General features: G+C 31.5%; 4 protein-coding genes across 5 annotated transcripts in view; all 4 read left to right on the forward strand.

Annotated features, from left to right (window-relative positions):
• Positions 1 to 252: 252 nt before the first annotated feature.
• On the forward strand, positions 253 to 2,448 carry LOC100259642 (1-aminocyclopropane-1-carboxylate oxidase homolog 1). Its single transcript, XM_002284627.5, has 3 exons — positions 253 to 925; positions 1,303 to 1,624; positions 1,996 to 2,448. The coding sequence occupies exons 1-3, from the start codon at positions 381 to 383 to the stop codon at positions 2,248 to 2,250; spliced, it is 1,122 nt and encodes a 373-aa protein (XP_002284663.1). The 5' UTR covers positions 253 to 380; the 3' UTR covers positions 2,251 to 2,448.
• A 6,898-nt stretch (positions 2,449 to 9,346) lies between these two features.
• On the forward strand, positions 9,347 to 22,027 carry LOC104879286 (1-aminocyclopropane-1-carboxylate oxidase homolog 1). Its single transcript, XM_010651759.3, has 6 exons — positions 9,347 to 10,043; positions 10,422 to 10,743; positions 11,102 to 11,352; positions 20,113 to 20,472; positions 20,893 to 21,214; positions 21,573 to 22,027. The coding sequence occupies exons 1-6, from the start codon at positions 9,499 to 9,501 to the stop codon at positions 21,825 to 21,827; spliced, it is 2,055 nt and encodes a 684-aa protein (XP_010650061.2). The 5' UTR covers positions 9,347 to 9,498; the 3' UTR covers positions 21,828 to 22,027.
• Positions 22,028 to 25,700: 3,673 nt separating this feature from the next.
• Positions 25,701 to 35,717, forward strand: LOC100266596 (1-aminocyclopropane-1-carboxylate oxidase homolog 1). Its single transcript, XM_003631972.4, has 7 exons — positions 25,701 to 26,361; positions 27,288 to 27,609; positions 27,755 to 28,011; position 28,418; positions 33,734 to 34,083; positions 34,959 to 35,283; positions 35,351 to 35,717. Exons 1-7 carry the CDS (start codon positions 25,826 to 25,828, stop codon positions 35,600 to 35,602), a joined length of 2,043 nt encoding a protein of 680 aa, XP_003632020.1. The 5' UTR covers positions 25,701 to 25,825; the 3' UTR covers positions 35,603 to 35,717.
• Positions 35,718 to 48,542: 12,825 nt separating this feature from the next.
• LOC100261392 (CASP-like protein 5B3) overlaps positions 48,543 to 52,140 on the forward strand; it is a 3,815-nt gene continuing 217 nt past the window's right edge. The window contains exons 1-4 of one of the 2 annotated variants that reach the window (XM_010651762.3): positions 48,543 to 48,745; positions 48,842 to 49,166; positions 51,815 to 51,947; positions 52,050 to 52,140. The exon at positions 52,050 to 52,140 is cut by the window's right edge and continues 217 nt beyond it. In XM_010651762.3, coding sequence (XP_010650064.1) covers positions 49,036 to 49,166; positions 51,815 to 51,947; positions 52,050 to 52,140 — 355 coding nt within the window. In that variant the 5' untranslated portion in view covers positions 48,543 to 48,745; positions 48,842 to 49,035. Of the gene's footprint in view, positions 49,167 to 51,814; positions 51,948 to 52,049 lie in introns of both variants that reach the window. The other variant, XM_003631973.4, reaches the window with a different exon arrangement.

The raw sequence follows: 52,140 nt of genomic DNA on the forward strand, positions 1-52,140 counted from the left end.
AAAATGTATGAGCATATTAAAAAAAATATAAAGGAAAAAAAATAATATTAATAAAAACTATAATAGGTGACAATGGATTATGATGATAGAAAAGGAAAAAAAAAAAGTGAAAACGTGACGAGTGGAGAGGAAGATATATTAATATGAGAGAAATAATGAAAATAAATGAGACAATTTATTTGACATTTGTACACTTTGTCCAGTGGGCTAGTATGAAGTGGAAAAGCCCAAAAAAAAAAAAATTGAAAAAAATGAGTGGGCTACATATTTTTTCCGCCAAAGAAAAAGAGGCTGTGGTTGTTTCTCCACGCCCCTTTTCATCTCTTCTCATCCGTTGTTGAATAAATAGACGTGCGGTTGCCATTTCAGTAAGGGGAAAAATGGTGAGCAGTAGCAGTAACGAAATTCAGGCAGGAAAGGCATCCGATTATGATCGAAAAAGTGAATTAAAATCCTTTGATGACTCGAAACTTGGTGTAAAGGGACTACTGGATGCTGGGCTCACTCAGATCCCACGGATGTTCATCAATGAACAACATAAGACTGACATGACTTGGGGTTCCAGGGAGTCCTCCCCAGAAAGCGTTCCAATCCTAGACTTCAAAGGCATGGATAAAGATGCAGCTCTACGCACTCAGATCATCAAGAAAGTGGGAGAGGCTTGCGAGAAGTGGGGTTTCTTCCAGGTTGTCAACCATGGGATTCCGGAGAGTGTTTTGAATGATATGATTGATGGAATCCGGAGATTTCATGAGCAAGATGCTGAGACCAAAAAGGAGTATTATTCCCGTGATTTCCAAAAAAAAGTTAGATTTAATAGCAATTTTGATCTTTATCAAGCACGCATGGCTAATTGGAGGGATTCCTTGGCTTGTGTGATGGCTCCTAATCCTCCTCTCCCTGAGCAACTGCCGGCGGTATGCAGGTATGTGAACACCTGCTTCTATGGATTCCAAATTTTTGATGTTATTAGGCCAGTAAACTGAAGTCATGAACTAATCATAAGGCTCAAAGAACTACCATAAAAAAGAAAACTTAGGGTTCAGGGGAAATATGTCTGAGGTCGAATGTGGTTTTAAACGTCAGTCTGATTTCTGTGGTAAATGATTTCTTTCCTTTTCTTTTCTTATCAAAAGTAATACCCCATTTTTTTATTTTATGGTTCTGCTATACCATACTGGGGATCCTTTTGTTTTGATTGCTATTTGGTATAATGGTTGCCCAAGGCATAAAATTGCTCTCAAGGCAGCAACCTGTCCAATCCTAGCTTTCTGTCATTATATGTGGCTGATCAACTTGCAGAGATATAGTGATGGAATATTCGGAACAAGTAATGAAATTGGGGCTTACTCTCTTTGAATTATTATCCGAAGCTCTTGGACTTAATCCAAACCATTTGAAAGACATGGAATGTGCTGAGGGCCTTTTCCTTTTGGGGCATTACTACCCAGCATGTCCCGAACCAGAACTGACCCTGGGAACTAGCAGCCATACTGATTCTGACTTCTTCACCATACTCTTACAAGACCAAATGGGTGGTCTCCAAGTTCTTCATGAAGATCAATGGGTTGATGTTCCCCCCATACCTGGAGCTCTGGTAATAAACATGGGAGATCTTCTACAGGCAAGTCTATGCCAAATTAAGCATAATTTCTATACTTTTATCATTCCAAAACATTTTTCATCAAAACCAAATTGACACAAGAACCTCAAGATTCTTGTTTTGAGTGACTTGTCAGTATTTTTATTTTTGTTTTTTTCAAAATTATGAGTTATAATTTAGTTGCAAGAGATTGTTTTGCAAGTCTTCATGTCTTTCTTTAGTGTGGCTCATCTGTAATGATGAATTTAAAAGCCTCAACAACAGAGTGCTAGCAAAAAATACAGGTCCAAACATGTATTCATGTCTTTATTGAAAGGCCCATTAACAATTGTGAATTGAAGTTTAGACGTAGGAGATTGTTTCTGTTGTGTTCATGTTTGTCTTTTGTGCAGCTGGTCTCCAATGATAGGTTTAAAAGCATCTTCCACAGAGTCCTAGCCAAAAATGTAGGCCCCAGAATTTCAGTGGCAAGTTTTTTCAGAAAATCTCATCGAGAGAATAACTCGAGACTCTACGGACCCATTAAGGAGTTGCTTTCAGAAGAAAACCCCCCAATCTACAGGGAAACAACCGTAGACGAGTTTCTCACATACTACTTCTCAAAAGGACTGGATGGGAACTCTTCACTTCCACATTTTAAGCTGTGAAGGTTGCCATGGTGACTCGATGCTACCTGAATGAGAGAGGATTATGGTGCCCGATGTGTTAGCAATTTCTAGTATTTCTTGGGATGTGGATAATCTGGAACTGAGTTTGTGTCTCAGATGTTTTCTTACTTTCAAAGCATGACAATTATGTTCTCATACAGAGTTTATTGTATGGATTCTGGTACTTCAGTCTTTTAAGCTTCGGGGGAAAATAAAACATATAAAGTAATTAAAATTAAGTGATTTTGATATAAAAAAAAAAACAGAAATAATAATAATAATATAATTATCAATAAAAATATTATTTTTATTATTAGTTTCAGAAATAAAATTTCAAAATTGGAATTAAAATTAAAAATCATATGTATATATTTTTACTGTGTTTTTGGGTCGCATTTACTCGTGTTACAGCCAAATAAAAATGAAAACCAAAAATAAAAATCAATAATTAAACTAAAACATAAAATAAAATTAAGATAAACATAATTATGGGAACATTGGGACAACACTAACACCATGCCCAAATAAATATTGGATATTGGGTGAAAGTGGACCTACATCATACTAATTGGAGAAAAATAGGGGTAGCAATTTCAATTTTTGTACAACATAAATTAAAAATTTAGCCTTAAGGGTTTATGTAAATTGAAACCAAAGCAGATAGATAGTAAAAATATTCCTCATCAAATCTAAGGTATGGAGAGATGAGTAGATGCATGAGGATGTATCAATTATGTTATAAAGGGCAAAATTAGAGGTTGTCAATTATATGGATGGATAATTTATAGTAAGCCTCTCACAGTATAGTGCATGTCTATCCTATGGAGCCTTTACAACTTTCTTGGTTATTTAATTCTCTTGAAAGCTGGCTGATGCTTTATTGGGTGACTAAAAATTGTGTTTAAGTGTCTTTAGAATTTTCCATCTCTTTTATGTCTTCTAATGATTTTATGTGGATGTTGAAGTGTTAAAAAATATAAATAGAAATATAAGTTATATTTTAAATTTATGACTATTTATTTACATGATATTGATAATTATTATATTATTATAATGACAATAACTAATTGCATATCTATTGCAACAGGTCTTTTGAACCTTGCTTATTCTCTTAAGGTAGATTCCATGAATATATTGAAGCGTTAAAAAAATAAAATAAAATCTAAGTTCTATTTTAAATTTTTTAAAATATTTATTTAAATTTATGGATATTAAGGCTTTCAATTTCCTATTCAAAGGCTCAAGAGATTTAGGAAATGAGAAATTAAAATAAATGAAAAAAATTTCAATCTCTTTTTAATGTGGGATTGATATCCAATTTCCATCAAACCAAAACTAATATAAAGTCCCATGACAAATTTGACATGAGCATAGAAATTAGTTGATAACATTTTGGTAATAGCCTAATGGAAATTCCAACATTGGACCTAATATCAAATTCAATGTTGACATACAATTAATTGATATCAAATTTGATATTAAATATGATTGCAGAAATGATAATGTACCAAGAAGCAAAGAGAAAACCAATACTGGTTTGATAGCTAAGGTTCAACAAGTGAAGAACTGATATAAAATTCTAATATCAATTTTGACATCTCTTTGGAAAATAAACGTTCCATTTGATATCAAAACCAGTACCCAAATAAAAGAAATTTGCTATCAAAATTAAAATGAAATTTCATCTTCTTAACCTATTATTTAATACCAAACTCATACTAAACTTGTGACTTTGGAATTTCTAATACCACAGTTTAATGTACCCATGCCATGTTTTCAACCATTGTCCTTACCTACTATCAACTGATGCAATTTAAGGATGATTTGAAAAGGATGAAAACCCCAAAACACTACAAGTTGTAGTAATTGAGATTTGCAAGTAGTGGAGGTGTAGAACTCGAGCTAGCTTGTGAGCAATCCACGCTGTGATATGCTTTATCTTGTCTCTCTTGTGTTTCTTGCTCTATTTTCTTTTATTCTTTTGTAGTTTTGTGACAAAAAAGGAGAGATATGTTGATATATATGATAGGCATGTTAATTTTCCTTATTTATCTTGATTTATATTATCATGATCTCTTGTGTTTGTTGTTATATTATTTTCCCCACACACTATTTTACTTGGTTATTTGTTTGGTTTGTGTGTGTAGATCATGTTTGTTCATTGAATGCATTATTGGCATTGCATACTCTTTTAAGTATGTTTGCTTTAGATGAGTGTTACTAAGACATTTGTAACTCCATTTGAAAGTATTGAAGGGTTTATGTAATCTATATTTTTTCACAAAATTGCAAACGAGGATATTGTTGGTGTATTAGATTGCTTAATTTAAGTTAACATCTTGTTCTATTCATCATGACTTAGAACTTTTCTAATGAATTATCTGTCACTTTCTATTAAAGATTCAAGATTGTTGGGTGATTAACTGAAATAACATATGTAAGTATAAAGAGATTAATGAAAGCTAAGTTGATAAATTATGACATTAAGTGGTGTTTAGATTTTTTAGATTGAGCAAAAATATATTGTAATATGTTTTAAAAAAATGCTAGAATTGTGTAGAATTTAAATTTAAATTTTTTCTTTTTTAAATCAAGTTTTTGTTTTTTCTTTAGAATTCTAAATACCATGCCATAAAGATTTTTTGGGTTGATGTGATAACTCTAGTAATTTAAACTATAGGTAAAAGATAAAACCTATAGAACCCTACAATCAAAGTAATTTAATTTACTGAATCAATTATAATTATTTAAGAAACCGTTCATACCAATATGGAATAAAAAATAATGAGAATACTTCTAATTACTATCAAAGTTAAAAGTTAGAAGATTTAATCATAGAAATAGTGACAGAAAAAGAAACTGACATGTGATGTTAAAAAAGTAAATTAAATAATTAATTATGCATAAAAGAAAAGAACTTACCTTCATTGTGAGATTTGAACATATGCTTCTAAGTGAAAACAACTTTCTAATTGCCACAAACATAGCACCATGCATAGAGAGTCAAGTCAAATTGTGCATGCCACAATAGAGAAAATTTAAAAAATAAGAATAAAAAAGGATTCTAATTCTATTCACGCAACTCCATAAACTACCTAGCACAGTAGCAAATTAAGCCACAAGGAATGTCTGTTAAGGAGTAACCCCAGTTAGTAAAAACAAACATTCACATAACATATTATTTGAATTCTAATTCGAATCACAAAAATTTATTAGCACCTTTCATTTTTGACTTAATTTTAGAGCAATGGAGGTTCACGATTCCTGTTTCATATAAGCTTCCCATACATGGCAAACAATTAGAATTTTGAAATTTTTTTAGTTTAAAATATATGTAATACTTTGATTCCGTAAAACAATAGAAGCTAACTGGAAAAGCAGTGTACACCAAAAGAATTCATTCTACCATTGCAATTCTTCCACAATGATTGTATATCAAATACTTTGTTAGCATGGTAATATTCAGTTTACTAATAGGAAATTTGTGGGCTTTGTACGCATTGTTGTAAGTTCCTAGTCCAATCTGCATAATCAACAAGGTTTATGAAATAACAAAGAAAAATCAATAGAATTAACACCAAATCCTAGATTAAAGATATGCAATTTTCCTTTTGGATACCAAGAACAATACTTGAAAATGTTAAACAAGTGTAGAAAGACATGAGTTTTCTTTCAATATCATTTCTACAATGCCCACAATGAGTGCATTCTATCTTGGAAAATAAAAAGAGTAGCCAAAGATGCACCATCATGTATCAATCATAGAACATAATAAGTGTGTAGAAATGCATCAAGAAAGGCATTTACTTCTTTTGATTGCTTAAAAATCTTAGAGGTTCCACTATAAGGAACCAAATTGTTTGTGCTTCTAGAGTCTATACTGATAAACTCTGCATATAAAAAATGAAAGTTTTTAAACCACAACCATGTAAAACCATGATTATTATATATAGCTATTGTAAACAAATCAGTAATCGCATCAACAGAGAGCTACCTCAATACCTAATTTAAAGAAAAAATGAAATCAATTTTACATTTTCACTCTATAACATCTAATAAGTAGGAGATATAATTTGTTCAAGAAAAACAACATAAATAAGAAATTCATTTACTTCCTAAGCATTCAATCATCAATAAAGTATACTTTTGCAAACTCCAAAATAAACTTCTTTTCTATAACATCAGCACATAGAAAATGGACCTTGTTGGCCTTTTTCTTATTGAGGCTCGCAATATTGAAGAATTGTAAGGTAGAGGGGTGACCTTACATCACTTAGGGTTTGCTTAGCTAGAAGTTAGGATAAGTGCCTCATTGTCCATGTGGATAGCTCATTATTAAAAAGGCATTTTTAAACTTTTTAGTTAGTGATCTTCTTCAACTGTGTTGCAACTAATCTACGACCCTCGGAATCATTTATGGCTTATCTAGGGGAAATAAAGAAAGATGAAGATGTTGTCTCAATGGTCAGTGACACAAAATGGCCAAGGCTACGCAATGTGGGTGGATGGGAGGATATTCAAGAAGATTACTAGTATCCAAAGAAATAGAATGTTTCATGGAATACAATTCATATTCAAGTTGCTCAAACGAGAATTTGTTTTTGCATACATGTATAGCACATAAGAAGAAAAACCTGTAGAATATGCTAATATTTTGTTTCACCATTGTGGGAATACCCATTCGCATAAGAGAATCCAACTTAATGTACTTCAAGGACTGATGGCGAAGTGCCACCATCTCGAGACCCTCCTAGGGTAATAGGGGCCTTCCTCTTCAGGTGCCCATATAAAATTTAACAAATAAGAAAATATATTGTTTATTAAATATTAAAGAATAAACTAAATGAAGTATAATTATATTTCTTAGGATTAATTAAATTAATAAAAATAATTAATTTTTTTATTTAATATCTATTTTTTTTATTCAAAATATTAATATTAGAATACATACAAAGACATGTCATATTCCTTTTAATTTTAAAATTTTTAATTAATCATTATATATTTGAGTTCATACTTAAATTTAATAATAGAACAAAAATCAATAGGAGCAAATATATAAAATAAATAATAAATTTATTAAATTATTATAAGACTTTAATTTTGAACAACATTAAATATTAATAAAAATAAATATTTTAAAGTAATAAATAAAGTTTAATATTATCTACTTTCTTAAAAAGAATGATTTTACCTTTTTAATATAATCATTTAATAAATATAAAATTTTAAAATAAAATAATATTCAAACATAGCCATCAAAATACATGAGAAATAATTTTTAAATTTTTTTTGTTAAATAATTAATATTAAATATATATATATACTTTGACCCAAAATAGTGTGTTTTAAAAAAAAATTCCAAAAAATAAAGTTGTTTTCAAAATAATGACCAATCTAATGTGTCTGTGCCACATAAGCTGCTACGTCATAAAACCGTAGTTGGTGACTACGGTTTTATTTTTCTAAAGTGGTTAGAAACCGTAGTTACCAACCACGGTTTTAACTTTAAGTTTAAAGCCGTAGTTGGTGACTACGGCTTTGACTTTTTTTTAAAATGGTCAAAGTCGTAGTCACCAACTGCGGTTTTAACTTTATATATATTTATATATAACTTTAATTTTTTTAATAAAATTATTATTTTATTTTGATTTTAAATATACTTATTTCATTATTTTAATAATAATAATATACGAAATTAAATAATTGATATTTTTAATTTGATATAAAAATATATTTTTAAATTTTATTAAAATGCACTATATTTAATATAAATATAATTAATTAATTAAAATAAAATATAATAAATTATATTTATTTAAAATAAATAAATTATAAATGCCTATTTAGAAAAATAAAAAAATAATATAAATTATTATATTAATTAATAATTTTTTATATATTATATATAAGTGGTATATAATACCTCTCTCACACACACACACACACACACACACACACACACACACATATATATATATATATATATATATATATATAAAAGTTTAATTTAAGTTTAAAATTTATCACATTTTTATTTAAATATATAAATAAATTTTATTAAAACAATTGACACTATATTTAATATAAATATAATTATTTAATTAAAATTAAATATAAATAAAATATAATAAATTATGTTTATTTAAAATAAATAAATTATAAATGCCTATTTGAAGAAAAAAATAATATAAATTATTATATTAATTAATAATTTTTTTATATATTATATGTAAGTAGTATATAATATCTCACACACACACACACATATATATATATATAAATATAAATTATGAACTTAAATTAAAATATGATAAATTTTAAACTTAATTGAACTTATATACATGTGACATTATATACCACTTACATATAGTATATAAAAAATTATTAATTAATATAATAATTTATATTATTTGTTTTTTAATAGGCTTTCATAATTTATTATATTTTATTTATATTTAAATATAATTAACTAAATATATTTATATTAAATATAGAGTATATTATTTTAATAAAATTTTAAAATATATTTATATCAAATTAAAAATATTAATTATTTAATTTTATATATTATTATTATTAAAATAATGAAATAAATATATTTAAAATCAAAATAATATAATATTTTTATTAAAAAAATTAAAGTTATATATAAATATATAAAGTTAAAACCGCAGTTGGTGACTACGGCTTTGACCATTTTAAAAAAAAGTCAAAGCCGTAGTCACCAACTACGGCTTTAAACTTAAAGTTAAAACCGTGGTTGGTAACTACGGTTTCTAACCACTTTAGAAAAATAAAACCGTAGTCACCAACTACGGTTTTATGACGTGGCAGTTTATGTGGCACAGACACATTAGATCGGGCATTATTTTGAAAACAATTTTATTTTTTGGAATTTTTTTTAAAAACGTGGTCAAAGCTCTATATATATATATATATATATATATATATATATATAAAGACGCTATTATCTAGAAACCGTGTCTTCCACGTAAACCAAGCCTAGTAGTCAAGAAAAAACGGCTCATAATTTTAAGATGAGACAATTTATTTGACATTTGAACACTTTGTCGAGTGGACTGTCGGTGAGGAAAAGCCAAAATAAAAAATAAAAAAATGAAGGGGCTATAGATTTTTTCCGCCAAGGAAAAAGAGGCTGCGGTTGTTTCTGCACGCCCCTTTTCATTTCTTCTCATTCGTTGTTGAATATATAGACGTCCGGTTGCCATTTCAGTGAGGGGAAAAATGGTGAGCGGCAGCAGTGACGAAATTCTGGCAGGAAAGGTATCCGATTATGATCGAAAAAGTGAATTAAAATCCTTTGATGACTCGAAACTTGGTGTAAAGGGACTACTGGATGCTGGGCTCACTAAGATCCCACGGATGTTCATCAATGAGCAACATAAGACTGACATGACTTGGGGTTCCAGGGAGTCCTCCCCAGAAAGCGTTCCAATCATAGACTTCAAAGGCATGGATAAAGATGCAGCTCTACGCACTCAGATCATCAAGAAAGTGGGAGAGGCTTGCGAGAAGTGGGGTTTCTTCCAGGTTGTCAACCATGGGATTCCAGAGAGTGTTTTGAATGATATGATTGATGGAATCCGGAGATTTCATGAGCAAGATGCTGAGACCAAAAAGGAGTATTATTCCCGTGATTCCCAAAAAAAAGTTAGATTTATTAGCAATTTTGATCTTTATCAAGCACGCATGGCTAATTGGAGGGATTCCTTGTCTTGTGTGATGGCTCCTAATCCTCCTCTCCCTGAGCAACTGCCGGCTGTATGCAGGTATGTGAACACCTGCTTCTATGGATTCCAAACTTTTGATGTTATTAGGCCAGTAAACTGAAGTCATGAAACTAATCATAAGGCTCAAAGAACTACCATAAAAAAGAAAACTTAGGGTTCAGGGGAAATATGTCTGAGGTCGAATGTGGTTTTAAACGTCAATCTGATTTCTGTGGTAAATGATTTCTTTCCTTTTCTTTTCTTATCAAAAGTTATGCCCCATTTTTTTATTTTATGGTTCTACTATACCATATTGGGGATCCTTTTGTTGTGATTGCCTTTCGGTATATGGTTGCCCAAGGGCATAAAATTGCTCTCAAGGTAACAACCTGCCCAATCGTAGCTTTCTGTCGTTATTTGTGGCTGATCAACTTGCAGAGATATAGTGATGGAATATTCGGGGCAAGTAATGAAACTGGGGCTTACTCTCTTTGAATTATTATCCGAAGCTCTTGGACTTAATCCAAACCATTTGAAAGACATGGAATGTGCTGAGGGCCTTTTCCTTTCGGGGCATTACTACCCAGCATGTCCTGAACCAGAACTGACCCTGGGCACTAGCAGCCATACTGATCCTGACTTCTTCACCATACTCTTACAAGACCAAATGGGTGGCCTCCAAGTTCTTCATGAAGATCAATGGGTTGATGTTCCCCCCATACCTGGAGCTCTGGTAATAAACATGGGAGATCTTCTACAGGCAAGTCTATACCAAATTAAGCATAATTTCTATACTTTTGTCATTCCAAAACATTTTTCATCAAAACCAAATTGACACAAGAACATCAAGATTCTTGTTTTGAGTGACTTGTCAGTATTTTTATTTTTGTTTTTTCAAAATTATGAGTTATAATTTAGTTGCAAGAGATTGTTTTGTCTTTCTTTAGTGTGGCTCATCTGTAATGATAAACTTAGAAGCCTCAACAACAGAGTGCTAGCAAAAAATACAGGTCCAGACATGTATTCATGTCTTTATTGAAAGGCCCATTAGCAATTGTGAATTGAAGTTTAGACATAGGAGATTGTTTCTTTTGTGTTCATGTTTGTCTTTTGTGCAGCTGGTCTCCAATGATAGGTTTAAAAGCATCTTCCACAGGGTCCTAGCCAAAAATGTAGGCCCCAGAATTTCATTGGCAAGTTTTTTCAATACATCTCATCCACAGAATAACTCGAGACTCTACGGACCCATTAAGGAGTTGCTTTCAGAAGAAAACCCCCCAATCTACAGGGAAACAACTGTAGACGAGTTTCTCGCATACTACTTCTCAAAAGGACTGGATGGGAACTCTTCACTTCCACATTTTAAGCTGTGAAGGTTGCCATGGAGACTCGATGCTACCTGAATGAGAGAGGATTATGGTGCCAGATTTGTTAGCAATTTCTAGTATTTCTTGGGATGTGGATAATCTGGAACTGAGTTTCTGTGTCTCAGATGTTTTCTTACTTTCAAAGCATGACAATTATGTTCTCATACAGAGTTTATTGTATGGATTCTGGTATTTCAGTCTTTTAAGCTTTGGGGGAAAATAAAACATATAAAGCAATTAAAATTAAGTGATTTTGATATTAAAAAAAAAAAACAGAAATAATAATAATAATAATAATAATAATAATAATAATATAATTATCAATAAAAATATTATTTTTATTATTAGTTTCAGAAATAAAATTTCAAAATAGGAATTAAAATTAAAAATCATATGTATATATTTTTAGTGTGTTTTTGGGTCACATTTACTCGTGTTACAGCCAAATAAAAATGAAAACCAAAAATAAAAATCAATAATTAAACTAAAACATAAAATAAAATTAAGATAAACATAATTATGGGAACATTGGGACAACACTAACACCATGCCCAAATAAATATTGGACATTGGGTGAAAGTGGACCCACATCATAAATTAAAAATTTAGCCTTAGGGGTTTATGTAAATTGAAACCAAAGCAGAAAGACAGTAAAAATATTCCTCATCAAATCTAAGGTATGGAGAGATGAGTAGATGCATGAGGATGTATCAATTGTGTTATTAAGTACAAAATTAGAGGTTGTCAATTATATGGATGGATAATTTATAGTAAGCCTCTCACAGTATAGTGCATGTCTATCCTATGGAGCCCTACAACTTTCTGTGGTTATTTAATTCTCTTGAAAGCTGACTGATGCTTTATTGGGTGACTAAAAATTGTGGGTTTAAGTGTCTTTTAGAATTTTCCATCTCTTTTATGTCTTCTAATGATTTTATGTGGATGTTGAAGTGTTAAAAAATATAAAAATATAAGTTATATTTTAAATTGATGACTATTTATTTGCATGATATTGATAATTATTATATTGTTATATTGATAATAACTAATTGCATATCCATTGTCACAGGTCTTTCAAACCTTGCTTATTCCCTTAAGGTAGATTTCATGAATATATTGAAGCGTTAAAAAAAAAATCTAAGTTCTGTTTTAAATTTTTTACTCTATTTATTTAAATTTATGGATATCAAGACTTTCAATTCTCTATTCAGAAGCTCAAGAGATTGAGGAAATGAAAAATTATAATAAATGAAAAAGATTTCAATCTCTTTTCAATGTGGGATTGATATCAAATTTCCATCAAACCAAAACTAATATAAAGTTCCATGACAAATTTGACATGAGCATAGAAATTGTTTGATAACATTTTGATAATAGCCTAATGGAAATTCCAACATTGGACCTAATATCAAATTCAATGTTGACATACAATTGATATCAAATTTGATATTAAATATGATTGCAGAAATGATAATGTACCGGGAAGCCAAGAGAAAACTAATATTGGTTTGATAGTTAAGGCTCAACAAGTGAAGAATTTATATAAGATTCTAATATCAAATTTGACATCTCTTTGAAAAATAGACGTTTCATTTGATATCAAAACCAGTACCCAAATAAAAGAAATTTACTATCAAAATTAAAATGAAATTTTATCTTCTTAACCTATTATCAAATACCAAACTGATACTGAACTTATGACATTGGAATTTCTAATACCATAGTTTAATGTACCCATGCCATGTTTTCAACCATTGTCCTTATCTACTATCAAATGATGCAAATTTAAGGATGATTTGAAAAGAATGAAGACCCCAAAACACAACAAATTGTAGTAATTGAGATTTGCAATTAGTGGAGGTGTAGAACTCGAGCTAGCCTATGAGCAATCCACGTTGTGATATGCTTTATCTTGTCTCTCTTGTGTTTCTTGCTCTATTTTATTTTATTCTTTTTTAGTTTTGTGACAAAAAGGGAGAGATATGTTGATATATATGATAGGCATGTTGATTTTCCTGATTTATCATGATTTATATTATCATGATCTCTTGTGTTTGTTATTATATTATTTTACCCACACACTACTTTACTTGGTTATTTGTTTGGTTTGTGTGTGTAGATCATGTTTATTCATTGAATGCATTATTGTCATTGCATACTCTTTTAAGTATGTTTGCTTTAAATGAGTGTTACTAAGATATTTGTAACTCCATTTGAAAGTATTGAAGGGTTTATGTAATCTATATTTTTTCACAAAATTACAAAATTGCAAATGAGGATATTGTTGGTGTATTAGATTGCTTAATTTAAGTTAACATCTTGTTTTATTCATCATGACTTTTAACTTTTCTAATGAATTGTGTGTCACTTTCTATTAAAGATTCAAGATTATCGGGTGATCAACTGAAATAACATATGTAAGTATTAAGAGATTCAATGAAGGCTAAGTTGATAAATTATGACATAAGTGGTATTTAGATTTTTTAGATTGAGCAAAAATTTTTTTTTAATATGTTTTAAAAAATGCTAGAATTGTGTAGAATTTAAATTTGAAATTTTTTTTCTTTTTTAAATCAATTTTTTTTTCTTTAGAATTCTAAATACCATGCCATAAAGATTTTTTGGGTTGATGTGATAACTCTAGTAATTTAAACTATAGGTAAAAGATAAAACTTATAGAACCCTACAGTCAAAGTAAATTAATTTACTGAATCAATTATAATTATTTAAGAAACCGTTCATACCAATATGGAATAAAAAATAATGAGAATACTTCTAATTACTAGCAAAGTTAAAAGTTAGAATATTTAATCATAGAAATAGTGACAGAAAAAGAAAATGACATGTGATGTTAAAAAAGTAAATTAAATAATTAATTATGCATAAAAGAAAAGAACTTACCTTCATTGTGAGATTTGAACATATGCTTCTAAGTGAAAACAACTTTCTAATTGCCACAAACATAGCACCATGCATAGAGAGTCAAGTCAAATTGTGCATGCCACAATAGAGAAAATTTAAAAAATAAAAATAAAAAAGGATTCTAATTCTATTCACGCAACTCCATAAACTACCTAGCACAGTAGCAAATTAAGTCATAAGGAATGTCTGTTAAGGAGTAACCCCAGTTAGTAAAAACAAACATTCACATAACATAATATTTGAATTCTAATTCGAATCACAAAAATTTATTAGAACCTTTCCTTTTTGACTTAATTTCAGAGCAATGGAGGTTCATGATTCATGTTTCATATAAGCTTCCCATACATGGCAAACAGTTAGATTTTTGAATTTTTTTTAGTTTAAAATATACGTAATACTTTGATTCCATAAAACAATAGAAGCTAGTAGGAAAAGTAGTATATGCCAAAAGAATCCATTCTACCATTGCAATTCTTCCACAACGATTGTATATCAAATACTTTGTTAGCAAGGTAATATTCAGTTTACTAATAGGAAATTTGTGGGCTTTGTACACATTGTTGTAAGTTCCTAGTCCAATTTGCATAATCAGCAAGATTTATGAAATAACAAAGAAAAATCAATAGAATTAACACCAAATCCTAGATTAAAGATATGCAATTTTCCTTTTGGATACCAAGAACAATACTTGAAAATGTTAAACAAGTGTAGAAAGATATGAGTTTTTTTTCAATTATCATTTCTACAATGCCCACAATGAATGCATTCTATCTTGGAAAATAAAAAGAGTAGCCAAAGATGCACCATCATGTATCAATCATAGAACATAATAAGTGTGTAGAAATGCATCAAGAAAGACATTTACTTCTTTTGATTGCTTAAAAATCTTAGAGGTTCCACTATAAGGAACCAAATTGTTTGTGCTTCTAAAGTCTATACTGATAAACTCTGCATATAAAAAATGAAAGTTTTTAAACCACAACCATGTAAAACCATGATTATTATATATAGCTATTGTAAACCAATCAATAATCGCATCAACAGAGAGCTCCCCTTAATACCTAATTTAAAGAAAAAGGAAATCAATTTTACATTTTCACTCTATAACATCTAATAAGTAGGAGATATAATTTGTTCAAGAAAAACAACATAAATAAAAAATTCATTTACTTCCTAAACATTCAATCATCAATAAAGTATACTTTTACAAACTCCAAAATAAACTTCTTTTCTATAAAATCAGCACATAGAAAATGGAACTTGTTGGCCTTTTTCTTATTGAGGCTCGCAATATTAAAGAATTGTAAGGTAGAGGGGTGGCCTTACATCACTTAGGGTTTGCTTAGCTAGAAGTTAGGATAAGTGCCTCATTGTCCATGTGGATAGCTCATTATTAAAAAGGCCTTTTTAAACTTTTTAGTTAGTGATCTTCTTCAACTGTGTTGCAACTAATCTACTACCCTCAGAATCATTTATGGCTCATCTAAGGGCAATAAAGAAATATGAAGATGTTGTCTCAATGGTCAGTGACACAAAATGGCCAAGGCTACACAATGTGGCTGGATGGGAGGATATTCAAGAAGATTACTTAGGATGCATGGATACTAAGTTCCAAAGAAATAGAATGTTTCATGGAATACAATTCATATTCAAGTTGCTCAAACGAGAATATGTTTTTGCATACATGTATAGCACATAAGAAGAAAAACTTGTAGAATATACTAATATTTTGTTTCACCATTGTGGGCATACCCATTCTCATAAGAGAATCCAACTTAATGTACTTCAAGGACCGATGGCGAAGTGCCACCATCTTGAAACCCTACTAGGGTAATAGGGCCTTCCCTTTCAGGTGCCCATATAAAATTTAACAAATAAGAAAATACATTGTTTATTAAATATTAAAGAATAAACTAAATTAAGTATAATTATATTCCTTATGATTAATTAAATTAATACAAATAATTAATTATTTTTATTTAATATCTAAATTTTTTATTCAAAATATTAATATTAGAATACATACAAAGACATATCATATTCCTTTTAATTTTAAAATTATTAATTAATCATTATATATTTGAGTTCATACTTAAATTGAAAATAGAACAGAGCAAATATATAAAATAAATAGTAAATTTATTAAATTATTATAAGACTTAATTTTAATTTTGAACAATATTAAATATTAATAAAAATAAATATTTTAAAGTAATGAATAAAGTTTAATATTATCTACTTCCTTTAAAAAAAATGATTTTACCTTTTAATATAATCATTTAATAAATATAAAATTTTAAAATAAAATAATATTTAAACATAACCATAAAATACATGAGAATTAATTTTTAAAATTTTTTTATTAAATAATTAATATTAAATTTAAATATGGGAAAATTATGATTTGGGCCCAACTGGGCCCAAAAATTTAAGCTATGATCTATATATGTTCCATATTTAAGCCCAACACTCAATGAAAGAGTATAAATTGAGAGTAAGGATATTGTCTTTAAAAAATCCCTAAAATACCCTTAACCATTAAATGAAAAAACTAACAAATCACCTATTTAATAGTGGAACCAACTTGAATTATTTTTCTTCATCAAATATGAAAGATGGTTAAAAATTATTATTACCAAATGTATTTTTGAAGTGAATAACTTTTAAATACGTCATCAAATATTATTCTTTTTTTCAAACTTACATAATATATAATAAATATTTTTTAAATATATTGAAAACTTACATAATATATAATAAATATTATTCTTTATTTCAAACTTATATTATTTCTCATATATATTAAATAATTTTTAAACACCACATAATATATTAATATTATTTGTTTGTTCTAACTTGTAAATTTGATATCATCAAATATTATATTTTTTTCAAATTTATAGAACATATAATAAATACTTTTTAAATACCTCATAAAATATTATTAATTTTTTTTTCTAACTTGCAAATTAAACACATGGTGTTTATTATTTTTTTCATAAATAATGTAAACACTCACATGCATATATATATATATATAATATTAATCAAGAAGACAAGATTTCTAAGACTAATTTACTAACCTTCCAATAATTTTGAAAGTGTAAATAGGGTAATTGGCCGAATTAAGGTCTTCAAAATATTCAAAATTTCTCAATTCCAAAATTACCTAATTGCTCTCCACATTAATCTTAAATATTTTTCAATAAAGATTTAAATAGTTAAAACCATTAAAATAAATATTTTCTTATTAAAGCAATTTTTTCAAAGTAATAAGATAAAAATCATGAAATCTTCAAAACTATAATTACAACAAATATTTTTAACTTTAAAACTAATTTCATAATTTAAATTAATGATTTTAAAAAATAAAAATGTTATAAAAATAATTTTTGTTTATTTTTAATGCCATTTAAATATGATTTTTAATCTCTATTGATAACAAATGAAATTATATTTATAAAGGCAAAATAGTAAAAATATATATTTCATTTAGTTTACTTATAATGAATAATTCAAACATGATTGATTTTAATTTTATTTCCTATATATTAATTTTTTTTAGAGAATGTCTTAATGACATAGTTTGGTAAAAAAAGAAAAACAAAACTATCAATAATTGTTTTAATGTCAAATTCAAGTTGTTTAAAAATCGTACAAAACCTATTAGAAGCCTTGTACACCCTTGTACACTTAGTGCAATATCCTTGTACAGTTAATGTAATACCCTTGTACAATGACACAAATTTCATATATCTCCTAATTTATATGTCCATGTAGGTGTATTAATCATATTTTTAATGGTTTGGTTGAAAAAATGATGGATGACTTAGGGTCAATTTTTTTTCCCCAAATATCATTATTGGGAAAAATATTGGAATTTTTATGTGAGAGTTAAATAAAGTGCATGACATAGGTGTACAATAATTGAGTGACAAGGAAAATAAAAAAGTAGTTTAAAATCAATTAAAATCATTCACAAAAGGTAATCTTGTACACCTTTGTACAATCAGTACATTTCCCTTGTACAGTTGGTGTAATACCTTTGTACAATGACACAAATTTTATATTTATATGTCCACGTAGGAGTGTTTAACAATATTTCCAATGATTTAGTTGAGAAGATGGTAGATGATTTAAGGTCAAAAATTTTTTCTCCAAATATTATTATTAGGAAAAATATTGGAATTTTCATGCGAAAATTAAATAAAGTGCATGACATATGTGTACAATTCGTGAGTGATAAAAAAAATAAAGGAATGACTCATAATCGATTATAATATTTCACAAAGGGTAACCTTGTACACCTTTGTACACTTATTACATTTTCCTTGTACAGTTAGTGTAATACAATTGTACAGTGGCGCAATAAATGAATAAATAAAATTTATTATTTTTTTATTTTCATATAAAAAAATAGTACTAAACAAGGTTTTCAATTTTCATTTTAAAAAATAGTTTTCATTTTTTAATTAAAAATATTTTCAAAAATAGACAATATAGAAAATAAAAATTATTTTTAAAAATAAAAAATAAAAACTAGAAAAATATTTTAAAACCAAACTCAAATATAATCTATATAATTTTTAACTACTTATTTTCATCTAAAATAAGTAAATATACATTTCAACCATTTTCTATAAGAAAAATTCAATCTCTACTATATATTGATATAATCCACTTCTACGACTAAGTCATATGAAAACATTTTAATTGAGTACTTAAAATAAAAACTTTATATCCATCCTCTTTCTTTCTTTTTCTTTTTTCTTATTTAATAAATTTTTAATTAATTCAAATCATTAAAAAAAAATCCTTAATAAAGTCATGTTGAAAAAGTTATTAAAATAAGGAAGAAAGAAGATTAAAAAAAATTAAACTTTTTATTTTATAATAGTAAAAAAATCTTTAAAATACTTTTTAATATAAAAAAATTAAAATAGTGAATATATTTATTTTAAATAGTATTTTAATAATTAAATTATTTACTTCTAAAATGTAAAAGATAAAAATAAATATAAAATATAATTTTTATTTATTTAAATTAATATTTTTTAGAAAGTATTTTTTAAAATAATATTTAAATCATTGATATAATTTTTGTTTATTTATAATTTAAAAATAAAAAAATAATATTGATTTTTTAATTATTTATAAAAGAGTTTAAAAAAAATAAAAAATAAAAAATACTTAAATAAGAAAAAATATTGATATGTGAAAGAGGGTAGAATAAAGAAAAAAATAAATGAAGTTGGTATTTTTATCTATTCTTATCTATGTCTTTGAAATTAATTATAAATATTTGAAGGACCTTTATTAATTATCAAATCAAATGTTTCTAAAGACTAATTCTCCCTCTAAATATATAAAAAAAAACGCTATTACCTAGAAACCGTGTCTTCCACGTAAACCAAGCCCAGTAGTCAGAAAAAACGGCTCATAATTTTAAGATGATACAATTTATTTGACATTTGAACACTTTGTCGGGTGGACTGTAGGTAGGAAAAGCCAAAAAAATAAAATAAAATGAATGGGGTAAAGATTTTTTCCGCCAAGGAAAAAGAGGCTGTGGTTGTTTCTCCACGCCCCTTTTCATTTCTTCTCATTCATTGTTGAATAAATAGACGTCCGGTTGCCATTTCAGTGAGGGAAAAAATGGTGAGCAGCAGCGGTGACGAAATTCAGGCAGGAAAGGTATACGATTATGATCGAAAAAGTGAATTAAAATCCTTTGATGACTCGAAACTTGGTGTGAAGGGACTACTGGATGCTGGGCTCACTAAGATCCCACGGATGTTCATCAATGACCAACATAAGACTGACATGACTTGGGGTTCCAGGGAGTCCTCCCCAGAAAGCGTTCCAATCATAGACTTCAAAGGCGTGGACAAAGATGCAGCTCTACGCACTCAGATCGTCAAGAAAGTGGGAGAGGCTTGCGAGAAGTGGGGTTTCTTCCAGGTTGTCAACCATGGGATTCCAGAGAGTGTTTTGAATGATATGATTGATGGAATCCGGAGATTTCATGAGCAAGATGCTGAGACCAAAAAGGAGTATTATTCCCGTGATTCCCAAAACAAAGTTAGATTTAGTAGCAATTTTGATCTTTATCAAGCACGCACGGCTAATTGGAGGGATTCCTTGTCTTGTGTGATGGCTCCTAATCCTCCTCTCCCTGAGCAACTGCCGGCGGTATGCAGGTATGTGAACACCTGCTTCTATGGATTCCAAACTTTTGATGTTATTAGGCCAGTAAACTGAAGTCATGAAACTAATCATAAGGCTCAAAGAACTACCATAAAAAACTAAACATAAGGCTCAAAGAACTACCATAAAAAGAAAACTTAGGGTTCAGGGGAAATATGTCTGAGGTCGAATGTGGTTTTAAACGTCAATCTGATTTCTGTGGTAAATGATTTCTTTCCTTTTCTTTTCTTATCAAAAGTTATGCCCCATTTTTTTATTTTATGGTTCTGCTATTATGCTATACCATACTGGGGATCCTTTTGTTTTGATTGCCTTTTGGTATAATGGTTGCCCAAGGGCATAAAATTGCTCTCAAGGTAACAACCTGTCCAATCGTAGCTTTCTGTCGTTATTTGTGGCTGATCATCTTGCAGAGATATAGTGATGGAATATTCGGGGCAAGTAATGAAATTGGGGCTTACTCTCTTTGAATTATTATCCGAAGCTCTTGGACTTAATCCAAACCATTTGAAAGACATGGAATGTGCTGAGGGCCTTTTCCTTTTGGGGCATTACTACCCAGCATGTCCTGAACCAGAACTGACCCTGGGCACTAGCAGCCATACCGATCCTGACTTCTTCACCATACTCTTACAAGACCAAATGGGTGGTCTCCAAGTTCTTCATGAAGATCAATGGGTTGATGTTCCCCCCATACCTGGGGCTCTGCTAATAAACATGGGAGATCTTCTACAGGCAAGTCTATGCCAAATTAAGCATAATTTCTATACTTTTATCATTCCAAAACATTTTTCATCAAAACCAAATTGACACAAGAACCTCAAGATTCTTGTTTTGAGTGACTTGTCAGTATTTTTATTTTTGTTTTTTCAAAATTATGAGTTATAATTTAGTTGCAAGAGGTCTTCATGTCTTTTTTTAGTGTGGCTCATCTGTAATGATAAATTTAAAAGCCTCAACAACAGAGTGCTAGCAAAAAATACAGGTCCAAACATGTATTCATGTCTTTATTGAAAGGCCCATTAACAATTGTGAATTGAAGTTTAGACGTAGGAGATTGTTTCTGTTGTGTTCATGTTTGTCTTTTGTGCAGCTGGTCTCCAATGATAGGTTTAAAAGCATCTTCCACAGAGTCCTAGCCAAAAATGTAGGCCCCAGAATTTCAGTGGCAAGTTTTTTCAGAAAATCTCATGCAGAGAATAACTCGAGACTCTACGGACCCGTTAAGGAGTTGCTTTCAGAAGAAAACCCCCCAATCTACAGGGAAACAACCTTAGACGAGTTTCTCACATACTACTTCTCAAAAGGACTGGATGGGAACTCTTCACTTCCACATTTTAAGCTGTGAAGGTTGCCATGGTGACTCGATGCTATCTGAATGAGAGAGGATTATGGTGCCCGATTTGTTAGCAATTTCTAGTATTTCTTGGGATGTGGATAATCTGGAACTGAGTTTCTGTGTCTCAGATGTTTTCTTACTTTCAAAGCATGACAATTATGTTCTCATACAGAGTTTATTGTATGGATTCTGGTACTTCAGTCTTTTAAGCTTTGGGGGAAAATAAAACATGTAAAGTAATTAAAATTAAGTGATTTTGATATTAAAAAAAAAAAGAAATAATAATAATAATAATATAATTATCAATAAAAATATTATTTTTATTATTAGTTTCAGAAATAAAATTTCAAAATAGGAATTAAAATTAAAAATCATATGTATATATTTTTAGTGTGTTTTTGGGTCACATTTACTCGTGTTACAGCCAAATAAAAATGAAAACCAAAAATAAAAATTAATAATTAAACTAAAACCTAAAATAAAATTAAGATAAACATAATTATGGGAACATTGGGACAACACTAACACCATGCCCAAATAAATATTGGACATTGGGTGAAAGTGGACCCACATCACTAATTGGAGAAAAATAGGGGTAGCAATTTCAATTTTTGTACAACATAAATTAAGAATTTAGCCTTAGGGGTTTATGTAAATTGAAATCAAAGCAGAAAGACAGTAATAACATCGCTCATCAAATCTAAGGTATTGAGAGATGAGTAAATGCATGAGCATGTATCAATTATGTTATTAAGGACAAAATTAGAGGTTGTCAATTATATGGATGGATAATTTATAGCAAGCCTCTCACAGTATAGTGCATGTCTATCCTATGGAGCCTTTACAACTTTCTGTGGTTATTTAATTCTCTTGAAAGCTGGCTGATGCCTTTATTGGGCAACTAAAAATTGTGGGTTTAGGAGTCTTTAGAATTTTCCATCTCTTTTATGTCTTCCAATGATTTTATGTGGATGTTGAAGTGTTAAAAAATATAAGTTATATTTTAAATTTATGACTCTATTTATTTACATGATATTGATAATTATTATATTATTATATTGATAATAACTAATTACCTGCAACAGGTCTTTTTGCTCAAGCCTTGAACCTTGCTTATTTCCTTTAGGTAGATTCCATGAATATATTGAAGGTTAAAAAAAAAAAATCTAAGTTCTATTTTAAATTTTTGACTCTATTTATTTAAATTTATGGATATTAAGGCTCTCAATTCCTCTTTCGTAGGCTCAAGAGAATGAGGAAATGAGAAATTATAATAAATGAAAAAGGTTTCAAGCCCTTTTCAATGTGGGATTGACACCTTTAAGCTCCTACACTCAAACACACACACACTCTTCCTAGGGATGACAATTTTGTGGGTTACTCGGGTAACCCGACCCGCCTCGCTCCGCCCTTACCCTAACGGGATATGTATGAAATATAAAAAATAGGTATAGGTTGAGTATGAGGATATTTTAAAAATCCGAATCAGGTGTGGGACGGGTATGGATTTTGCTCCAACCCACCTCGCCCCGCCCCAAATATAAATTGATAAAATTATCCTTTAACTACTAGTAAAATGCCAAAAACGTCCCAGTATATATATACTTCATTCTTTCTATTTGCCCTAATTCCGACGACGACTTCTTCTTCTTCCTCTGATGCATTATCTGAAATCCTATTTACAGTATCAATACCACTTCTTTTTTCCTCTCATACCAACTGAAATGCTCTGAAATCAATTCCATCTTGCTCTTGGTTTAGCCTCAACGCCCAAAACTCATCTATTGCAACATCAAACTGGTCATAGGCCTAATCTCTTTGCCCTAAATATGTGCAACACAATCATTTAGAGAATCACATCAAAGTCTTTATCTGAGAGCACAACTCAAGTGCAACACGAAAGCCTTTGAAGTCTTGGTCCAAAAATTGACTTAAAGAGAGATTTAAATCCATGGCTGATGTTGACTCATGTTCTCGTTTGGTTCATTGTTCATTTTGTTCTCTTGTAAATTGTTCAGATGTTTTTTTTAATTAATTTTTCAATCATTTAAACTAATTACGGGCTTAAGATTATTGATTGTTGTAATGTTAATTTAAACTTTAATATTATTTTTTTCATATTTGGTACATTATTAGAATCTCATTATTTTGCAGTGAAGGAAAGTGTGGGCTCAATGGACATTCAAGACGGAGCGGGGCGAGGATGAGGTTATTAATCCTTTTGTTAATGGGAATGTGAGCCAATCAACCTGCCCTGACATGGGTTTGTACTAGAGATGGGAAATAATTGTGTAATCAGGGGTGGGAGTGGGATGGGTCAATGGGATAGGAATGACCCATCCCAAACTCGCCTCGTTGTCATTCCTAACTCTTCCAATCATTTGTATTTAATGACAATTTCAAAATCCTGAAACACAGTATATCTAGTAATAGAAAAAATATAGGCCCACGAATTTCAATTACATGTTTCTTCAAAACACATTTTCAGCTGCAGCATGCCACAAGACGGACCAATCAAGGAGTTGTTATCAGAAGAAAATCCTATAATCTATAGGTTGGAAATGTCCCAAATGAGTATCCCACTCACTAAAAACTTGAAAAGACTGGATGGGGTCCCTTCGTCACTACCTCTTAAACTATGAATTAATATCAGCTTCAGTGGCTCACCAGAAGGATGATGATAGTCCAAGATATGTCAACTAATTTTATGTTTTGCAAGTGATGCAGATTATGTTGAAATGAAGGTGTTTCTTTATTTACTATGTGTGATATAGAGTTTGTTATAAGGAGTCTAGTACTCTATACAATTATGTTTGTAAGAAAAAGTGTCACAAAGCTTTCATATTGGCCAAATTTTGAGTTGTGTAAGTGTACGTCATAAACCATTGGTATGTTTGCATGTCGGCCAAATGTTGAATTGTGTAAGAAAAAGTGTTATAAGCCATTGGTATGTTTGCATGTTGTCCAAATGTGTGGCCATAAACCATGGTAGAAGACATGTGAATCACTACTACCATTTTTAAAAAAATTGGGTCCGATTTGGTTCACCTTTGGGACCAAAACTGAGCTAACCCGCCATTGAATTGGACCATCCAGAGGTCCAATCGTTGAATGTGGACCCGCTGGGCCGGTTCCAGTTTCTTATAAATTTTCGTGGCAAAATTTGAACGGTGGGCTTTAGTTCACCCACATGGACATGGGCTTGGGTCTGGACCCTGTGTGATTTCCACACGTAGCTCCTATACAGGGTAATGATGGTTCGCGCTTAGGGTTTTAATCAAAACCTTTTCTTGGCAAAAGTGGAGCATGCAGCACCAGGCCAGGACCATTTAGGTTGTAATATTTGCATTGGCATTTACATTATGTATATCTACTATTTAAAAACTTCAAAATTTATGACGTTACAGTTGATGAACTGTCAGTAACTTTTCTAGTTTAATGATTGATTATGAAATATTGACTGTTGTTATATTACAAATCTTCACTGCCACATTCAAACTGTGAAGGTGGTCATAAGGTTTTGGAGGCTTGCAAACCGACTAATGTATCAAATAATCTCCAAGGCTGATTCCTTTGACCCATAATTTAGCAACTGAGTATGATACCATGTTTAATTTTCATCCTACTGCTTTTAATCAGGTTGATTAAGCTCTGCTCTTCAGTATGGATGTATATCCAAATACAATAAAATTGTAGTTCAAGACTCGGCCTGTAGTTCCTCCAAGAATGTAAACGAGACTGCAAACCCTAGCCTGAGCAAAATCTTGAGGCCCAGCACTTACGTAGCCTTGAGGCCCAGCCTGAGATGGGTTTTACAGTTCACCGCATGTTAGTCCAAACAGAATGTGCCCTTGTACTAGAAGGAAAGATGGTAATCCACGGTTTGGATATCTGTCCAGCAAAATGACAAATTTAAGTGGCTGGGATTGCCGCTTCATTTTCCCTGCATTCATTCTTGAATAAGCAGAAGGCTTCTTCCTTATCTTTGACTTCATTGAGGAGAAACAATGGTGACTGCCAGCACGAAGGAAGCTCAAGAAGGAGGGGAATCCAGTTATGATCGAAAAAGTGAATTAAAAGCCTTTGATGACTCAAACCTTGGAGTAAAGGGACTCGTAGATGCAGGGATCACAAAGATTCCACGGATATTCATCAATGAGCAAAATAAGCTTGACATGAGCTCTAACAATCCTCACTTGAGTGTTCCAATTATAGACTTGGAAAGCTTTGACAAAGATGCAGTTGTCCGGGCTGAAATAATCAACCAAATCCGTGATGCTTGCAAGAAGTGGGGTTTCTTTCTGGTGATCAATCATGAAATTCCAGAAAGTGTTTTGAGTGAAATGATTGATGGGATAAGAAGATTTCATGAGCAAGATGGTGAAGCCAAGAAGGAGTGGTATACGCGTGATTACTCAAGAAAGGTTACATATAGTAGTAATTTTGATCTTTATCAAGCATCCTCAACTAATTGGAGGGACACCTTTGCTTGTACCTTGGCTCCTGATCCACCTCAACCCGAGCAATTGCCTGCAGTGTGCAGGTACGTCATAGCATCGGTGTATATTTACATGCATCACACCTATATGCATAGTTTGGGACTTTGTTTATTAGGCCAATGCACCGGAAATTCATGATGTTAATTATAAGGCTCAAATGGTTATTGATGGATGTATCATGGGGTCATGCATGGTGGTTATTAGAATTTTCCCTCTACAGAACTTGTGCACGGTGGTTATTAGAATTTTCCCTCTACAGAACTTGTGGATGGTGGTTATTAGAATTTTCCCTCTACAGAACTTGTGGATGGTGGTTATTAGAATTTTCCCTCTACAGAACTTGATTACCTGCACTTTTAAGGAAAAGTTGAGTTCTATTATAGTGAGTGTGCCAATATAAATTTGGATTTGAAGGGTTTTGTTTGATGTGTGACTATTAGCCAACAAAGATATCAATCAGAACCTAAGGTTTAGAAAAAGCATGTCCAATGACCAAGATGGAGTATGATTCTCTTCATTTGGTTTGTACGATGCTGCAAGCATCGCAGTCCAGGCAAACCCTCTTGATCCTATTTGATGATCCATATATTTTGGGTCCTGTAATTACTGACGAAATGGAATCAAAACTGATAACTCATTGTTTTAGCCTTATCACTGTTGGTTTAATTACCATTGTTAGCTATCATCATCCTTTGAATGATCCCAGAGAAGAGGGAAGGAGTATAATGCTGAGAGCTTTTGGTTTGGAGTGGGTAAAAATACCCCCTCTTGCATTTTTGCGTTCCTTACTCCAATTCACATATATGATCCCCTGTTCCCTACTCGTGAATGCACAAGAACCTTCCATTTTGGTCATTATATGCATTTGACCCTTGGATTCATCTCAATATATTATATATGTGATTCCAGACTGGTACGTTATCATTGGATTTTTCTTCTAAGTATGGCGTCATATTTGATCAACTTGCAGAGATATACTGATGGAATACTTGAAGCACGTAAGGAGACTGGGTTTTAGCCTCTTTGAATTACTATCAGAAGCACTTGGCCTCCATCCAAACCATTTGAAAAACATGGAATGTGCTGAGGGGATTCTCCTTCTGGGCCATTACTATCCAGCGTGCCCTGAACCAGAACTAACTCTGGGCACCAGCAGCCACACAGATGCTGACTTCATTACCATACTTATACAAGACCAAATGGGTGGCCTCCAAGTTCTTCATGAGGATCAATGGGTCAATATCCCACCCATATCAGGAGCTTTGGTAATAAACGTTGGAGATCTTCTGCAGGCAAGCCTACTCCTTGTTAACCATGATTCATATATTCCATTGTCTTGGCTTGTCACATATTGAAGCAAATTAATACAATTAAACGCATATGCATAAAACTCACATTAATTAGATCCCTTCGGTTGTTCTTGTGTCTTCTTTGCAGTTTGTGTCTAATGGTAACTTCAAAAGCTCGGAACACAGAGTACTAGCAAAAAATGTAGGCCCGAGAATTTCAGTGGCATGCTTTTTCAGAAAAATTATTCCGGTAGAGAATACCACAAGACTGTATGGGCCAATCAAGGAGTTACTATCAGAAGATAACCCTCCTATATACAGGCAGGAAAACTTCCCAAATGAGTATCTCATGCACTACGACTCAAAAGGATTGGATGGCACCTCTTCATTACTACGTTTTAAGTTGTGAAGTTGGCCATGGAGAATTGCTGTCAGCTTCATTGCTCACCAGACAGATGATGATTGTAGTCCAAGATATGTCTTATAAGTTTTTCTACTTTGCAGGATGCAAATATCTGGAAATAAAGTGTCTTGTGTGTTACTAATGTATGCTTATATATATCAAGTTCAAACTAAGAGGTCTGTCTACACTTTTGTGCTTATATATATATGTCAAGTCCTCCTGAAACCTTAGGACACCAAGATATCATAAACTCTTGCAAGTTACTGTCTTGATAATGTGTCATAGTTGTACTAAATTTTTATCAAAATGCACTTTCTTTAAAAGCTTATTTGCGGATATATATCTGGCCCTTCGAATAGCAAGTCTCATGGTCTTTCCTGAAATGGTTTTCCAAAAACTTGAGTGGAGAGTAAAAACAAAGGAAAGTAGGATCATCAATTGGGGATCGCATGAAATTTTCATGAGATCCAAGTTCATGTTCAAGCTGTCAACTTGTCATCATGATCTGAATTTGCCCCCAGTTAAGGTTCAAATGTGCCAGATAGATTGTTTGAGTTGGACTAGTGAAATCCAATTACTATAACTCTATAATTGAATAAGACTCCAGCCTAGGTTGATCCATCTACTTTTGTTAGCTGTCGCATATAATACAAGTATAACCAGAATTCCCCTTTGAGGAGCTCGGTTGCACCGGATATTTATTCTGGTAGCTTCAGAAGATCAGTCTTTAACATGGTGATGTATTAAACAACATTCCTACTGAAACCAGCATGAAGAGCAATTAGTGTGATAATGTTTGATGGTCAGTGAGAGCGTTTGTACCAAGAATTCACCCGAGAGTTGCAGATGGCTTTGATCATTGTGGCGTAGTCCCATTAATAAGAGTGGGAATTGAACAACAGCACATGGGCAGTGCATATTCTATTAGGTGGGATTCATACGTGGCATAGCATCGTTTGAATTCATAGTGGCAATGGGTCTTAACCCAATCACAGCAGAGTCCAACACATGGTCTCTAGTTTAATCTTGTGATACACGATTTTCAGTGACACGTCAAGAAATATAAGTATTTAATTGGGAGAAAATTTTAGAAAAATCCTCAAAAGTCAATGGTTTGAATTTTTATCACATCAAAGTGGAAATTTTAAAATAAATAAATAAATTTGAAGAGGAACTTAGCTATTAAATTATCAGATATTATTGGATTCCAGCGAATTTGATGTCAATATATTATTGAAATCATTAATGAACTTTAATTAAAAATTTTTGGTTAATTTTTATAATGTCAAATTATAATAATGAAGAAGAAATTCAGTTTAACACTAGAAGAGTAAATTCAATTTATATAATTGAAATTAAACCATGTGAAATTGCAAAATACGAAATGAAATTGATCGGAGATTAAATTGGGATTAAATTTTTGTTACATGAAATTAAGAATTTATATAAAACATAATTAATTAGAATGAAAATTTAAATTATTATTTAGTGAATTTAATTTTAGAAAATTGATTTAATCTACTTATAGTTGGCCAATGGAATGTATTGAATTGATAGAATTGTCAAGGGCTAACAATTTAATTAAATAATTAAATAATAGAGGGTTGGTAACTTACTGGGTAAGATTGAGATATTTGAAAATTTGGGTTTTAAATTGGGAGCATGTTGTGAAATATAGTTTTATTGTAATATTAGATTTAATTATTTTAGTGAAAATATAGGCATAAAGTATGATTTTTTTTAGAAATTAAATTTAATTAATGAATGGTAAATTAAAGCTTTTTTTTTATAAAAAAAAAAGTGCAAAAGTTTGAAATATGAATAAATAAATAAATAAATAAATAAATAATAAAATTTATTATTGACAATCATAAAATTTTATATATGTGATTTTGAAAACTAAAATAATTTGATAACTAAAGTTATTGAAGTTAACGTGGATAGTTGTGTAAAAAAAAAAAAAAAATGAAGAAGAAGGTAAATTGAGGAATAGTGGTCAACATGACCACTCAAAGAAGAGGACAAAGTGTGCAACGCTTAGAGGAAAAATGAAAGTGGACAGAAGAGAAGATGAAAGTATGCACCGCTTAGAGGAGGAAAAAAGAAAAACACAAAGAAGACCAGAGATTCTAGAGAGATTAATGGGTTTCCGCCATGGAAAGGTCACATCTTATAACTCCAAACCAACTCTGTTTTTCAATAAATTTTGAGAGGGTGTTCAATTTGTCGGATGAACAAAATTACACAGTCGGATTTCAAATCTAGGTTGGATTCTCAATTTTGAAATAAAGTGATTTATTCCCTAAATTTTTTGCCAGTAGAAAATTTGATGGATATTATTATTTGAAGTTAGATCTTTTTATTGTGGCGATATTTTGCAAGTGATTATATATATATATATTATTATTATTTTGCAATTATATGAATTTTTAATATAAAATAATGAAAATTATTTGTAAAAATTTTGAATGTTGTTATATGTTTAAATTAATTGTTTATATTATTAATTAGTATTATTATTAAAGTTGAAATTGGACAATGATATTATATTTCATTTATATTGCATCATGATTCCATGAAAAGAAAACTAAAAGAAAGAAAAGAAAATTGTTTTATGAAATGAAAATGAGAATGGAAAGACTAAAGGACAAAAATAAAAAATAAAAATAATAATAAATGAAAAGATTTTAAAGACTTAAGCTAGTAACATTCCTAGTGTAAAAGACATAAAGTTTACCTCTCAAAGCCTTTGAATGCAAAATATATTTAGGTGTAAACGCATATTTTTCGATGAAAACTCAAAAACAATGATGTATTAGTTGATTGTATATAAGCATTTGCATGATATTCGTATTTAGATGAAAGATTTATATAAACTGATTGAATCACAACAAATGATGTTTGAATATATTATTAAAAAAATGATTTATTTATTTTATATAAGAAAATCAGAAATATTTGATATAATATAAATGAAAGAAATAAAAAAAATGATAATGTAGATTGATTTAATTTAGTATAATTTCAATTTCATTTAATGTATATAATGTTAATGGAATATTATATTTTGACATATGACTTTATTGTATTAACTTGGAATTTTAACTCTTTTAAGTGCAAGACATCCTATCCAACAATATGGAAATAATTACATATTTTTTCTTAAAATTTTAGATGCAAATATAATTTATGAAAAATAACGAGAAAATCAAGAAGAGTTCCAAAAAGTTCTAAAAAGTGAAGTAACAACCTAGATAATAAATTTAAGCTAACAGTATGCTTGGGAAGGAGTAGTTTCACCGGTTGATTTTCTAGAAGAAAAAAAAATTCATATTGTAGATCGTAATTTAATAAACTTATTTGACATTAGATTTTAATTTATTTTAGAAAAATTAGGTTATTAAGCTAACAGTTTGCTTGGATAGGAGTAGTGGTTGGGGTCAAACTTTTGACGGTCACGGTCGGTTTTGGGTTGCCTGAAATTCGGGTGGAGGCAAATCTAGTGTAGGTTATACTACGAGCTAGGCCCATAACTATATTTTTTTCTTAGGCCTGGACGCTTGCGCCTTGTGATTCGCGCGCGGACCCCATAATTAAAAATTTTCAAAACTTGCAAAAGTTTGAAATATGAATAAATAAATAAATAAAATATAAAATTATTATTGACAATCATAAAATTTTATATATGTGATTTTGAAAACTAAAATAATTTGATAACTAAAGTTATAGAAATTAATGTGGATAGTAGTGCATAAAATTAAAAAGAAAAAAAGAAGAAAAAAAAAAAAAAAAAAAAGGTAAATTGAGGAATAGTGGTCAACGACTCAACATGACCACTCAAAGAAGAGGACAAAGTGCTCACCGCTTAGAGGAAAAATGAAAGTAGACAGAAGAGAAGATGATGAAAGTATGCACCGCTAAGATGAGGAAAAAAAGAAAAACACAAAGAAGACCAGAGATTCTAGAGAGATTAATGGGTTTCCGCCATGGAAAGGTCACATCTTATAACTCCAAACCAACTCTCTTTTTGAATAAATTTTGAGAGGGTGTTCAATTTGTCGGATGAACAAAATTACACAGTCGAATTTCAAATCTAGGTTGGATTCTCAATTTTGAATAAAATGATTTATTCCCTAAATTTTTTGTCAGTAGAAAATTTGATGGATATTATTATTAGAAGTTAGATTTTTTTATTGTGGCAATTTTTTGCCAGTGATTATATATATATATATATATATATTATTTTTTGCAATTATATGAATTTTTAATTAAAATAATGAAAATTATTTGTAAAAATTTTGAATGTTATTTTATGTTTAAAATAATTGTTTGTATTATTAATTAGTATTATTATTAAAGTTGGAACTGGACAATGATATTATATTTTATTCATATTGCATCCATGATTATATGAAAAGAAAATTATAAAGAAAAATTATTTTATGAAAAGAAAATGAGAATCGAAAAATAAAAGAAAAATGAGAAATGAAAAGATTTCAAATATGTTAAATTAAGCAAATAGTAACATTACTAGCATAAAAGACGTAGAAGTTTACCTTTTAAAGACTTTGAATGCAAAATGTATTTAGATACGAACGTATATCCTTCGATGAAAACTCAAAAGCAATGATGCATTAGTTAATTGTATGTAAGCATTTGCATGATATCTATATTTGGATGAAGGATTTATATAAATTGATTGAATCACAACAAATGATGTTTGAATATATTATTAGAAACATGATTTATTTATTTTGTATAAGAGAATTAGAAATATCTGATATAATATAAATGAAGGAAATAAAAAAAAAAGTGATAATGTAGATTGATTTAATTTTGTATAATTACGATTTCATTTAATATATATAATGTTAATGAAATATTATATTTTGACATATTTTTTTTTTTTTTTTGTATTAACTTGAAACTTTAACTTTTTTAAGTGTAAGACATCCCATCGAACAATATGGAAATAATTACATTTTTTTAAAAAAATTTAGATATAGATATAATTTATAAAAAATAACGAGAAAATCAATGAGAGTTTCAAAGAGTGAAAAAACAACATAGATAATAAATTTGGGCTAACAGTATGCTTAGAGAGGAGCAGTTTAACCGGTTGATTTTCTAGACAAAAAAAAAAAAAAATCATATTGTAGATCGTAATTTAATAAACTTATATGACATTAGATTTTAATTTATTTCAGAAAAATTAGGTTATTAAGCAAGCTAACAGTCTGCTTGGATAGGAGTAGTCGTTGGGGTCAAACTTTTGACGGTCACAGTCGGATTTTGGGTTGCCTGAAATTCGGGTGGAGGCAAATCTAGTGTAGGTTATATTACGAGCCAAGCCCATAACTATATTTTTTTCTTAGGCCTGGACGCTTGCGCCTTGTGATTCGCGCGGACCCCATAATTAAAAATAGTTTGGAGGTTACTGTTTTGTTTTCCAATAGATTATGTCATTGAGCTAAAGATGCAATATTTAAATTTTCAGTTGACAATCTGCACCTTCATCGCCTCATGGAAGAGAGAATGAAGACCTCGGCGGCCGGAGAGTCCTCTGCCATGAGTGTTTTAGATTATGACCGAACAAAAGAGTTGAAGGCTTTTGATGACACCAAAGAAGGTGTCAAAGGACTAGTAGATGCCGGGGTGGTGAATATTCCTAAGATATTCATGCGACCACCAGATGAGCTTGCAGAGAAACGGGATTGCCATCAGAACGACATCAAAGTTCCAGTTGTAGATATGAGTGGCGTCCAGAAAGGTGATCGGCACAGGGAGATTGTTGAAGAAGTCCGGATTGCATCAGAGGAGTGGGGCTTTTTCCAAGTTGTGAATCACGGAATCCCCTCAAATGTGCTGGAAGAAATGGTCAATGGGATACGAGTGTTTAATGAACAAGATCCTGAGGTCAAGAAAGAGTACTATTCTCGTGATATGATGAGGAAAGTAAAATTCAACAGCAATTATGATCTCTTCCATTCGCGGGCTGCTAACTGGAGGGACACTTTGACAATTTCCCTTACTTCAGATGGCCTTGACCCCCAAGAATTGCCAGCGATCTGCAGGTACGCACTTTACCATATGCTGGTGCTTCAATCTTACTGATTTAGATGATCTATTTTATATCATACTATTGTCTAATTCACACGATGCTTGGAGCCTTGGACTTCCGGAACATTGCTGCAGTCTAGTGGTAGTTGGGCTATGGTTTTGTAGGTTGTTGGATCATCACTCACTCAGTCAAAGTGGATGGTGTTTAGCCTGTAGGGTAGTCTTTTAGAAATTTCTGACAGATCTTTTTTATTTATGTTTCAATTAATAAGTTCTGCAAACAAAAAAACAACAGGGTTCAGGGTTATGGAATGTTGAATTAAACCCCAAATTCAATAACGACAGCTGCATTTTCCACCTAGTAATCTTGAAAGCATAATCATCGCATGGGAAGTTGAAAATGGAGGATATTGAAGGGAGCTCCTCCCGTGTAAGAGCTTGTTTGATAGTGGTTTTAGAAAGCACTTAAGCCTTGAGAAGATCTCTGATACTTGGAAACAGAAATTTACCTAAACCTTGAGATGTGTTAGGGAAGCAATTTAGTTGACACATAGTTTCATGGTCCAAATACCAGGGTTATCAGTATGATTTTGTAACGATGGCTTCTAATTGGTTCTCTCTTCAATTGATACACCTACAATTAGTTTCAACCGTTTCCATCTCATTTATTGTCCATGATTCTATTTCCAAAATGTTCTTTTTTTGTTCCTTAAAATAGAAAACTGTTTTTCATACTAATTTGATTTTTTTAAAGAAAATTTTGTTGTTGAAATAATTGAGAATTGTTTTTAAAAGTAGTTTTGGGAAATGTTGCTAAACGAGTCTTATTTCTTAAATTGTCGAACTCTATTCCTTCCTTATCTAAGTAGTACCTTTCTTTAACTTGAAGAGAGGCAACAACTGAGTACATAAAGCATGTTATGAAGCTGGGGGACGTTCTTTTTGAGTTATTATCAGAGGCCCTTGGACTCAAACCAGACCACCTAAGAGCCATGGGATATACTGAAGGGAGCAGCACCATGGTCTGCCACTACTATCCAGCATGCCCAGAGCCAGAACTTACTATGGGCACTAGCAAGCACACTGATCCTGCAACCCTTACTATTCTTTTGCAAGACCAAATTGGTGGCCTCCAAGTCTTTCATGAAAACCAGTGGGCTGAAGTTCACCCCATTGCAGGAAGCCTAGTCATAAATATAGGGGACTTTCTCCAGGTTCGCTCATGCTCTAACCTTCTTTTTATTCATTATGACTTCTCAAACTTACCTTAGCTTGGCTCAGGTTATGTCAAATGGCAAGCTTAAAAGCGTCTATCACAGAGTGGTTGCCAACCATGTCGGACCAAGAATTTCAACAGCATACTTTTTCTCAGGAGCTAGAACTGAGCCAGCGAAGCTCTGCGGCCCACTCAAAGAGTTGATATCAGAGGAGAACCCCCCTGTGTACAGAGATTTCCTAGTGGCTGAATATATTGGGAAATTTATGTCCAAGGGGCTAGATGACGATTCTGGCCTTGATTATTTCAAGCTGTGAAGCAAGAAAATGAAATTCGTAGAAATCAAACTCATAACTGAATAAAGTTCATGAAACTCATTGAATTGTGGAATGTAACCTCTGCCTTGTTATCTGCTTACTATTAGTTGTTTTGCAAAAGTACAATACTTGGACAGTTGGCCCTGTGATCATTTTCTGCATCAATTCAATAATGGGGAGCCTATTTACAAAGAATTGCAGCACAAGAAAGGCACCTCTAGGTCTACTGATATACCAAAGCCCAAGTCTTTTCTATATTCTTGCAAGGGATGGTTTTCTTTAATAAAAACAGATAAATCATAATCTTGGGCATGCATGATATGCCATGTGCTGTTTGAACAAAAGAGAAAGCTTTAGATGACTAATTAAGAAGGGGTAAAAGGGCATGAAGAGCTCTACCCCACAAGTCCACTAGTCACTGATATAGATCAAGACAAATCCAACTTCCTTTATGTCCTGTAGTGCAAGTTCTAATTCCGGAGGCATCTTTGGATTTTTCTCATTAAATGACCACTAGTAGAGCACATGAGGGATATTCCTAGGATATGTGAAATATTTTAGGTTCATCCATTCGTCTTTGCATTTGAGTGTTGAATCTTTATATTTGCATCCATTGCATATCTCTACACATTCACCTGAATCCAGAGTTTTTTTTAAGACAAAAATGATCCATGACAAGATGAACAAAATAGCATTGAAGTTAACAATGTCTGAAATTATACTTCCTCACACACTTCAAGGTGTCCAAAACTAGACTTCCAAATATACTTTCCATATTTGGTCTTGCAAGTCTAGACACACCACAAAATACATTTTTTTTTAAAAAAAAATTCTCACTTCTAAAACACTTTAAAATTATTTTAACTATGTTTACAACAAATTTTTATCCAAAGTTACATAAATCATGAGCCTTAAAATATATTTATGTACTGCAAACAAGTGAATTTAAAAAAATTATATAAAAAGGTAGAAATTAGCTCTTGAACCTATATCCTTTTTTTTTTTTTTTTAACAAACAAGTTTTGAAGAAAGAATTTTATCTTTTGGTTTGTTGTTGAGAAGAAAAAAATTGAGAGAAGAAGGTAAGTGTTGAAGAGAATAATGAGCAAGGTATTTTAGATATATTAAAAACTTTTAGAAGGATGTATTAATAAAATTAATGTTCTAAAGTAAATGTGTAAATAGGGTGGATGTATAGAGTGATTTAATTGATTGATGCAAATATAAATTCTCATTGAGTGTCCACCTCATATCTTTGTAATCCCTCATTTTAAAGATCATAAATAAATGAAAATTTTTTCTTTACTATTTACTAAGAAAGATCAACACAATAATTCTATATGAAAAACTTCTCTAATGATGGTGGCAATTTTTCTACAATCCTCATATCCAATGGTCATTAGAATGGTGAAATTGTTATCTCAATCACTTTATTTTCTCCTTCTCTTCTTTTTAACCAATGATGAAAATATCGGTATTTATGGATATATCAATAGTTGGATATTACGAATAGATATATTGAAAAATATGAATGAAAATTTTGAAAAAAAATATTGATGTATGAAAATTAATCAAAACTTCAAAAAAATGATAGAAAAAACAATAATTCATGTATTGAAGTTGTTTTACGGAATAAATTGATATATGTATAGTAAATTTATAACATTAGGTAATAATATATTAAATTTGAAAACACGTTAATACAAAAATTATAATATATTTGTTTTGGATATATTGAAGGATATAAAACAAATGATGACATATATAAATATTTTTTTTTTTAAAATATTGATAATTTTATTTAAAATTTATATTTGTCTTGTAATTAATTAATATACAAAACAAATAATTAGATAAGTAAAATTAACTTATTTACAATAATTTTATTTAAATGAATTTATAATTTATAATTTGTAATATGCATGTTTTGATCATGTAGTCAAGACCTTTAACTTTTATCAAAATCAGAACGAACCTTGTATATACAAGAAAGTTTAGGGAAACATAGTGGTCTTTATGATCTTGTATGTTGATGATATTTTATTCATTAATAATGATGTAAGGTTATTGTCATTAGTCAAGATCTAGTTATCTACTCAGTTCCAAATGAAAGATCTGGGAAAAGTATAGAATATTCTTAGGATTAAGGTCCTATAGGATCGTAAGAATAAGAAACTAGCGTTGTCTTAAGCCACCTATATTGATAAGCTCTTGGTCAAGTATGTGATGTAGGATTCCAAGAAGGGTTTCCTATTCTTTATACATAGAATTCTTCTTTCTCAAGATTAATGTCTTAAAACACCTGAGGAGAAAGAGTGTATGCAGGCAGTACCCTATGCATCAGTTATAGATATCTCTATGTATGCAATGTTTTGTACTAGATTGGATGTTTGGTTTGTAATAGGTATGGTAACTAGATATCAGGCTAATATAGGCCTAGAACATTGCACAACTATCAAGAATATACTCAACTATCTTAAAAGAATGAGGAATTATATGTTTATGTTCTACAGTGGCAAGTTAATACCCATTAGGTGCATAAATTTAGACTTTTAATATGATAAGGATTCTCGTTGGTTTACCTCTAATTTTGTATTTACTCTTAATGGTGCAACTATTAGTAAGAGGAGTGTTAACCAATCTTACATTTTTGAATCCACTATGGAATTTGAATACATTGTAACTTCTAAAGAAGCAAAGAAAGTCTTTTAGCTTAGGAAGTTCCTCATGGAACTTAGGGTAGTACATTTGGTTGTATAACCCATGATGTTATGTGACAACAATGAGATGGTAGCATAGTCTAAAGAACTAAGAAACCATCGAAAGGAAAAACATATTGAAAGGAAGTACCATTTGATACGTGAGATAGTTCAAATGGGTGATGTAGCCATCGAGAAGATATCTTATGTGGAGAACTTGGCAGATTACTTCATCAAGACTTTGTTAGGTAGAGTTTTTTATGGTCATAAAGAGAACCTAACGGACTCCTTCATCAAGACTTTGTTTGGTAGAACTTTTGATGGTCATAAAGATAACATATGTGTCAAATGTGTTCCCAATATACTTTGAGAGCTAATGAGAGACTCTTTGGGTAGAACTCTTAAAAGCATGACATAATGTAACTATAGGCATGTTAGATATAAGTAATAGAAGTAATCCCAATTTTTCAGAAATTGACCTTTAGGGTTAAAGTATTAACATTTAGGTTTGGATATTCCCAAACTTTAAATTCCAAGTGTTGAAAATGACCTCGAAGTTGTTGGAAGTCTCGTAAACCCACAATCTTTCACCCAATGACTTAACCTTGCTTTTGGTATACTTTTGATGGAGAAGAAAGAAAGATGGAGGTTATGACTCCTTTTCTCATTTGATGGTGGAAGACAAAAAGTGATGGCAATCTTAACCCCTAAGGGGTATTTATAGGATTCCTAACGAGCTTTGGTCACTTAATCTAGCCTAGATTAAGTTCTAATTTATTAATTAACCTAATAGGGTCTACTAATTAATCAATTAACCCAATCCAAAAACATTTTTCACTTACCCTTATACAACCTTGTGTAATTACCAAAACGCTCTTATGCATAAAAGCAAACCTATAACCAATTCGACCTTCATAACCCATGCCAACAAGGTATATGAGCTAAAGTAAGGATCATTGGGACTCATAAGATTACTGGCTCTCTCATAATCCAATTTTAAAGTTGATTCAACATCTCATTACAAAGAATCAACTGAACTCTAGTATCCTATATAACTAACAACGAGACACTTTGTGCTCGAGTCCATGACTTGTTATCCATTGCGTTCAATCTTCCCATGAATTGGTATTCATAGTTTAATAAGGTGAAAGCTATCAACTTTTCAAGACTACCTCTACTATCATTGAGTTACAAATCCTCTTATTGTGTCTTTAACTAACATGTCTTAGCTTTTAAAGAGCCTATGTCAAGTTCCACTTAATTAACTACTATGACTATAGTTTCCATTAACACACCTCTTTAGGATCACCCAAGAAGATACTTTGTCTAAATCCAATGAGATATCATGGTGTCCTTATTGAGAATACATATTACTACCAATTTCCATCAATAGTGATCCAATCCATAAGGAATATACGATCAGCTTATAATCTCACTTATATATCAAAGCCACTAGTAACTTTAGTACAAGCTCAATATTCTCTTAAGGTTGAGAAACAACACAATGAAGAAGCTTGGTGAGGTCATGACTACTTGATAGTCTTAAGTTATGACTCGTCATAGGTCCTATCCAATGTGTAACCATACATATTAGTGCACTCATCATGGGAAATACATCCTAATAGCCAAGACAAGTCGTCTCTCCAATTAGGAAGTGGTGCACTACACCTTCAATGGGTTGCCTAAACCTATAAAACGACTATAAAAAAGTCATCTATTTACAAGGAACCCATGATTTGAATCTTTAGTGCAACTCCTAATTCAATCGAATAATGTGCAATACAAAATATATAGGCAAGAATGCTCATAAAGTGAAATGCATGGAATAAAGATAGATAAAAGTAAAACTAGAATATCATTAAATAATAAATTCCAAATTTTGTTACATCATGTCATGGTTTTAAGGACTCTATCCTAACAGTAACATTTAAGATTTATTTTTATTTAATAAGATTTCAATTTTCACTTTTATGTATCATGTTTCATATGTTATATTTTATGAGCATTTTGGCTTAGTATCTTTTGCATTGTACACGACACAAATGCATAAGAAGTTGCATAAAAGATTTAAGTCATGGGTTCCTTACTAATAGATTATTTATTCACATCTGAATCATGGACTTAAGCAATCCATCTAAAGTTGTGGTGTATGTATCATCTCCTAATTGAAGGAATGATCGTTCTTGGTCATCAAGATGGGTATAAGTGCACTAGTGTTTATGGTAACATTGCACAAGACCTATGTGATTCATGATCTAAGGTTATAAGCTAATCATAACTTCACCAAGCTGCTATACTATATGGTTTTACAACCTTGAGGGAATACTGAGTTTATGCCAAAGTTTGTAGTAGGTTTTGATGTATGGGTGAGACCCTAAGGTGGTCATATATTTTTTATGAATTGAGTCATTTTATTGATAGAGGTTGGTTATAACAAGTATTCTTAATAGAGGCTAGAGGTGTCCATTGGGTCGGGCCGCCCATTTTGGCTCGTGGCCCAACACGCCAAAAGGTCGGGTCGGCATAACCCAAAGGAGCAAGCCATGCTAGGCTTAAAGAAATAGCCCGCCGGTCCACCGTGCCGGCCCACTTGGCCCTTTTAAATTTCATATTTTACTTTTTACTTTTTACTTTTTATTATATGTCAAATGTCTATAATACCCCTCTCAACAACTATATAATAGCTAGTTTTGAGGGTAAAAAAGTAAATCAACTATAGTAATGTAATTCTCACTTTTTTATTTTTTCATGTAATTTGTTGAAATATTGAATAAAAAAATATTTTTTTATATTTCATTTCCTTTTATATTCCATTATTTTAAATTTATTTTTATTTTGATAAAAAAATAAACAAATTCAAATATAATTTTTTTTTACTATTTTTAAAAACAAAAAACTAACATTTCTATAAATTTTACAATTACAAACTCGATAAATATAAATGTAAAAAAATAAAAGTATAATGATTAAAGGTGTATAAAAAATAAAAATATAATTATTAGAGTTGTTTAAAGTAACAAAAAGAAATTTTATTTAATAATGAAAAAAACTTAAGAAAAAATGACTTAAAAAAATTAAATTAAAATTTTTTAAAAAGTGAGTGGACCATGGCCACAGCCCGTCGGCATGGCATAATGGCACGACCCGCCGACATGACACGATTAGCCCACAGACTTATGGGTCGTGTCGGGCCACCTATTTGCCTTGCATGGGCCGGCCCGCCCCAACACGATTTTTAAGTAGGTTATGCTAGCTCGACACGTTGGTCCGTAATGGGCCAATCAATATCGAGTCGTGTCAGGCCATTGGACACCTCAAATAGAGGCACCATGATATTTTATAAAGTTTGAGATAGTGTGTTCCCTTCGATGATCTTAAGGAAATGTGATTAGGAAATCTATGGTCTTAGTAGTTCATTAATGGGAATTTAATATATGTTCTTTATGAGTTAGGAGATATTGATACTATAAGTATCAAAATACAAGGGCACCAATATATCAATTGATCATATAATAGGAGGATTTGTAACTCAAGGATTCTAAAGGTAATCTTGAGAGTTTGATAGCATTATAAGGGAGTCAATATTATCCTATGGATCTTAATGGTCCTTACTTGAGCTCATATTCTTTGATGTCATGGTTTATGAGGTTTGGATTGGTTCTTAGTTCACTTATGTATATAAGGGCGTCATGTTAAATACGTAAGGTTGCACAAAAGCTAATGAATGATCTCTTTAGATTGAACTAATTAATTAATTAAAGTCTAATTAAACTAATTAATCAATTAAGACCATTTGTGGGTTAAATTAAATGACCTAACCCCAAGGTGAGTTCAAATCACTTAAAACCATAGAAAGCTTATAAATACCCCTATTAAGGGTTAAGGCATTACTCTTGTTAGTTTTGCTTCTTGTACATTAGAGAAAGAGAAAACCTTGGCCTCCACCCTATTAAGGCCTCTATCATCTCAGTGTCAAGATTCAAGGAAAATTTATAAAGTGGAAGATTATTGCATTTGCAAGATCTTTTACAATTGTGAAGTTTTCTACACCAACAAGAATTAATTTGGGAATATCTAGATCTTAGTAAGCACATATAAATTTTAAATCTAGATCCTTGTAGTTTTTATGATTATATTTGCTTATGTTTTCTAAGATCTAGTAGCCCTAAGAAAAGTGCATGCACCTAATCAAATCCAATGTCAGGGAATGAAGTAATCCAAGATTCCATGTACCATCATACCTTTTTGTTAACAAAAGGCATGCGAGAAAGGTCATCATGACCTAACAATCCCTTCTAACCTCTTATAACTAAAAGGTACCTCTACTCCTCCCATTTCTTTTAGGAGTTAAAGATCCTAATGACCAAGCACAAATCACTATTCTTGAGAGAGATGTAACAAGTGTCAATACTATGCCTCTTAACCTGTACAAAATGAATAGAAGCTCCCCCAATCCCACAAGGTAGTCAAGGGTTATGTTCATCATTACAACAACCATGAGGTCACTCATGACATTGGGACCTAATTGGTGCAACGACACCTTCACAAAACTAAAAAAAGCCTTATAGAGTAAAGAGGAGTTACAAAGCCTAACTTTCAACTGCTCCATTAGAATATAGGCCTTACCGATGTGCAAAGGCCACAGTCAGTCTTCACAAAAGAAACCCACAACTTTCATTGAATGAGAGATATGGAACCAACAAACCAATGCAACAACATTTCTAAAAGTGATGACTAGTACCTTGAGCAAAGTTAAACATAAAGGGAAAAAAATCTAGATAAATAGAAGCGCAAAAGTAGTGAAAGCACATAAATATGGAATATGATAGGAAGTTCCCTTTATATAGGTTGCAATGCAATGATCATTTTGGGAGTCAATGTATGTGCAATCATCATGCTACTCTCACCACATCGTTTGGGAAAAGAGCTTGATCACCATGTCAATTTTCTATTTTCCCACTTTTAATTTCCCACATGGAAATATGAGAGGGAAAGAGGGTTGTGCAAGGAAGGGAAATGGAAGGGAGGGAATTGTGGAAACAAAAAGGCTGGTCAAGACGTGTCTAAATGGGGGCACATGTAGATTTGAGGGGATGATAGTCGAGTTCAACCAATAGAAGGATTGCAAGATACTCCTTCCGTCCACCTACCATAAAATGATGCCTTAACTAATCACTAAAACATTTCTCATAAATTCAGCATGCATAAGGCCTTACCCCTAAATCAAGGAATCTATTATCATATTGTCTAACAAATTATTAATAAGATATGTACATCATGCATCATTCAACCAACATTCTTAACCAACATAACCCCATTTCTTTAAGTACCAGCAAAGACAACAACTAACTAAGGAGGTAATCCATCTCTCTAAATCAATTGCATCTCTCTAAGAAAAAAAGAAGTATGATACCATGATTAACTTGATCCTGGAAAATGATGGAAGCTTAGGGCCTATTTGGAAAGTGTTTTCAAAAATTGTTTTCTGTTCTTAAAAACAGAAAACACTAAAAAACGTGTTTGCTAAAGAAGTGTAAAGTTGTTCTTGTTGTTCCCCATGTTTTCAAATGTGTTGTTCTCAAATAACAACTTCAATATGTTTTTGTTGCTTTTTACACTGGTTAGAGAACATAAAATAAAATAAAAAATCCTCCATGTTTTCGCCTAAGTGTTCTCTCTAGTCCCATCTTCTTTGCTTTGTAGTGTTCTCATTCTACTTGCTTTGCAGTCCAATGAGTGTCTCCACTAGCACCGCTATATATATTTATGATTTTTTTCAATTTTTTTATTTTTTATTTTTTTATTTTTTTATTTTTTATTTTTTGTTAGATCTAGTAATGAGGATGATCTTATTAAATCAGAAAAATTTTGTTGGAAAAAAATGATAGATTTGTTGGGAAGTATTTGTTGGAGATTCTCCGTAGGGTAACAAAGTCATCATCCCCATGTCAACCAGTGTGGTACTAGAGCTCCATAGAAACCCTACCAAATGGGTTAAGGTTGTGGAAGACATTGTGCAATTGAAGAATAAAATAAGCCCCAATCATGAATCACTTGTTGGATCATTTGATGAAGAACTGAGGAAAAACAACTTTGGTGTCCTCTATACTCAACAAGCTGATGGACATACTCAACAAGCTGATGGAGAATTTGTAGGCTACTTCATGTACTCATGGCCTTCATCCTTGCTTCTATAAAAAAAACAAACAAAACACATCCTCTTTTCTTCAAGGGTTTTTGGTAAAGCTCTGATTTTTTGTGATTTTTTTTGCATTTTTGTATTTGTTTTATGGGTTTGAAGGTGTTTTTTTGGCTTTGATGATAGATTTTTGGTGAAAAGTTCAGAGATTCTTTTCTAAAAAGTTGACTCTGTTGATAGTACGAAGTAAGAATGGTTTTAAGACATTGAGATGATGAGATTGTCAGTTGTGGTTCCATTGTTGCTCAAAATAAATTAGGGTTTTTGGAAATAATTTGGAAATTGTTTAGTCTTTGGAAAATTTTGAGAGTTCATGATATTTGTGGGATGAATTTGGATTGCTCTTGCTAGATGAAAAATGTTTTGGAAATAATTCGGGAAGGGCTCTATTTGGACCCTGAGAAAAAGGAAAAAAAAAATTGAAAATAGCTTGAGAAAGGAATCCATTTTTAAGTAATTTCCAATATTTTCCAACCATTTCCATGCTTCTCCATAAGACTGAAACATTGTACTAGACATTGTTTCTGTTGTGAACCAGTGTATTCTTTCATGTTCTTGTATTTTGTCATATATACTTGTAGAATTACCCATTTAGTGAAAGCATTGAAGAAAGATGTTTTCTTGTTGTCCACAAACTAATTTCTTGTTATATGGTTGTTTTCACTAATGCAAATACAAAAATCATTAAAGGAGAATTACAAAAGGCAAGGCCATGGACAAGCACGGCTAAAAACAACCATTCAAAAATGCAAAACTAGAAATATTCATCGGATATCGCTTCATATGGATCCTTCAAGGACTCTTGTAATGAGTCTCTACATAAAACATGGTTTCCAAGTTGATAACCTGATCAAAAGCTTCTTCAAATAGAGATGCCTATAGAATGCACTTAGATTTCAATGCCAACTAGCAAAAAAGGTCAGTAAACAGGAAGCTCATGTATGCTCTGCCTGTTGCCTTTGGTTTTTCATTTTTTGGGTTAAATACTCTTAATTGTTGTAGCTGTATTGAATTTTGAAAAGAGAGAAGTAGAGGGTTTGATCAAAGAAATACAAGATGGTCTCATTGTCCTTTGAGGAGATGAATCTGTTACTTTTTTTTTATATTATTGATTGTTAAATACATAAAAAATTTCTAAAGATGTTTATCAATGAAAAGTAGAGGGTTTGATCAATAAAACATGTGTTAGAGATATTTATAAAATAAAGATTTGTTTAAAAGAAAATTAAAAGTCATGCAAATAATTTTTAAAATAGATATAATTTTTTTAATTTTAATGAAGTGTTAATGTAAAAATTATTTATATATTTACAATATTAAATTAATTAAAAAACATACTTAATTTAGAAAAAAAAAAAAAAACAATTCCAAACAAGTTTTTTATTTTACTCATTCTAAAAAACGGTTTTTATCAACTGAATCAAACATGTGTTTTTTTATTTTTGAAAACAAAAACTATTTTTTAAAATTCAATTCTTAAACACATTTTTATTTTTAAGAACACCAAAAACTATTTTTCAGACAACATGCGAAAAATACTTCCCAAACAAATGCTCTAACTGTCCACCCCACAAGCCAATCCTTGTTTATTCTTCGTAGAGATTGGTGCACAAGAATTGAAGATAGAAAGGTGATGGTAGTGACACTTTGATTGCACTTTCAAGTTTTTCTGATGTACCAAAAAATTAATTGTGTTACATCTGCTGATCATGTAGAATGAGACGTGCGAAAGTATTAAGCACAGAGATATTAAGAGTCCGGACAATAAGCTCGGCCCAAGAATTACAGTGGCGTCTTCTTTCAAGGACAACATGCCCCACAGAGAAAGCTCTGCTGCCCAATTAAGGGCCTAATGACAGAAGAAAACCCCTATCTTTATACAAATAATTTTCTTGAAGTGAAATATTTTGCAAACTATCACACTCTAAGGCACTTCACGAAAAGTCTTGCCTAGACTATTTAACTATAAAGCTGGCTAGCACGCCTACACTGCTATGAACTTTGTGGTTGAAGTAGTTACAATAAGGGGACAAAAGCTTCTCTTTATTACACTTCTCTAATGCACAACACCAATGCATCAACAGCAAGCTTCGTTGTTTAAAGAATTCCTTGATTATTTATAAGGAATTTTACAACTTTCAACTGATAACATGTATAAAATAGCAGACATCATGATACCACTGTCAATCTCAACACGTCAACAGAATCGGAATCATCATGATTTTACACAACATGGAGACCCCATCTAGCTCATATTTGAATTTGCCATTATAGCACGATACTACCTTTCTTGGAAGATAAATGAAAGTTCCTTCTTCTTACCCATTATGCTTTAGTGTAACTATCATCATCGGAGTAGTGTTATTCAAGCCCCACTTTGCTTTTGCTTTCTCTCAGGCACTCATGATTTCCCCTTGCATCCAAATTGTGAAGCCAGAAAATGGAGCCCCTATTTCTACAAATTTAAAACTAAATTCATGGCGAAGAATGAGGATGAAATTCAAGGTTTGCCCATATTTCTTCAGGATGGGTTAAAACAAATAAAATTGCTGTCTGATGACCTAGACTTCAGACAAAAAAGAAAGGTATTGCTGATAAAAAGCCTCCTCTTCAGACCCACCGAGGCATGAAAAAAGACACATCATGAAATATGAAAATGAAAAATCCGAAGGCTAAGCGACAACACACTTAACATCAAGTGAATTTATAAAGGTTTGTGGAGCATTGTCCTACCATATCCCAAATGTATATATATATATATAAAGCAATTTAAAAGCAAGTTATCATTATTAAATCACCCCATTTGAATTATTTAGTAAATAATTTTGCTTCAAAAAAATAAGATTATGAAATTGAAATAGATTAACACATTGAATGCATCAAATCCGACAAGTGGCTCCGGACTTGGTAAAATTCATAATAGTGAAAAGTGTGCAATTTGCAAGAATGTCCACCTTGCCTTGTCGCTTTTCACACTAATTGTCAGTATGTAGGTGACAGGACCCCCACGACACTCCTTCAGAAGTGGGCACCATACCCTGTGACCAAATAAATTTACTATCAGCCGTATGGTTAATTTTTTCTATACATATTCTAATGCGCTCGCATGGTGCATTTTTTTCTCATATATATCCTTTACTAAATACCAACCATGTGTGGTTTAAGTTGGAGTGACACAAAAGGATACGGAGCTTACCCAGCTTGCACCAGAGACGTGGATAAATAACTCAACAAGTGTTAAAAGTTGAAAAGTAATCGAGGGCAAGCCACATGGACATGGGTGGCCACCACTTGCTTTAGGGCCTATTCAATTGGAACTTTTCATTCTATGCTTTATTGGGATTGCTTTAAGCTTTATATTGAGTTCGTGTAGGTGAGTAGCTTAGACACTGAAATCAGCTAATTATGACTAAAATTTTGGTGTTAGGATTAATGCACTTGTCTCTTTTCCTTGTTTTCCCCTCTTTTTTAAAACCTTCTGCCCTTGTTCACGAATTTTACTTTTCTAATTGTCCGTCCTTTTTGCTCATTCGATACTCATTTTATTCATCAAAAGTTCCGGAAGTGCCAAGCCTTTTTTCTTTTTCTCCTGAGCCACACCTTTGTGTAGTGTAATTGAAGATAAGATCGATTCCTTGGTCCTTTAGCTTGAGTGAAATAATAATTATAATGTGATGATGCATGAATAATAATTATACTATACCACCACATACTTAAAAAAATAAAAAATAAAAATCTCATAATTATAACTTTACTATATATATGTTGCACCAGAAATTTTTGGATCGCATCAAATAAAATTTGAGTTACCAAACTCTAATAAAATTTAAAATAATTAAAAAATGTTTATAAAATACCAATCAAAGGTTTTCAATTGCAAAGGCTTTAATAATAACATTTTAACGTAAATTTTAAAAGTTAAAATTATTTCTATAAAATAAACTAAAGCTAAAAAATAATTTCCTATTTGTCTTACCAGGACAGATTTAGAAATAATTTTGTCATTATTATATTTTTAAATTTTTTTTTTTTTTTTGGAACACTTGATGAAAGCAAGCCACCAAAATTAATTAATCTGGGCTTACGCTGAGTTTGGTGGAAGCAATTAAATGATACCCCTTAGTCGTCTGCCATGGAACTCATTTTTCGCCTGTGGGCCAGATCAGATCACCCAAGTTGACTGTTCTTGTGGGTTGACATTGAGCTGCAGTGATTGGTAACTTGTCAGAACAAAGTTTGGTTTGGGTGAGCTGTTTCATTTCATTATTTCTGGCTGCCCTTTTGTTTTCCTCTCTATTCTTCATCTCAGTCTTGTATTTTCATTATCTTCTTATTACCCAGGTGTAATTTCTCGTCATTTATTGGAATATAGTTTCTGGGTTCCAGTTGTATTGGGTTCTTCGCATGCTAGGTCGGTAAGGGCGGGATGAGACTTGATGATTCGATGAGTTGTTGTATGTATAGGTAATTCTGGTGCATTGGTAATTTGTCTGATCCTCAAAGAATCTGAAATTTTCCTGGATTTGGAGAGAGAGATGAAGGATTTTCCTGGAACACCTGGGACTTGGACTGGGCTTATTCTTAGGATTTCCCAGTGCATGTTTGCAGCTGGTTCGATTGCTTCCATGGCAACTACTTCCAGCTTCTTCAGTGTCACAGCTTTTTGGTATTTGTTCTTCCCCAACTCAACTCTATTTTGTTTCTATAAATTTCTTTTCCGGGATGTCTCTTCTGTGTGAGATCTTTATTTCATAACCTCTCTAGTTGTTGTATGAATTTTATTCGTATGTTTTTCATCCATAATGGGATTAGAAATTCCGGTGATTTGACAGTTAGAATATGAAAAGATCAGAATTCTTAACTTGCCAAATAGATGTGGTTGAGCCTGATATTCTTGATTACAAACAACTTGATTTTAAGTTGGGTACAGTTTCATAAGGTTTCAGTAGAAAGAAGCAGTTTTTAAAAACGATTAGAGAATCAAAAACAATAATAAGGATCCATTTGGGATTTACTACTATGATCTCTTGACCTCCACAGAGTGGGTAACCCTTCTTCCCCATGTTCACTGATTGATTTCTCCTGCCTTTATTTTCAACTTTGGAGTATGTTTTGCTGCAAACAGAGCTGCATTTTTTGGAGAATTCTTCTGGCTTTGTCTCCATGAAAGTCCTTTAAACTGGCTTGAACAATCTACATTTACGATGGTTTTCCCTCTTAGAGGTCATCCCATTGCTGTCACCTCCTTCCCAAATTGCTGAATCTGCAAAATTGAGGAGGTTGACTGTTGATTGTCTGTAGTTATCCTAGGCAAGAATTTCTTAGGAATCATATCTGCTAGTCTTTGCTAAACGGTATTGATGCCATCCCATGGTCTAAGAGTTTACCTTTCCATTCCACAAGGGCCCACCCTTATGACAGCATTCACATGGGTGCTTGTTTTTCTTAGCAGTTACACGAAATGGAAAGAGAGAAAATAAAGGAAAAGAAAAAAAAAAATATTGCTTGTTAAGATGGAAGGCTCCACTTTTCAAGGGAAATGAGAGGATGAATTATTATACAAATACTCTAATAATGTTTCGGAACCACCGATTGGTGACCAGATATTCTCCAGACTAGTCATGTGCTTCTCGTTGAAGTGATCTAGCTTTGTTCATTCACATGTTGATAAAAAGTCTTGGTGTGGTTCATTCTGCATATTTTGTGATTCAGAAGGCTTAAAGATGTGGAACATTCCAACAACAGAACAAAATTATGATGAACTACTATTTAATTTATTAGCTAATTATGCTGGACTAATATTGCTCAGATTGCTTGCCCCTGAAATGAGAATATTTTGAAAACAATAATTGTTCAAAATTGTTTGATGAGAATACTGAAGGTTGAGCAAATCAAAAGTCATATTTGAGTGAACTCCATGAATCACCAGTCTAGGAGGTGAACCATGAGCAGTGAAAAGTTCAACTGCATAGATCATGTCAAACAATGTGAATTACTACTTAATTTGTTATTGGAAGGCTCAAATTTGGTTTTTTTTTTTTTTTTTTTTTTTTGTGTTGCATATTTTTGTAATCAGTTAGATATTCCACCTGATTTAAATTTTAAATTGGAGAGAAAGATCTAGTTGTTTCTGTTTTCTCCATTATTATTTATGCATTTCGTGTCAATGTACTTGTTTTCCTTTATAATAGGTTTTTACGATTTTACAAGAACTGAGTAAAAATTAAAATGATGTCCAAACAGAGGACTTTATTACAGCTGAAGTATTAACCCTGGTGTACACAACCCACTTTGCTGGTCAAATGTATGAAATACATTTTTGTGAACTTTTAGCTGCCAGCTTTCCCAGGCAGAAAAAATCAACTCAGCTTAATTCAGCTTATCTGTGACATACCAACTAGTTATTAGTCTTGGCTATGTATTATGCCATTTTGCTCTAAGGCCACTTTTTTCTGTTAAATGTTGCTCTTGTGGCAAACCTCACCCCCTTTCCCCTCTTTTATTAAATCTAACTTAGTGGTAGTACATTTTGGCAATGAAGCAGAAGAGGTCTAGACTTCAACCCTTCCCAATGTTTAAGTGGCTTGGTGTAAGGTGGAAGGACAAACTCATATCAACTAGGGTTTGCTTCATTGGTAGTTAGTGTAAATGTTTTTCCATCTGAGTGAATTACTTTTTATAAATATGTTTTTTTTTAAAATATATATATATATATAGCTCTTGTGCCCTTTCTGTTCTTTAGCTTTTTATTTATTTTTTATTTTTTTACTTTTCCAATTTGGTTCTTATTGGCCTTGTTATGGCTTAAACTATGTGGTTTTTCACTTGTGCAGTCATGGGCCTCGACTGAAAATGAACTTACTACTGAACATGAACTTACCACTGAATTGATTCACTCATCTTTTCAAGAATTGATGCTACCTTGAGGTTCTCATGATGCATTCATGTGTTATGTTTCTTTCTTCTTTGTTGTGATCCACCCAATTCTAGCTCTGGTTCTGGGCTATCCATCTCCATTCTCCACATTCTCATTTCAGCTACTTTATCTAAGGAAGTTCTTGTAGTGCATGCTTGAGTAGAAATAAAGCTTGTTTAAGCATACCTCAGTTTTACTTGGCTCTACCTATTAAGTTTAGCTTAAAAAAAGGGGTTTTTTTTTTTTTTGGTCATCTGAATTGTTGCTTTACTTCCTAATTACTAGTCCACTACCTACAAATTTTTTGCATTTTGTTTGTGGTTCTATCTTCTTGAAATTCCGTTTCTTGACTTACAAGATGTTAGACCTTACGCTCTCAAGCCATGTTGCCCCTGCAGCTACTTGATCGCATCAATGGGTTTGCAAGTCATTTGGAGCTTTGGGCTTGCTTTCTTGGATGCATATGCCTTGGTGAAAAAGAAGGTCCTCCACAATCCTGTTTTGGTCAGCCTCTTTGTAGTTGGAGACTGGGTCAGTCTCTGAAATTTTTAACAATTCTTGGCTTCATGAGTAGCTCAAAAATATTCTATTCATTCTATTTTTCTTTTAATTTTATTTTAATATCATTAACAGGTTACAGCAACATTGTCCCTTGCAGCCGCCTCTGCATCTGCCGGCATCACAGTCTTGTACTATAGCGATTTTGGAGACTGTGATTTCGGGA

The sequence above is a fragment of the Vitis vinifera genome, chromosome 5 (assembly GCF_030704535.1).
Source record: "Vitis vinifera cultivar Pinot Noir 40024 chromosome 5, ASM3070453v1".
NCBI classification, from domain to species: Eukaryota; Viridiplantae; Streptophyta; class Magnoliopsida; order Vitales; family Vitaceae; genus Vitis; species Vitis vinifera.

Coding starts and splice junctions, on each gene's coding strand:
- LOC100259642 (XM_002284627.5), top strand. CDS start 381: ATGGTGAGCAGTAGCAGTAACGAAATTCAGGCAGGAAAGGCATCCGAT. Junction 926..1,302: donor CAACTGCCGGCGGTATGCAG/GTATGTGAACAC, acceptor ATCAACTTGCAG/AGATATAGTGATGGAATATT. Junction 1,625..1,995: donor ACATGGGAGATCTTCTACAG/GCAAGTCTATGC, acceptor TCTTTTGTGCAG/CTGGTCTCCAATGATAGGTT.
- LOC104879286 (XM_010651759.3), top strand. CDS start 9,499: ATGGTGAGCGGCAGCAGTGACGAAATTCTGGCAGGAAAGGTATCCGAT. Junction 10,744..11,101: donor ACATGGGAGATCTTCTACAG/GCAAGTCTATAC, acceptor TCTTTTGTGCAG/CTGGTCTCCAATGATAGGTT. Junction 20,473..20,892: donor CAACTGCCGGCGGTATGCAG/GTATGTGAACAC, acceptor ATCATCTTGCAG/AGATATAGTGATGGAATATT.
- LOC100266596 (XM_003631972.4), top strand. CDS start 25,826: ATGGTGACTGCCAGCACGAAGGAAGCTCAAGAAGGAGGGGAATCCAGT. Junction 26,362..27,287: donor CAATTGCCTGCAGTGTGCAG/GTACGTCATAGC, acceptor ATCAACTTGCAG/AGATATACTGATGGAATACT. Junction 35,284..35,350: donor ATATAGGGGACTTTCTCCAG/GTTCGCTCATGC, acceptor AGCTTGGCTCAG/GTTATGTCAAATGGCAAGCT.